We start from the raw sequence: 72089 nt of genomic DNA, 5'->3' as shown, positions 1-72089 counted from the left end.
GACTCTGAGGAAGCAGCCACCATGTCCCTGTGGCCTTTAGGTGCATGTGCTGCTGGGCGGCTCTGTGCAGTGAGCGCTGCCTTCACGCCCACAGGCACTGCCCCCCCACAGCTCCCATTGGTCGCAGTTCCCGGCCAATGGGAGCTGAGGAGCCAGTATTTGGGGCTGGAGCAGCATGCGGCGCCTCCTAGACCCTGACTGCCCCAGTGCCTAAGGGCCGCAGGGACCTGGCAACCGCTTCCAGGAGCAGCGCGGAGCCAGGGCAGGTAGAGAGCCTGCCTTGGCCCTGGGCCCCGGCTGCGCCGCCAGCTGAACTTTTAACGGCCCAGTCGGCTGTGCCAACCAGAGCTGACAGAGTCCCTTTTTGACTGGGCGTTCTGGTCGAAAACTGGACGCCTGGCAATCCTATGGTAAGATGAGAGTTCTGGGGAGTATCAGGGTGGGTAGTACAAGCTGGCAGGGGGAATGGAATGGATTAGTGTGCTGTTTTTATGGAGCTGAGAATGTTTGGTAGTCAGGGCCGGCTCCAGCTTTTCTGCCACCCCAAGTGGCAAAAAAAAAAAAAAAAAAGAAGAAGAAGACAAGCAGCGGCACTTCGGCGGCAGCTAAATCGCGCCGCTTCTTTGGCGGCAATTCAGCGGCAGCTCAAAGAGAAAGAGAGGGAATGAGGGACCCGCCGCCGAATTGCCGCCAAAGACCCGGAGGTGCCGCCCTGATACCGGACAGAGTGCTGCCCCTTTGAATTGGCCGCCCCAAGCACCTGCTTCCTACGCTGGTGCCTGGAGCCAGCCCTGTTGCTAGTTAGTAGTGGGAAGAAGGGATTGAGTCCTCTAGGTTCCGTGTCTGGTGTTGAATATACTGAAAAGATCAGGGTGGATAAAAGCAGCTGGAGCAAGTACCAGGGAAAAGATTAGGGGTCTCCTTCCAGCTTCCATTTCTCTATCCTGCTCATATGTTTTGCATTCTAAAAGAGTGGTGTTGTTTTTATATTCAGACATACAGTATTTGCTATGGGTTACAGAGTGAATGCTTATTTTTCTGTGAAATGCAGCTTTTCAGACCCCTCCTGGCTCCTCAGTGCTCACTTATGGCTAGATTGTAGCTTTACCTGGAGCCCTGAGTAAGGGGCAGCATGTAACTCCTCCACAGAAAGAGTCACAATCTGTTCCCTGGTTCTCCCTTGCTCCTCTCTTGCTTCTGTGAGAGAATAATCTGATATTGATATAATCTAATCCATGCCATCAGTAGATTATTTTTCTTTCCACACTGGCTCAGCTGTCGTGGCTGGTGCTAAGGTTCTGTCTGTTCCCTGACCTTACCTCCTATTCCCCACCCACACATCTAAAGCTGCTTTTCTTTCCTTTATGCACAGGCTGGTGATACAGGAAGGCTGTTCAAGATAGGTCAGAATCTTGCCCTTCTTCATTATTTACATAACACAGTAAGTTTATAGGATGCTGTACAATAGCTGAGCTGCTCCAAACAGAATTCCAGGCCCTGAAGAGTTTACATACAGTATACATAGAATTCCATATGGTCATATAGGTGGAATGCTGCATGGAATAATACTCATGCATTTACTCTCACTGCAGCGATGTAGTACTGCTTCTTCTACTATAAACACTGATATCTATTTCTTTCAAATGCAGCACAGTTCTAGAAATGCAGCTTTATTTACCAGTCATGGAAAGTACCTGAGGCTGTGAGCAAAGATCACATAACAGCCACATATTTTCTTTCTAATCTTTCTGCTCCTCTCTTTAGAGTTACTGTTAGCAGATTCTTGCTTGCATATCCTTTCTTGGTTTTGATCTGACCTTTTTTTCCCTTTTTTGTTCTGTTTCCATTGTAGTACATCTCTGCCCACAGTGCTGTTTCCTTCCTTCGCAAGCACTTAAGGCTGAAAAATGAGATTGCCCCACAGTCAGGCAGGTCGCCGTCAAGTGCCCCTAAATCACAGCTGCTGATGGTGTTTACAGTAGCTAACAATGATAAGATTTTTTACATTAATGATAATGGTGTATCAAGCAGTGAAAGATAAACCTTAAAGCAAGAATATGTTTAACGTTTTCAAAGAGTCTTTTTTAAAATAGTGACATCAAAGAATGCCATTAAAGAGGGAACTTCAAAGTTTTGCAGAACAATCAGATCTGTGGTACATGCATTTTGCTGTCTGCATTTACAGTTACTAATAAAAGCAGAACAATCAGGATAGTCAAAAGCCCTGTTAAGTAGCTAAAACTGGAATAAAGAATTTTCTTAGAGGCTAAAAACCTAAGCAAACATCAAGGCTGCTGTGGAAAATCAAGGGGGTGGGATGGAATTTGACTTCTAGCAGACTGAGAAGCTTAGATACCCTGCCTCTTTAAACTAATTCCTGACCTCAACAAGGATGAGAAAGGGAGTCAAGTGCTGATGTGAAAGCTCGCTGCTGGGTCTCCTACACTACTTGCCTTAATTAAATACGTATTTAAATTACTAGGAGCTCAGTAATGAAAGTATCCTATAGCACTATTGTGTATTGTACTCCAGTGCTATAGAAACACCACTGAGAGAAACCCCTGTCCCTTAAAATCACATATTCTAGGTAGAGACAGCCACAGCAAAGACATCCTTTGTGACTCTCCCCTTACAGATTTGTTTGAACTACTTTCTAAAGTCTCTGATGATTGACTGTGAAACAAGGCCCCAGTTGATTAAGGAATCAGACAAACTTGGCAGTAGAATGGAGAGCTTCAGTTTAAATTCAAGCTAGTTTCCGTTTTACTAGTCCTTTCCATGTTTTGCTGCAAAATCCTTCATGGTTTTAACCCATTGCTTTGCTTCGCTAAGTGATTGAGAAGATTTGGGTTTTTGTCAATGACTGTGTGTTTTATTTGTTTGAAACTTCTCATTATAATACAACTGCTATCGTGGTAGTGCTATTCCATGGTTCCCCATTCATGCCACTGAAATACACAGTTGTTCCTGTACTGCAGTTGCAATTGTGTCCATTAAAACATTTTGCCAACAGTTACTATAGTTCCCCCCATGCAAGAATACTATAAACATACCAGTAGAATATAATAACAGTTAAAACAGATATCACTATTAGAATAGGAAAAAAGGTGAAATCTGAGGTTCTGCCCTGATAACTGTTGGCAAAGACTAACATTTTAACAGTAGCCACTGCGTACAAGAACACAGCTCAAGTAAAAGTCTAGCTAATGTGTAATTGAGTAAGGGCAACCAACACTTTCTATAAACATAATTAAAGAGACATGAGTTGACCTCTAGCATCCTTTCCTGCTGTTCTCAGGCGAAATTCCTATTGACAAAAATGTCCATGTTTCATAGCTCCTCTTAATGCTTCAGGCTGAGCTGTGCTGTGATGGAGGGAAAGGTGCACCCCTGAGGTACAGGTGCCTGGAGGCATTATGCCTGTAGAAAGCATAATTATTCAACTGACATTGGGAGAGCAAAGGGAGAGGTGTCCCTTACTATACCTGCTCAACAGCTATACCCAGAGCTCCCTCAGCCCAGGCATTCTGACATAAAAGGGGAGACAGGGCTGTATCAGGATCTGTGGAACTGGAGTCGGAGGACCCAAGTTCCCTGCAGGGACTGTGATTGAGGAGACACAATGGATCAAAGGGAATTAGGCTGGAAGCGACAGAGCCACATGGACAGAGCAATGCAGAGGGTTTAATAAAGTACAGTAGCACTTGTTCAACTTAACCTGCATTCAGCTTCACTATTTGTGAGCGAAACATGGTGGCAGCATCTGAGCTGTGAGCTCTCTGAAGTGCAGTGTGACAGCGTACCCCATAAGGCTTTATGGGTGGGTGTTTATAAATGTATGTATGATATAACTGAAATATGTTTTGTGCTGCCTGTGCCATGTAACATATCTCCGTAAAGGTTATGGTCTACTATATCTATTCATCCTTTGTACATATATACCATTTTCTACTTGAGGTTAAGAATATGGGCTGTATGCTTGCTTGATTTCTAAGTAAGCTTGGTGAGGCATTTGGTCAGCTTCTTTAGGAAGGAATTTGCCAGGTTAAGTACCTGATCGGGAAACACTTGGGGAACAATGCATCTTGGAATGCTCCAATCCACATAAGAAGCCTTCCTGGAGACATGCAAGATACCATGTGGACAATGGCGTCGGCCTGTAAAGACTGAGTCATGCAGGGGCATGTGACTTGCCCAGGTGACTCCAAAACTCCATCTTGGAGCTGGACTTTGCATAGGAGGGAGGAGGGGGGTCTCCTCCCACAAGAGAGAGTCTATTTAAACCTGGGGGAGACCCCTCCATTTTGTCTTCAGCTGGCTAAAGAAGGAGCCTCTCCACCCCCCCCCCCCCCCAGGATACTTGAAGGAAACTGAAACAAAAGACAGTGACTACAGGGGTTGTGAGAGATTGCTGGACCCAGGCTAAAGGGAGATTAGCCTGTAAAAGGGAGCATTCTGGAACTGGTGAGGAACTTATCTGTATTTAGTTTGATTAGACATAGATTTGCGCATTTTATTTTACTTTACTTGGTGACTTACTTTGTTCTGTCTGTTACTACTTTGAACCACTTAAATCCTACTGTCTGTATTTAATAAAATCACTTTTATTTAGTAATTTACTCAGAGTATGTATTAATACCTGGGGGAGCAAACAACTGTGCATATCTCTCTATCTGTGTTATAGAGGGCGAACAACTTATGAGTTTGCCCTGCATAAGCTTTATGCAGGGTAAAACGGATTTATCTGGGTTTAGACCCCATTGGGAGTTGGGCATCTGAGTGCTAAAGACAAGCACACTCCTGTGCGCTGTTTTTGGGTAAACTTGCAGCTTTGGGACAAGTGATTCAGACCCTGGGTCTGTGTTGAAGTGGACTGGAGTGTCTAATTCAGCAAGACAGGGTGCTGGAGTCCTGAGCTGGCAGGGAAAACAGAAGCAGGGGTAGTCTTGGCACATCGGGTGGCAGCTCCCAAGGGGGTTTCTGTGATCCAACCCGTCACATGCAGCAGCTGGCAGCGTGAGCCATAGAACTCAGTCTGATGCCTCTTGGAGCTTGGATGGAGCCCAGTGGAAGGAAGAGTTAGAGTTGTACATAGGCCTGGCCATGCAGGAAGATGACAAGAGCAGGAAAGTAAAATTGTTATTTTACCTTCTTGGGGAGCAAGGCTGAGAGGTCTGCATCACTCTGAAGGTCACCTCTGCCTCAAGCCTCAGTCCTAGGAGACCAATAGAATCCCAAAGCAGAAAGAAACTGTGGAAGAGCGACACAGGTTTTTCACTACAGACCAATCAGAAGGGGAGTGGAGGAATATAGACCTCTAAGTTACTGCCTTACCCACACTGCCTGCTACCTGCAATTTTGGGGACTTGACAGACACCCTGATTCAGAACAGGATAGTCTGTGGCACCACCACCTGCAGGAGCAACTGTTCTAGGAAAGCGATTTCACATTGGAGAAGATGCGTAGACATGGGGCATGCAGCGGAAACCTCAAGAAAAAGGATGAAAGCCCTAGGAGGCACCACAACTCCTGAAATACCTGCAGTGAGAGAAAAGAAGAGCATGTGGCCAGGGTTCCCTACCTGGGAGATGCAATTACTGTGGGAGACAGTGTGAGCAGGTAAAGGAGAAGTGCCTCATGTTATGACAGCATTGCAAGGAATGTAGCAAGTTGAATTATCTTAACAATGTGTACAAGGGACAGCATATCTGATAGCAATGATCACTCTCTCCTTGAGCTTGAGAGCATATCTGGCTCAAGTTTTCAGGACAGGAGAGCCTGAACAAGGGACAATACCAACCTCCAGGCATGGAACAATGTTAATAGGGAAATGCCCTATGAGATTTCAGCTGAATAGCGGGGCCTCCTGCAATTTGATGCTTGGGGATGAATTGGACTAGAGCCATTACAAAGAGTAATGTAATAACTATAAAAGCATAATGCAGCCTGTAGGATAACGTGACCTCATAGTGACTAACCCCCAAAAATAACACAGTACCAGCTGAAGTTTGTAGTAGTGGATGGTAAACACTGCAGATTCCTCTTGGGGAATACTGCCATATAAGCCATGGATCTGATCAGGATGCAGTGTCAAAATTTTGTCATTGCCATGCAAGAGCAGAAATATCATAGCACCTGTAAGACCAGTACAACCTGGGTAAGCAGCATGTTGGTAATAAAGAAGCCATCAGGCAAATTACGCATCTGCCTAACTCCAAACCAACTGAACTGGGCATTGAAAAGATACCACTATCCCTGCCCATAATTGATGACCTCTTGCCAGACCTTTCCAAAGTCAAAATCTTTATGGTCTGTGATCTGAGGAATGGCTTGTGGCACATAAGCCTTGATTGAAGAGTCCAGTATGCTGATAACCTTTGCAACACCATTTGGTTGCTACAGATGGCTACACGTACCGATAGGCGTAAGCCCAACATGAAAGGCATTTCAGAGAAGACTCACCCAAGTGCTGGAAGGACTGCCTGGGGTGAAAATAAGTGCAGATGATATCCTCATTGTAGGTTAAGGGAGCAGTGATACAGAAGCTGAATTAGACAATTACAGAAAACAGCAAGCTTTTCTCCAGTGATGAAGGGACAAGAACATAAAACTCAACCCATAAAAAATGTGACTCATCATGAGGTGACATACATTGGACGTCTGCTCACAGCAGACAGACTGAAAGCAGATCTCAACAAGATGAAGGCAGACAGAGAGATGCCAGTTCCAGTGTATGGTGAAAGGGGTTCAGCACTTCATAGGCATGATACATTTTCTGTCCAAGTCCTGTCCACAGCTAGCTGCAGCAGTGGAACCCATATGTGAGCTCACAAGGTAGGGTGCTAAGTGGAAGTGGGTAGGTCCCCAACAGCAAGCATTTGACATGCTGAAACAAATGATAACGGATGCCCCTATCCTGAAGTACTGCTAGCCAGGAGAGCTACTGACACTCCAGTGTGATGCATTAGAGAAAGGACTGGGTTTTGCAGGAACAGCCAGTTGCTTATGCCAGCAGAGCCCTGTCAGAGACTGAACACTAGTACTGTGATATTTGGAATGGAGCAATTCTATCAGAACACCTATGGCTACCCTGTACTAGTGGAAACAGACCACAAGCCCCTGGAGACAATCAGGGCAAAGCCCATTCTTAGTGCTCCAAAGAGATTGCAGTGCATGTTGATGCACCTCCCGCACTACTAGGTGAAGCTCAGATATTGTCCAGGATGATTACATAGCCGCATGAGCAAGTTGAGGGAAGGGGGGAGATCAGGAAATAGTGCAGCCTGTTAATGAATTCCATTTCAACAGTGAAGCTGATGGAAATCCAAGAGGCTATGGAAAAGGACATCCAACTACAGGCAGACAAGACAGCGATACTAGCAGTGTGGCCAAGTGAAAAGCCAAGTATCAGTAGAAGCAGAACCATATTTTCAAATTAATGATGAGGTGAATGTGCAGGATGGAATCATATTTCAAGGAGAGAGCTGTTGTCATAGAAAAAATACATGCCTCAAACTGGGCATTGGCAGCTGTCTTAGATGGACTTGAGTGCGTGTGTTTACTGGCCAGGAATGAGTACACAATTCCACTCCTTGATAGAAGGCTGTAACACTTGCAGGTTGTGTCATAACCATTGGCAGAAAGAGACTCTGTTACCATGTGAGCTGCCCACCCAACTATGGGAAAAGGTGGACGTGGACTTATTTACCCTCAAGGAAAAGCAGTACTTGACTACAATGGACTACTATTCAAATTTTTGGAATGTATGCCATGTCTGATACAAGAAGCAAGTCAGTGATTGTCAAACTGAGGGCCCACTTTACATGATATGGCGTTCCAGATACTGTATTCACCAACAATACACCCTAATTTGCTTAGGAAGAATTCAAGGAATTTGAACACAAATGGGAGTTACACCACCACACCTTCTCTCCAGTATACCCACAGAGTAATAGTAAGGTAGAATCAGCTATGAAAAGAGACTTTTAAACAAGGATGTTTCTTCTGATCCAAACCCCCTCTGTTGCAGTTTTTCCACACAGGAATATCCCATCACAGGGGTGCCAAAATAGTCCAGCACAGAAACTGGTGGGACAAGGACCAAAAATCTGTTAGGAATGAGGGAAGACCTGTTACAGCCAGAAGAATGGAGACACTGAGAGGAGATGGCCAACAATCAGAGAAAGCAGGCAGTAGAGTATGTCAGGTCAGCCAAGGACCTATTGGCGCTGGAAACAGGTACTCCTGTGAGGATCCAGCCATTAGAGAGACACCAGAGGAGTGCACTAAAGGAGTTGCAAGGGGTACAGTAGCACCCAGGTCATACGAGATGACTACACAAGAGAGACAAGTGATCGAAGGAACAGGAGGGACTTACAAGCCAGCAGACAAAACCCCGAGAAATAAGATTTATCTATGTATAAATTAAATCTACCATTAAACTGGTACAGAAATAAGTGGGAAAAGTGCATGGTCAAAAGCTGTTACACATATCACAAAATCATTCCATAAGAGTGTTCCACCTTTGGACAACACTGTTGGAATTGTGTAAGATGCTGTTTCACTAAAATGTGCAGTGGCTCCAAGAAAAGGAATCTAAAAAGACTGTCTGGAAATAAAAAAAAACTACAGGGACTCAGAGAGCTAAGCTTTGACACTTCAAAGAATGTTGATCTACATATGTGACAATGATACAGTGAACTTACTATTAAATCAGTACAGGCAATTGTCATAATTCCTAATTGTATAAAGACTTGAAAGCAGAGCCCCTTACGTACTCTGACATTAGAGCTAATAATTTATTCAAGAGAGTAAGTGCAAGTGGGTGGCAAATGCAGCTTTAATTGTATCTATAGATAAAAGAGAACATTCAGACTTTCAAGTTGTAGTGTCTGAGTCACCCATGATTCTACCTGGGTTTACCAACAGTAACAAAACCTACACTTAGTGCAGACAGTCAGTATTATGTATGAGAAAGAACTGAACACTGACACTGATAGTACACTTACTTGTCATTATAGTCATGGGCCTTCTTGCCCATCTCCAGATGACTGGGGTCAGGCAGGAAAATCCACCATTATAATGATATTAAATATAATACCATCATGCACCTAGTGGCATTGCAAGACTAAATGGAAAAAGAGCTGAAAATGGAAAAATTACTAGTGATAACGAAAGGGCAGAAACCTACAAAGCTCTTGATCAGCCTGTAAGAGATGAACCAAGACTTTATCTGGACCTCAGAGAAATCAAAGCAATAAGCAATTAGTATTTTCATTTGTCTACTGGCAGCTTGGAGTGGTAGAACTACTAGTCCAAATTCAACTGTGACCAGGGCTGCCGAGAGTGGGTTCGGGCCCCGATGAAAAAAAATTTTTGGGCCCCCCAGCAAGGGCGGACCGGCTAAACAGGGCCGACGAGAGGGGGGGAAGCCGGGCCTCGGGCCCCCTTCCAGACCGCTGGGCCCCGGTAATTTGTACCGGCTTTCCCCCCCCTCGTCAGCCCTGACTGTGACTTCAGTGGAGTTCCACTAGAGATTAATTAGGCCCACTGTATTTTCATTTCTCAGTGGAGAAAAGAAAGGTCAAAATATTTTAAATTAAGCTTTCAATCCACCTGGATTTGCCTGGCTATCTCAGGTTGAGAAAATCAAAGCAAAACTATACCACAATGTTGAAAGCTTAGAAAGCATAGTATATAATACTACATTTGTGATATTTTTGTGTGGGGAGCTAACAAACAAGTACATGATGCTAGGTTCAGGAGAATAATAATGAGGGGTTGGAACGGAAACCGGAAATTAAATAGAAATAAAATTTAGTCATACATGCTGGTGTTGGTGTCACTAGGCATAGCTACCAGGTAACTCGGGGGGGGGTGGGGGGTGGAAGACCATAAGTGCCGATGAAACCCCCCTGCTCTGGGTCTAAGTGAGCTAAAGCAACTCCATCTTGTGAACTTTAACCAGCCTCAATGCTAACAGCCTAAAAGCAGAATATGTAACAGTCAGCTTTTTTAGCAGACAGCTGCAGTTTCGCTCACACTAGCAACAGCAGTAGTGATAAGGAAGGGGGAGAGGGGGAGGGAGAAGTCTACATGTCTCTGGACCTGCAAGGCCAAAGATAAACATGCAGACGAGAACTTTTCTAACACGCCGCAATGTAGTGCCTACTGTAACTGCTGTCGGGAAGGGAGGGGTGGAGGGGAAATAAAACAAAAGGCTTACACAAACAGCTTGGAATATAAAATGGGAAACTTGCTTGTATTTGTTGTGCTTCTGATTTGAGACATGCTGGTCTCCTGAGTGCCTTTTCGAGATCTCGAATAAACTTGGTTTGCTTCTCCACCCTGGTGTGTCTATTGGTGCGACGCACACCGGGCAACGAATCCCCTGTTGCCCCCTCGGGCCCTCTGGGCTGGCAACATTGGCAATTTTAATAGTCTGCAGGACTAGTTAACTTGGCCTTGTAGCATCTTTAAAGATTTTAAGCTCTCCGTACCTACTTACGTGGCGAGTTGTCTAAATTAGTCATTTATTTAATCGAAAATAAACTGTGCCTCAGTTCCCAATCTTCTGCTTTTATGTTGAATTCCCTCCTCCCATCCCTTGTCTGTATTGTCTCTAAAATGTAAGCTCTACAGGGCAGGGATTGTTTCTTACTGTGTTCGTACAGCACTTTAGCATAGTGAAGCCTCATTGTCTGGGGAAGTACAATAGTACCACTAATAAGGGTTGTCACTAATACATCCATGGAAACTGAACAGATTGCTAGGTGTCTGAGATGTTTTCAGAGAACCTCAGCTGAGTACTCTACAAAGAATAGGGAGGTAGCTGTAACACTCCAGGTATACCAAGGGAAAGATCGACTGCCAAAGCCAAAAAAGGAGTTAAAAGCAAAGCAGATGCCTTATCAAGAGCATATTTGCATTTGGAGAAGGTGTGATTAGAGATGTTGTTGTCATGGTGTATCTCATGATGCCATACTTGTCAATATCAGAAAACATGCTTAATAGCTTTCAGTTAGACACTGCAAATGCTGTTATGTTGCAAGCATTGCCCACTCAGTTGTGGGTGCTAAAGCTGTTTGCACAAATACAATAATTTAAATGGAGGTGAGACGAAAAGTGGGAAGTATCTGATGACACAAAAATGTTATGGTTTCAGTAGCACTCTAACTGGAGTTACTATGAGGAAATAGCAAGGAGAAAATGGCATGCTGCCATTTGCCACTAGATGAGCTGTGCACATGTGATCTGGTACTATAGAGCACCAGTGCTCATTCAAACAACAAACTAGCACCAGCATCAACTACATGGTATGGAGTACTATGAGCCAATGCTCCAGGACAAGCCCACCCCTCTCCTTCTCAAGAAACCAGAGGGTATAGTGACAGTGAATTGGGAAGTGTTGGGCGTCACATTGCAGCTATGTAATTGTGGGTGTGGTGAGCAAGAACTGAAAGTAGAGTATCTCCATATTTGTTTTCCCCACTTCAACACCTCAGCAGCAACTAGTATATGTAAGACAAAGCCCCAAATATCAGTATTGTCCCTATAAAATCAAGACATCTGATTACCCTATGATGATGTATAGCAGTTATTGAATCTAAAAAAAAGTGGAGTTGTCCCCTCCTTAGCTGTTACCACAGACTGCAAATCAGTCTTCACAGGTTAAGATTCTGTTGTATCTCAGAAAATAAGGACAATAAACCGCAGTTTAGCTTGATATTACATCTCTACCCCGATATAACGCGACCCGATATAACATGAATTCGGATATAACGCGGTAAAGCAACACTCCGGGGGGGCGGGGCTGCGCACTCTGGCAGATCAAAGCAAATTCGATATAACGCGGTTTCACCTATAACGCAGTAAGATTTTTTTGGCTCCCGAGGACAGCGTTATATCGGGGTAGAGGTGTATTAAATAATTTCCTTCAAGAATGGGATTTAGATCATAAACCATTTAGTACATTATTCCCTCAATCCAATGGATTTAAAAGCAGTTCAGCAATGATAAAAAAAAAAAAAAGACCCTTTTTTGGTCTTTTATACTGAGAGCAATACATCTAATCACTTGCTTAACCCTTGAAGGGCAGAACACTAAGAACCAAATTATCCACATCATTTTAGCTGTTGCATCACAAAGTGGTGCAAGGAGATGTCAAGCTTAACTAGATGCAAGAGAGGTCAAGCTAAAACCTTTTTATGAAACAGAAGAAAAGCACATCCCACGCCTGAAAGAAGCTGAGTAACAGAATGCAGGCGAGAATGGAAACCTGGAATGGTATTGTAGCTTCATTAAGCACTCAGATCACATCACGTGGAGACAGTAGAAGGCAAAATATATCACAGCAATAGAAAAAGAACCCAAATACTCCTAAGCTCTAGAGAAGTCACACAGAACATGACTGAAGAGGTAGACACAGAAGAATGTAGCTTGGCATTTAGTCCCACAATAAAAGGGGTTTTTTTAAGTGAAGAGTCCTGTTGAGTAGCAAAGAAAGAAAACAGGTTAGATAAGGGACCTACTGTATGCTGTAACAATTATGAAGGACAGCATGATAAGCAAAATCTCTTAAAATACAGAAAGGAAAATAAAATATCATTGACACAAAATATAACATAAAAGGCCTTTGAAGAAACAGCAAACAATAAAGACAGGAGATGGAATAATAGGAATTTTATTGTAAGAACTAAAGTTAGCTAATTAGTTGACAGGGAGGAACTGAATGGATTTATAACTGTCATAGAGAAGATGGAGCACCAACAGAAACAGACAGTAGATAGCAATGCTAGTCTAGTATTGAGTTAACTGATCAATTAAACTTTTATCAAGGAAAAGTGGTCAAGGCTATGTCAGAGTTAGCTAACCTATGTAGGGGTAACATCTGCTGGAGTAAAGCTGAAATAGCCACCTTCAGTGCCAGCTATCACTCCTATCCTGGCATAAGGAGTGTGTACAGGTGGGTGGGTAGGTGGGGGCAGGGTTAGGGGCAGACTAGGGGTATGTAAGTTCAAGGGGGGGCATGGTGTAACGGAGCTCCTTTACACCTGATCCACCACTGGCTCCTTTACACCTGATCCACCACTGGCTCCTTTACACCTGATCCACCACTGGCATAACACCAGTTGTGGACATTAGAGTGTCAGGGGTTCAGGGGACAGCAGCTGGCTTCCTACAGCCATCACTGGTCACTACATCAGACAGCAGCGTGGACCTAATGGAGAGTCAAGGCCATAGCATTTATCAAGATATCGGTATTAGTAAATTTGTACTTCAAGGATATTTGATACTGGCTGAGTAAGCTGTGTGGTACTTGGCAAGACATTAACAGCCTGTTTGACCCAAAGAAGAAACTGTTTTAGCAACATAAATGGTCTGGTATCAGAAACACCAACATTTGGTACTCTCTGCATGCCTCTGAAAGGTAGGGTGACCAGACAGCAAATGTGAAAAATTGGGACAGGGGTGGGGGGTAATAGGAGCCTATATAAGAAAAAGACCCAAAAATCAGGACTGTCCCTATAAAATCGGGACATCTGGTCACCCTACTGAAAGGGCACATTTATTTTAAAGGATTGAATTTTCTTGGACTGAATATTACTGTTTCTTTAGATCTGATCCTTACAGGGTACATAATTCTTGAGAGCTTCAAAAGTCACTCAGACACAAATAGAACACTTCTCATGGCATAACTATCTAGAGGCAGAGCAGCCCAAATCTGAGGGAAATATTAATTTTTGACTTTTTTCATACCAGAAAAATGCAGAAAATATACCAAACTGCTCCACCTCTGCAACTTCCCAATATTCATCATGAGAAAGGCCCATGTGAGGCTTTTTAGTTAACTCTAAACAAAAGAGGTGATTGGGATATGTAAAAAATATGGGAGACATGCTAAGCAAGCATTGAATTGGTTACTTGAGGAAGAAAAGAAAGCGAGGAAAGCCAAGGAAAAACTGACAGAAGACAATGACAGAGGATATTGAATGCACTGGCATTACCTGGGAAATACCACAACTAGCAAGTGAACGTACTCAGTGAAGGAACTGGACTGCCTAATGTCTGGCACTGGAGGAGCTAAGGCCTAAGGTAAGGTAAACAAGAGATAATCCAAATATATCACAACAATTAGAGAGATGAGTACAAAATATAGCAAACTCTGTCCATCCAAATTTAAGATGCCTTTACGTGTAAAGCTAATTCTGATGGTAATATAACTACCATGTGAAAAGACAGTGGGGTGCAACATGTTAAATGTTGGTCATATGTGAACATGCAGGTGAACCTGGAAGGATGGCTAATAAGAACGTAGTAACTAGCGCTGGTCAAAAAGTATGTTTTGCAAAAAATTGATACAAAAATCAGATCTGAACATTTTCAGATTTTCCCTGCCCCAGTTTTTTCCTTTTTCCATTTGTCTCTAACTAACTATAACTAAAAATAGAGCAGCTCAGGCAGAACAAAGAATCAAGCCTGAGTTTTTTAAAGGATGTGTTGTATAAGTGAGTGAACAACCATCAGTGGCAAAAAGAATTTGAAATTTTTATCAATAGTTCATCTTGAATAAACTAGCTTATATGTTGTGCACTTCCCTCTTTAAGGACCTAATCCAAAGTCCTTCGAAAGGCTTCCCTTGATCCCTTAAGTAGGATCAGGTCCCAAATGATTCACTGGCATTTTATTTCGCTACACTATCTGGTCCAAATCCAGAGTCCTTGCTCACTGTTTTACTCATTCCTTACTCAGATAAAAATCTCATTGAATTCAAAGGTTTTTTTCCATGGTGTTTCATTTTTCATGTGTTAGAGCATTGTAACATTCAGGAAGATGAATTCCCAGAACAGCACTGTTTTCATTTGTGTGGCTCAGGTTTAATATTCAGTAACATTTTTCCTTTATTGCAGATGTCTTGTATGTCTTTAGGGCAGTGAGTCATTTTAGTAGTGGCACTGAACTAGATTTATTCATTTTAAATGGCAAAAAAATACTTTCCCAAATGTGAAAATATCACTGAGAAGAATTAAGACACAATTGGCTTCAACTGGATGGCTGCCCTAACTTAAATCACATGTGAAAAAGCTTTGTTAAACAGCTTTGTTCTGCTTCTCTTCGTCCGCTATTTTCTTTACTTTCTTTGGTTCTTTTCCTTTATTTGCTCCTTTTCTGTCTCTGTTTTGGACAGAAGGATGGTCTTGCAGTTAAGGCACTACTCTGGGACTCAGAAGATCTGGAGTCTGTTTCCAGCTCTGCTACAGAGTTCCCGTGTAACCTTGGGCAAGTCATTTAACCTCTCTCTAGCTCAGTTCCTCACGGTAAAATGGGAATAATATTGCCCTGCCTCACGAGGGTACAGTAAAGATATATCCATTAATGTTTGTGATGTACAGAACTATTAAGGTGATGGGGGTCATATAAATAGAGATACTTACTGTTAAGACATTTAAGGTATTTTACATTAATACTAATGTTGCATTTTTTTCAGCTTTCACCCTGTATGTGTAACTCAGAGCATGTGCCACAGGTGTTTCCTTAAGAGTGATGCAGTGATCATTCGAGCATGCTGTCCTCATGCCGTTCCATTGTTGCTTGCAGTGTAGTTGTAGCCATGTTTGTTCTACGATATTAGAGAGGCAAGGTGGGTGAAGGGACCAATTTCTGTTGGTGAAAAAGACAAGCTTTTTACCCAGAGCTCTTCTTTAGATCTCTTCTTCATGCTGTTCAGGCAGCTCAGTGCCTAAATTTTCATCTCCTAAATCATAGTGGAGTGTGTTGTCACTAGGCTACCTAGCTTGGGCAGCTTTTCTTCATTTCACCCTCTGGACTGCTTAGAATTACTCTTTCAGCAGTGAAGTTCATGCCTGGTAAGGCACTGCTCCCCAGTGGATATTGCCATCTCCAGGTTCACCAGAAAGTCTGACCCTTTCTCTTCAACATTATTTATCTTTTTGTCACCTCTAGGCTAAACTATTGCAATTCACTTCTAATTGGATTCCCTTGTAAATGATCACAAAGGGTGGAATAGGTGCAACATGTGGCTGTTTATTTGCTCCTTAGCATGGAGCTGAGAAAATCATAAATGCTCACTTTCTATGGCCTCCACTGGTTGCCAGTAAGCCAAAGGATTCAACTCAAGAATTTACAGATCTATGTATAACCCTTAATATAATCTAGGCCTAACATACTACAATGAATATTTCGCCCTATATAATAACACTTAATAATAGTTTGGTGCTTTGATGATGAAATGGTCTAAGCACTAATTATTTTTTGTAATATTCCTGTGATATAGTGTGACAGACCCAGACCAGTGGGGTACAGGAGTCTGGTAGAGGGCAAATATACTGGTCACTGGATGAGTAGTTTTCTGTTCCCTGAGTGACCAGAGCAGGGGCTGCACTAGAGTAATCAGGAACCTGCTAGAACCAGTTAAGGCAGGCAGGCTAATTAGGACACCTGGAGCCAATTAAGAAGAAGCTGCTAGAATCAATTAAGGCAGGCTAATCAGGGCACCTGGGTTTTAAAAGGAGCTCACTTCAGTTTGTGGTGTGAGTGTGAGGAGCTGGGAGCAAGAGGCGCAAGAAGCTGAGAGTGAGAGTGAGAGGGTGTGCTGCTGGAGGACTGAGGAGCACAAGCGTTATCTGACACCAGGAGGAAGGTCCTGTGGTGAGAACAAGGAAGGTGTTTGGAGGAGGCCATGGGGAAGTAGCCCAGGGAGTTGTAGCTGTCATGCAGCTGTTACAGGAGGCACTATAGATAGCTGCAGTTCACAGGGCCCTGGGCTGGAACCCGGAGTAGAGGGCAGGCCTGGGTTCCCCCCAAACCTCCCAATTGACCTGGACTGTGGGTTCTTCCAGAGGGGAAGGTCTCTGGGCTGTTCCCCAACCCACATGGTGAATCTCTGCAGCAGGAAAATCTGCCAATAAGCGCAGGACCCACCAAGATAGAGGAGGAACTTTGTCACAATAGGTAAGTAAAAATTAGCTCCGTTGTACACATGGGGAAACTGAAACATAAAGAGACTAGGTGGATTGCATGTAGTCAGCCAGGAATTCTGTGGCAGAGCTGGTAGTATAATACAGGAGCTCTTGATTCCTAGTCCTGTGCTCAATCTACTAGGTCACTCTGTCTCTTCCCCTGTGTCTGTACAAAGCAGTTGAGATTGGCCAGGCTCCTTTGCTCTCCATCATGTGGTCTGTCTGAAGTGAGCCAGGGACAAGACCTTCTTGCTGTCAGGACTCAAGGCCCAGCTTTTTAAAGCTTATTTAGGCATTGCTCTACCTAGCATTGCAAGGCCTAGGACCCAGATCCTCAAAGGTATTTAGCTGCGTAACTCCATTGATTTTTATGAGTATTAGGCACCTAAATACTTTTGAGGATCTGGCCTCAGTGACTTAGATGGCTAAGTCCCATTTTCAGGAGTAACTTAGGCATTTAGAAACCTAAATCTCATTGTAAATGGGATTTAGACTCCTACATTCCAAATCATCAAAGGTATTTAGGCACCTAACTCCCACAGTTAAACATCTAAATACCATTGGAGGATCTGGGCCTAAGTGCCTGAGTTTCTTTTGACAATGGAACTTAGTCATCTAAGTGCAATGCTGAGCTGCAGCAGCAAATTCACATGGCTATGATGTAGCCATGGTGGTGCATAGAATGGACTTCCATCTTGAACAGTCCTTGTAAGTCTTTTTCCTTCAGCAAGAGTCAGTGTGGGAGGATTTAGGCTTCTTAAATCCCTTAGAATTGCACCCTCCTGTAGAGACGCATAGCTCCCAAACCGTCAGTCCACGGGTGTGGCACACTGCGCCCGTGGCTACGAGGCCGGAGCGGCCTACACCCCAGCGCCTGCGATTGGGAAACTTATTGGCTGACCTAATTGTTACCCTCGCTGCTTGCTTTTACGTGCACAAGATATGGGTTTGTTAGGTCATGTTGATGTGCACTGTACGCTTTTTTTATGCGCAAAAATCCAACCACTCATAAGTGCTGTAAACATAAAAATAAAAGAATAAAAACCCCAGTAGAAAGTCCCTGGGAGGCTTTTCGGCTACCAAGACCTGGTGCTCTGTCTCCTTCCTTTTTTCGTCACCACACCCTCCAACCTCATTTTTGGTCAGCCTTATTCTCTATTTCCTTCAAGCTCAGCTCTGTAAACTTTCGGTAAAAAGGTTACTTCTGCATGTTGGACATGAACATTGCAGTCATCTTGTTCTCAACTGCTGGAAGACTGCAACTTGCTGGGGTCATCTAATTATCTCCTCATTTTGTGACAAAATCAAACCAACAGATGTTAAGAATACACCATAAAACTTTTGACACCGAAAACTGTATCTCTCCTCGGCTGTTATCACCAACACATTGAAAATTTGCACCTTAGTTGTCATACAGATCCCTCTGAAGATGCTGAAATGCCATTGATGCAAGACCAATCCAGCATGTGACTTCTTTTCTTATAGACGCTCCTGCTGTCAACTGACTCCCCAGATAAATAAAATTATTCAACCATTTAATGTCATTGTCATCTTTATGCAGCACTGGCAGGTCATTCATTTCCATTTTATAGAAAATAAATAGCTTTGGTTTTATCATTGCTGATCTTAAGTCCCATTGATTCTGCAGTTTTTTGCAGCTCTTCCAGCATTAGCTGTAGTTGATCAGTAAGGCTATATCATCCACGTACTCAGGATCCTCTAAAGATTAATCTTTAACTTTCAGACCTACTTTGGCCTCAATCAGCTTTGTCCTGATAGTCTATTAGAACATTAAATAGCACAGGTGAGAAATTGTATCCCTAGTATATTCTTGAGTCTTCTGAAAACCAATCTAATACAACAATGTTGGTCCTCACACAGCTAAATGTACCATAGTACAGTTCCTCTACTAGCAGCACACTAAGTCCTCCGGCACCTCATACTGGGTAGAAGTATCCACATTACTAAGTCAAAAGCATCTGCAGTCTATAAACGCTATTTTAACTTTCTTTTGTCGGTTTACAGTCATATTCTGTAGAGCCTATATAACATGGATTGTAGATCGACCTGTACAGAAACCACACTGGTTGTTTCTCATTTCTGGGTTGAGATAGTATTTCAGTCGGTTCAATAATAAGATCATAAACCCCTTCCCTGAGCCTGACAGCAGTATTATTCCCCTATAATTTGAGCAATCTGATTCTCTCCTTTTTTTAGATAAAAGGGATGATGCAGCCCCTTTTCCAACCTTCTGGAATGTGGCTGCTTTTCCAAACTTTTAAGACAACTCAATGAAGCCAGTGAACTAAATCTGGACCTCCACTCTTTAGCAGTTTTGATGAAATATTGTCAAGACCATTTATCATTTTGTAACTGTTTGACCTCAAGCATCATTTCTTCTACTGTCACTGACCAGTTTTCTGCTGGGTTCATTTCTGGATTAAACTGTAGTTTACATCTTGATTGGGATCTGTTCCATTATTTCATAAAAATGCTCATGCCAACGCTTAAGTTGTGTTTCAATATCTTGGCAGTATTTTCCATTTTTGTTCTTAACTGGTGGAAGCTGTGAGAATGTATCATATAACTGGAAGGGACCTCGAGAGGTCATCTAGCCCAGTCCCCTGCACTCGTGGCAGGACTAAGTATTTTCTAGACCATTACTGACAGGTGTTGTCTAACCCAGTGATTTTCAAACTGTGAGTTGCGACCTAGTACTGGGTCGAGGAATGTAAGGCACTGGGTCGTGGGCAATGGGAGCTGGGGAGAGGGCGATGCCAGTGGGTGAGAGACGCGCGGAGCCACTTGTGCACCTCCACCTAGGAGCCAGATCTGCTGCTGGCTGCTTCCAGGGCGCAGCGCGGTCCACAGTGCCAAGACAGGCAGGAAGCCTGCCTTAGCACCTCCACTGTGCCGTTGACTGGAAGCCGCCCGTGGTAAGCCTGTGCCCCAACCCTGCACCTCAATCCCCTGTCCCAGCTCTGAGCCCCCCAAACCCAGAGCCCCTTCCTGCACTCCAAACCCCTCATCCCCAGCTCCACCCCAGAGCCTGCACCCCCAGCCCAGAGCCCTGACCCCCTCCTCCACTCCGACCCCCTGTCCCAGCCCAGAGCCCCCTCCCACACCCTGAACTCCTCATTCCCGCTCCTCACCCCAACACCCCAACGCTCTGTCCCAGCCCTGAGCCTCTCCCACATCCCACGCCCTTCATCCCCAGCTCCATTGGGTCGTGGTCAACAATTTTCTTCCGCTGAGTCACCAAAAAAAAAGTTTTAAAATCATTAGTCTAACCTGTTCTTAAAAATCTCTGATGGAGATTCCACAACCTTCCTAGGCAATTTACTCCAGTGCTTAACCACTCTGACAGTTAGGAAGTTTTTCCTAATGTCCAACCTAACCTAACCTTCCTTGCTGCAGTTTAATCCCATTGCTTCTTATCCTATCCTCAGAGGTTAAGAAAAACTATTTTTCTTCCTCCTCCTTGTAACAACCTTTTATGTACTTGAAAACTGTTATCATGAAAGCTATCAGGTTGGTTTGACATAATTTGTTTTTGACAAATCCATGCTGACTGTTACTTATCACCTTATTACCTTCTAGATGTCTGCAAATTGATTGCTTAATTATTTGTTCCATTACCTTTCCAGGTACAGAAGTTAAGCTGACTGGTGTGACGGGGTCAGGCCAGACAGCTACAGGAGAGTGCTGTTAAACCGATAAGAACAGATTTTAAAATTTTATTAAAGCTAATGTAAAAAAAAATTATATAATACATAGGTTGGGAAAAAAGTGTCTGTACATCTGGGTATAGTGCTTAGATTATCCACAAATATAAAGTTAGTTTTTAAAATTCATATTATACATAGAGTACATAATCAGAAATTACCCAAGTTTAGGTGAATAGATTTAACAATACAGTTTAGATATTAGAATCCGAATAATTGGGTACATCACTCACGAAAAATTATGAGATTTGGTTGTAGAAAGCAAAATATATCAATGAGAGGAGATTGTCCCTCAGTAATTGAGAATGAGGTTGCTTGTCCATTTAGAAAATACAATCCATGAGGAAAATATTTCAGTTACTTTCCTGACTGCACTTCTCATCGGCACTCCAGCTCATCCCTCCTGGTATTGCCGATGTCCCTCAACCACCTGATGGCGTCTGACACCATGAGTTGCTGCATCAGCCCAGCCTAGCATTGACTGATTCCACATTCTCTCAGCACTTGCTCATTACTGGAGTCCCATGTGCCCAAGGCTCTGACGATCAGTGCATGTGTCTGGACCTTAGCTCTCAAGATTTCGTCCAGAGGGGCATATTTCTCTACCTTTCGAGCTCGGGCTTTGTGGAAGCCTGGGGTCCTGTTCTCGAACGGCACTGTGATGTCCACCATGATGATCTTCTTCCTGTCCCCGTTGGTGATGACAATGTCCGGTCGCAGTTGGCTGTTGGTTCCAGGGATGGCGGAGTTTACGGCAACCTTTCCCATGGGTGGCAGGATGGCTCTGGCCAGGCGATCTTGGATGGTATTGTGTCGCAGCTGCCAAGCTCTCAAATGGGGCTTGCAGCTACACAGGATGTGGGGTAGCATCTCATTGGTGTAGCTACACTTCCTGCATTGCGGGGAGGGAATAGCTCAGTGGTTTGAGCATTGGCCTGCTAAACCCAGGGTTGTGAGTTCAGTCCTTAAGGGGGCCACTTAAGGATCTGGGGCAAAATCAGTACTTGGTCCTGCTAGTGAAGGCAGGGGACTGGACTCAATAACCTTTCAGGGACCCTTCCAGTTCTAGGAGATAGGTATATCTCCATATATCATTATTATTGCTTGTCTCGATTCCCGTGGCGGACGGCTCCGTTCAGTGGGACACAGTTGAGCCGGACCCTGTGGATGAACCTCCAGTCGGCAAATCGGGTGAAGCTGCCCCCGGGGAGGAAGTGGTTGCTGGCATCCCACTTGCACGTCACCTCGAACACCTTGCCCTGGTCCGGTTTCCGTTTCAGATTTTCCACATATTGGCAGTGGATGGCATCCTTCAGGGTCCTCTCCAGCATGGTTCTAGGTCTTGGAGTGATGATAGTGCGATCTGTAGTCTTCACCTGTGGCACCAGGACTCCCAGCTCCTGGCATTCCTCGCACCACATCCATTGGCAGCCGATACACTTCTCCAGTCGTCACGTAGTATTGCGGGCACAAGTCCAGAGCAAAGCAAAGTCTCCCCCATCTCTTCCAAATTCACCTTCCAGCGAGCCGCTCAGGTAGGTGGCGACATCTTGTTGGAAGGGGTCCTGGTGATTCGCTTCTTGACAGCATCCTGCAGAGCACTCTGTCTTGATGTTCCTCACCTTGGTGTCCGGGCACGTCAGAAGTCGGAAGACGTGAGTGATCACAGCAACGTCACACAGATCACCCATTCGAGGGATGTTGGCGCCACCCTGCCTGTGCGAGAGTACACCGGTTCATTGCTGGCCCTCTGGGGAAGAAACATCCACTTCTTTACCAGCTGCCGGCTGGTGCTGTCTGCCTAGTTCAGAGGTACCTTCGCCATGGCAGATCCCCTCAAGATGAATGAGATATGGGGGATCAGGAAGGTGTTCAAGGCGTTGATCTTCTGCCATGGTGCCAGTAGGGAGGAGTCGATCCTGGCCACATCTCATAGGATCTCTGTGATGGTATCCTCAGGTGTCTGCTGGATGCGGAAACCCGTCGCCGTGCCGAGATGTTGGTATGCCTGTCTGTCCTCGAGGAAGATCGTGGGTTCACCCTGGATCTGAAAAGACGTCGCCTGGACGCAGGTGTGCCTCCTTCCATGGAGCCTTCATACAATTCCCAGACCGGTTGGAGAAAATTTTCAGTCATCTTGAACTCTTGCAGCGTGGCAAAAATGTGCTGGTGGGGCATCGATCCAAAAGCATTAGCCAGGTCGAGCCATGCTATGGCACACTGCCTCCATGCCCTCCTGGCCATGTGAGTGGCAGTCTGAAGGACAAAGTTGTGTTTGTAACAGCCTTCACAAAACATAAAGCCTTTCTGGATGGAGCTGATGGCTCCTCCGTTTACCGACCAGTTAAGTGAAGTTAAGAGGGAAGGTACTGTACATCTGGGGTCAGGCTTGAGTTATGACTTTCAAGTGCATCCATTCTGCATTGTGCCTCTTTTTTTCCTCTCCCATAATCTGTTGGTACCATTTGGAATCCAACATTGTTTTTTCATTCTCCTTAGTCTCAGTTGTTCTCCTAAGATCCGAGAAGAGTGCTGGAAGGCAGATATATTAGTCCCAGGATAAGCAGGTTCCTTTTCTCTTGGTAGCTGAACAGGGGTTACTCTAGGTTAATTAGGACATCTGGGGCCAATCAAGGGCCTGCCAGAACCTGTTAAAAGCCTCCCCTCCGGCCAGATAGGGGCGCGCGATAGGAGCTGAGGGAGGAAGGCCAGCTACTGGAGAGCTGGGCAGTGCAGACACTGACAAGCATTAGGAGAGAAGCCACAGAGGTGAAGGGCAGGAAATCCCTGCCCAACAGGGTGGACGGCCCTTCTGGGCCCCATAGGTCTGAGGGAAGAGACCCTGCCAGAGGGGAGAGACTGAACCAGGTGTCTGGTCTGTTGCCACCATGCCCGGAAGGGCTACCAGAGACTGAGAGGCTCCCCTCCCCTCTCCCCATCAGGGAGGCCAGGAGGAACTCTGCACCAACAGGGTGTGGACAGTAAACGCAGTGGCATGGGGAAAATTCTGAGGGAAAAGAGAATACCTCAGCCTGCCGCTAAATGGAAGCACGGGAGCCACTGAGGTGGAGAGGAAGCTTTGTCACACTGGTCTATAATTCCCCGGGTTGTCCTCATTTCCCTTTTTATAGATTGGTACTATATTTGCCCTTTTCCAGTCTTCTGGAATCTCTTCTGTCTTCCATGACTCTTCAAAGATAATCGCCAATGGCTTAGTATCTCTTCAGTCAGCTCCTTGAGTATTCTAGGATGCATTTCATCAGGCCCTGGTGATCTGAAGACACCTAATTTGTCCAAGTAATTTTTAATTTGTTCTTTCCCCATTTTAGCCTCTTCTGATCCTACCTCATTTTCACTGGAATTCACTGTTAGACGTCCAATCACCACCAACCTTCTTAGTGAAAACCGAAACAAAGAAGTCATAAAGCACCTGTGCTATTTCCACATTTTCTGATATTATTTTCCCCCCCTCATTGCGTAATGGTCCTACCCTGTCCTTGGTCTTCCTCTTGCTTCTAATGTATTTGTAGAATGTTTTCTTGTTATCCTTTGTCTCTAGCTAGTTTGATATCGTTTTGTGCCTTGGCCTTTCTAATTTTGTCCCTACATACTTGTGTTATTTGTTTATTTTCATCCTTTGTAATTTGAGCTTGTTTCCACTTTTTGTTGGTCTTTTTTTTTTTTTTTTTTAATTTTTAGATCATTGCAGATATCCTGGTTAAGCCAGAGTGATTTCTTGCCATACTGCATAGCTTTCCTATGCAGTGGGATAGTTTGCTCTTGTGCGCTTAATAATGTCTCTCTGAAAAACTGCCAACTGTCTTCTATTGTTTTTCCCTTTACACTTGCTTTCCATGGGATCTTACCTACCAACTCCCTGAGTTTGCTAAACTATGCCTTCTTGAAATCCATTGGTTTTTATTTTGCTGTTCTCCCTCCTACCATTCCTTAGAATCATGAGCTTGATTATTTCATGTCTCAAATATACATTTCTGGTCATGTCTTTCATAGGCTTCCTTAATGCAATGAGCCATACTATTCTACCGTTGATTACAATCGTTCTGACAGCCCCTCTTGACTGCTTGTTCAAGACATTTTTTTCCTCTATTGCCCATTTCCTCCTCTCTTCACTGACTTGACTCTGACTTTCAAGTGCATCCATTCTGTATTGTGCCCCTTTTTTTCTCTCCCATAATCTGATGGTACCATTTGGAATCCAACACTGTGTTTTCATTCTCCTTAGTCTCAGTTGTTCTCCATCAACTCTGTGATAGAATCCAGAAACAAACTCTCCCTCTACAATAGACAGCTGGTCATCCAATGTGGAATATTTGTTGGAAATCACTACCACGTAACTATTATAGATAACCTTCATGATGAAGTGATTGCTATTGAAGTGTTTTGATGCAATAAATACCCATCTCTGGAATTAAAGTGGAAGTGGCCTAGTCTCAACAGTTGACAAGAAGGGGTGAATACCAAGGGAGGGAAAATTACTTTTGTAGTGCTACCGAGGCCAATAGGCCACTTCCACTTTAATTGAATTGGCTCGTTAGCACTGATTTTCCCCCCGCCCCCCCCACACACTTGGTAAGGCAACTTCCATCTTTTCATGTGCTATAATATATATTCTGCTTACTGTATTTTTCACTCCATGCATCTGATGAAGTGGGTTTTAGCCCACGAAAGCTTTTGCCCAAATAAATTTGTTAGTTTCTAAGATGCCACAAGGACTCCTCAGTCTGTATCAGCAAAAACAACAACACAGCTACCACTCTGAAACCTGTCACACAAGATGGACTCTATCAGTTTCAGGTTTGAAGCAGCGACTATATCTGATTGAGCCATAAAAATCTCCTGAAAAGGGACTAAGCTTCTTTTAAATGTACCCTCACCTCAATTATACACACATATTCTGCTAATAACCCATTAATGGATCTCGACCTATTTCGGGAAACCACTGTTTAGTAACGGATCTCCTGTTATGCACTAATCCTTGGCTATGCCAAACCACAGATGAGACAATTAGCCTTCAAAAAACCTAGGGGATATTGCTCACTCCAGCTTTGTATTGAGTATGAACCCTAAAAAAGCAAAAATTCTTATCTCTGTGAACATAATTCTTATTGGTGTGTTCAGGTGTCCCACACTGGTGTTTTCATTTACAGGCCTATTATAACCCATGTCACTAATACATTCTAGTTAGATTGCTTCAGATAAATAAGAACTTAGCTGATAAGTGATATTATCTGATTCCTGTCAATGAGTAAAAGCATAGCAGCTAACAGTCCACTGTGCTTACAGATTAAGAGACAGAGTGGGAAACTTAAATCTTATTCTCATCCAAAACTCAGCCAAATGGTTTGGGGTCAAATCCTGGTCTCATGTACTCCAGTGTAAATCAAAGAAACTCCATTCAAGTTAAGGTACCCTATGAGTGATGGATTTGGCCTCAGATCGGCTTACTTGGTGTTGGGTTTTATTTATGTTTAAATAGCTGCTGTGTGTATACATATATAGTATATTTTGGCAGTAGACTGGAATATGTTATTCTCAACCAGTGGTTCATGTCTCTGGGGAGTCATGTAGGCAATTAGGGGGTTGCGAGGTACTGAAAATTTTATTAGTCTAAAGGAAAGAAAATCTCACTCCCCCACTTCCTGCACACATACTCTTCAAGTATTCTCTATCAATGTCTCAAAACGCACATAAATAAATTATATAGGCTTCTCATTATAATCACTGATACTTTTTGACTTTTACTTTTATAGAAAATGCAAGGGGGTTGAAACATTTTTGACTTTGAATAAAGAATTGCCACCTGAAAAGGTTCAGCAACACTGATTTAAATCTTTTATTCTCAGCAGATGGCAGCATGCATAGGTACCAAAAAGTAAGCATTCTCCAAAATTAGGTAGTGGATAGACACTGTCTGTCAAAACTACACCCTATCTTGTCAGTTTTAGACTTACTTGTATTTAAATCAGTTTTCCCATATTACTTTGATTTTTTTCCCTTTTGAATTTGATAACGTCAAATTTTTCCATCATGACAAGATATTTTGCTATAAGTGAAATAGAAATTGCTGACATTTTCTGTAGCCTTATTGGTATCTGTCTGTGACTTTAACCCTGTCCCTTCAAAATGACTAGGTCTCGTCTGACAAAGCTATCTGGTTCTAAGTATAGCCTTGTAACATATTAGATATGAGTATGAAGTTTTCTTTTATATACATATGTGCACCAAAATTTAATATAAACATAAGTACCTTCATATGAATGAATTCAAATAGTAACAAGACATATATTCAATTCAGACCTATGTACAAATTTAGGGTGAAATCCCCTCATCCTTACTAAGGCAAAACTTCTCTTGAAGTCACTGGAGTTTTTTAACTAAGTAAGGACCTCAGGATTTGGCTCATTAATTTTAGCCTACATACAAAATCAATCCGTGCTAGTACAAAATAACTAACAGGCGTGATGCATGATGTTTTCTTTAGATACCTGCACATGTGTTAATAATTTACTTTACAAGAGGTACAATTATATAAGGCCATTAATTAATTAGAAAAATAGTGATTACTTATCTGGGCTAGAGGTGGCTGCCCTCTTCTACATGATCTTATACTGACAGTGCACCATGGCAACCAGAAAGTGGAAGGAAGAAGGCTGCTTTCTGGCAGCATAATTCCAAGGCTTTGCTTACAGTGAGCTGGGAGCTGTGCTACCCAAACTGGGTTTTAAATACAACTGAAAACCATTTCAAGCTAATTTGGTGGAAACACTCTTGGTCTTGTCAACATCTGTGTTTAAACTAGAAACAGACCTAGAGTGAAAAATTTGGATTTGGATCCAAACTTTGCCAAAGTTTGAGGATATTTAAATGTGGGGTTTTGGTTTGTCTTCAGAGACTATGGGGTACTTGCTAGGGATCCATAGCTGGCCAGTCACTTGGTTCTGGTTCCCCCTCCTCCTTATTCCCAAAAGCTAAAACACATTAAAGTGTTGCTAAAAATACATTCCTAATATTAGTGTTCCACATAGTTTTCACAGGGATGTTCTGTAATCATGAAAGGAAGGTGAAAGGGTCTGCATGATCACTCATAGTCTCATGGATGCATTCTGCTCCTTCTGTCTCTATATTAACATTTGGTTCATATGAAGAAAGAGCTTGAGAATGTCAAACTACTTGAAATGCAAGGGTTTTTGCATTTTCCTCTAAATGGGTCCATTTTTGCAGAAAATGTCACTAAAGTATGCACATTTTGGAGGGATGAAGAGCATTTCTGAGTGAAAATAAGCAAAAATGGGCTATGTATTGAACAATGGTGGTATTTGTGTTGAAAACTTGCAAAAATACTCAGTTTGGTTGATACTGCTAATAAAGCAAAACATTATGGAACATTGTCTGTCCCCAAATCCCAGTCTTTACTGCCTCTCCACTAGTTGCCCCCTCAGTTGTTCTGAACTGGGGGGCATTTCAGAGAGGAGATTCTCCACAGTGCACACTGGTACAGAGATTCTGAGCTGCTCCAGACTGTGGAACAGTCCATAAGCAGCCCTGAGGAGGCTGCGATAAATTAAAGCATCCTCTGGCTGTCCTAGTTTATGCTGGGTTGTATATTGGCTCCCAGAGCAATACAGAAACCCAAGGGCATAAAGATGGTTTAAAGCACCTTTGTTCCTCTCTTGCTGGGCTGCATCTCCTTTGCTGTGCCTGTAAAATGAAAAAAATTGTAACTTTCAAAGAGCTCTAATGTGTAACCATGACTGCTGCACTCCACCAGACTCATAGGATGCCTATTTGTTTAGCTTGCAAATGACCCAAGTGGTATTAACAGGGCTGTCAGGCTCCTCAGGGCTGTCAGCCAATGTTAAGATTAATGTACATTTCCCAGTATAATACTTCCTCCTTGTCACAGTGCCATAGATGCCATCAAAATGTAAGGGAAGGGCCAAAGCCCCCTCAAACCAGGAAATTAGCCAGCTCCAGGCAGTAACAGTAGCACCTGTGACAGAGAACACATCAGACTGAACACACACACTCAGGGTGAGTGTCTTAGCCTGACAAAGTGTATGTGTGAGACAAGGTGGCTGAGGTAATATCTTTTATTGGACCAACTTCTGTTGGTGAGAGAGACAAGCTTTGGAACTTACACAGAGCTCTTCTTCAGGTCTATTTTCAAACTCTGTGCAAACTCGAAAGCTTGTCTCTCTCACCAACTGAAGTTGGTCCAATAAAAAAATATTACCTCACCCACTGTCTCTCTAATAACCTGGGACTGACATGACTACAGCAACTCTGCATACAAAGTGTATGTGTGTTTGCTTTATTCACTGCTGGACTAAAAGTTTTGGGAGGGGAAATGATAATATTACTTGCAAATAAAGTAAGGGAGTTAATAAGGCAAGAGGGGAACAGTTGGGGACAAGCCAGGAGCGAGGAGGATTCTCTGGGGCTAGAGATGGGGGAATTTAGGACAGGAGTGGAGTGATTGCACACAGGCGTGAGGGGAAGAAGTCTATAGGGTTTCCAGTGCCCGAGTGAGGCACTTGCCTCAGGCGCACAAAGCGGCAGAGAAAAAAAAAAAAGCCATTGGCACGGAGATATTTATCACCTGGGTGATCTCCCCCCCCGGCCCCACCTGCTGCCCCCCCCCGTGCCTCCCCCGATTGTCCCCTGGCCGCGACTTGTTCCCCCCCACACCCGCCTTCCCTGGCCGGGGAGCAAAGAGTCCCTGTCTCTCCCCTGCAGCTCCATGCTGCCTCCCTGCAGCAACTGCTGCCACAGGGTCCTAGTGCCCCCCGATCTCGACTGCCAGGGCAGACTGACTCTGAGCCTGCCCTTCCCCCTCAGACCCTTTCATTTTCCAATGGGACCCTCCACCAGCACAGGGGGACCCTCCCACCCGCAGTCACCGCTCCTGCCCCATGCTGGGCAAGGAGGCAGCCCCATCCCTCACCCCCAGTGAGGCTACAGTCAGGGGCAACAGCAGGGGAGGAGGCGCATGCAGCACCCTCTGGCACCCACCACGGGGGAGGCGAGGGAGATTCCTGGACCTGAGAGGGGCCCTAGGAGCACATGCAGTGACAGTGGTGGGGGTGAGTGTGCTGCTGGGGGGGGGGGCAGGAAAGGGGGACTCCTCCCCCAGAGCTCGCTGCTGCTGGCAGGGAAAGGGCTGGGGGGAGTCCTCTCTGGCCCCTGTCCTGGAGCAGCCTGCCTGCACCCCAAACTCATCCCCAGCCTTGCCCCACCCCAGACCCCACACCCCCAGTCAGAACTTTCACCCCCCCACACCACACCCTCAACCCTCTGCCCGAGCTCTGAGCCCCTCCAGCACCCCAAACACCTTATCCCCAGTCACAAACAGAGCCCTCACCCCCCACACTCCTCTTGCCTTGAGCCCCTCCTACACCCCAAACCTCCCATTCCCAGCCCCAGACAGAGCCCTCACCCCTACTCTCGCCCTGAGCCCCTCCCACACTCCAAACCCCTCATCTGCAGCCACAACACACAGCCCTCACCCCTGCACCCCCATCCCTCTGCAACCCTCCCATCCCCAAACTCCCTCCCAGAACCTGCACCCTCTCACATCCCCAAACTCCCTCCCAAAGCCTACACTCCAATCCCCTGCCCCAGCCTAGGGCCTGCACCCCAGAGCTCCTCCCTCACCCAAACTCCCTCCCAGAGCCTTGGGCATGTGGGGGGGGGGCGGAGTTTGGTTGGGGGCGGGTTCTGGGCACCACCAAAATTTCTTCTACAAACCTGCCACCCCTGGTCCTGTCCTGCAAACCTGAACTCCCAGCATTCTCAGGACACATGATATCCAGCACCTCCCTCCCCTGTGAGTCCCTCTCTGGATTGGAACTGGACTGGAACCAAAGACCATCTTGGAAGCAACATTACCAGCCCAAGCAGTCAAAAATCATGAGTTAGACCCCCCAAAATCACAGGCTCTACTGCCGCCGCTTCATTCATTCTTCAGCGGCAGGCCCTTCCCTCCGAGAGGGACTGAGGGACCCGCCACCAAATTGACACCGAAGAGCCGGCCCTGGGGGAGGGCGCAATTTTATATTCTTGTCTCAGGCGCAAAAATACCTAGTTACGGCTCTGAGGGTTTCTCACCCAGGCAAAAGGGGAGAGTATTTTGGGTTGGGGTTCTCCCATGTGGGTGGAGTGGTGAGTCTGAGATAAAGGTGGGTAACCTCTCACACAAGCAAGAAGGTGAAGAATGGAGAGGAGTTTGGAAAAGGTGGGTGGTTGCTTTCTCTGTCTGGTAAGGGTGGGGTGTAGCAATGTCATGGGTAGGGAAGGAGAACAGATTGGGGGCACTAATGAAGATTTTACCTCCTAAAGTTTCTTCATTTTATTAGAGTCTATTTTCAAACTTTTCCTAGCAACTGTAATGTAAGGGATTTTTTGAATTTTAGTTTACAGAGCTCCCATATTGCCCATGTGCTTCAATCCCTCTGCTCTTTCTTGCTAGGGTTACCAGATGTCCCCTTTTTATAGGGACAGTCCCGATTTTGGGGTCTTTTTCTTATATAGGCAGCTATTACCCCGCACCCCGTCCCGATTTTTCACACTTGCTGTCTGATCACCCTACTTCTTGCTCTACTGTAGAACTACAAACATGGGGAAACAGGTAGAGTTTGGAAAAGGGGTGGGCAAGGATATAGGGTTTTATATTCTGAAACCTGCTGCTCTTGGGTGGGTGTGTGGATGTGGGTGCTTGCTTGCTGACTCCGCATCATGTTTCCATTCGGGAGATGTGAGCAGGGACCTTCACATTGGGTGTATGGATACCAAGTCCTTCCTCCAGGACAGACTGTAGCCCAGGAGCAGTGGTCAGGTGAGGTCAGACTGCAGCCTCCCCAGGCCAGCAGTGATGGTCCCTGCTCCAGCTACCTCAAGCAAGGGTTGAAGGTGATGGTGTGTGTGTGGGGAGGAAGTTGTGGATTATCTTAATATGGCACTGGGAGAGGGGGGAGTTTGGGGCAAGCCACAAAGGGCAGGCTGTTTCTGGGTGGCGATGGAGGGTGGGGGAGGGAGTGGAATATGTTTATGGGAAAGGTTGGGGGGGTCTCAGAAGAGATGTTTGCGATGAGAACAGGAGTCAGGATCTGTCTCGGAAAGGACGAGCCTGGCTCAGAGGGGGCGAGGGTAATGTGAGGGCCAGGTGTGGACCCGCGGAGACTGGGGGCGCGGTTTCCCTCAGAAGGGGCGGGGCTTGGGTAGGCGGAAGCGTTTCGGTTGGGGCTGGGGTGTCCGGGAAAAGGGCGGGGTCTGGCCGAGAGGGCAGGATTGGGGCGGGGCTCTGCTCGCGCCGCCCGCTCCCACCGGGCGGGCGGGGATAAATCCCAAGCGCGGCAGCGGCGGTGCTCAGTTGCTGAGGGGATTTAAAGGGACCGGAGCCGTCGCGCCGGAGCCTGGTCTGCGCACACCGGGCACTCGCAGCAAGGAGAGTAGGTGAGCGTCCCGCTCGGGGAGCCCCGCCCCGGCCCTGGGGCAGCCGAGGCCCCACCCCCTGTGTGAGTGCGTGGGCTCCGGACAGTGCCCGCTGCTAGCCCCGGGGCGGGCGCGGTCCTGCGCGGAGAGGCGGCTTTCTCGGGGCCCTGGGGTCGCGCTGAGCATGCTGCGGGGATCGTTACCCGCCTCCTGGCAGCCGGCGCTCCCCCGATTCCTGGGGTCCTGCGTCCCCTGAGCCCGCCGCCCCGGTGCGCGGTCCTGTTCTCCCCTGCCGGATCCCCATGGCCCCGGGAGGGGCTGCCCATCGCCTGCCTCCGGTGGGGGAACCTCTCTCCCCCCTCCCCCACTTCCTATCCCCCGTCACCGCCCCCTGCTGGCGCAAGGCGGCTGGCGCTAGGGTAGCGCCAGTGGGAGCCTTAGTGTAGACGAGGTGCTTACAGTTGGCAGTGCTTTTTGTCGCCTCTGTGGCCTCACATGGGGGTGCTGGAACAGTTTTTATAGCGGGGGTGTTGAGAGCCACCACTGAACCAACTGTAAACCCTGTTATTGATGGAACCCACTGCACCCCAGCACGCCTAGTTCCAGCACTTATGGCCTCACAGTGCCATAGGGGTAAAAGCACCAACAGCCGCATGGGAGCTTTGTCTACCTTACACCCACTGTGGCAACTGTCAGTGTTGAAAACAGTGGAAAATTGCTTGTAGAGAGCCTCTGGTAAACACTGCTGAACATCTGTGTTGGTGCTAATATCAGAATAGTGACAGTAAGGAGGCCCATAAAAGACTATGGGCTTGATTCTGCTCTCACTGACTCCCAGTGTAACCCCACTAAAGCCAATGGGGTTATATTGGTCTTAAACAGATGTAAGGACGAAGAGAATAGGACCCCTTTAGGAAAGGGCAAGAGAGGGAGCTATTGGATAAACACTTAGTACAAGCCACAATACAAAGCTGCATTGTAAGATTTGTACTGTGTCTTCAGAACACTATCATTGCCATTAAAGAAGAATTACAAAGTTAAAATAGAAAAATGAGAGCAGAGGTGTACTCTGAGGTACAAGCAGGAGGGAAACATATTTTTTTCTGATTATACTTGGAAATAGATGAGAATCTGAGCTGGAGATATGTGGGAAACTGTTCTAGTCTATCAGGATAACACTCTAATAAAATGACGTTTCAGTTAACCTATGGGTATACTGTATATGCCAAATGATAGACTGGATAAAAACTGAATGCTCCCAAATGTGCGATTATTCTTTGGTACACTTTTAAAAAATCATTTTTGTCTAAAATGTTTATCTGCATCTTCAATAACAACAATAATAATAATAATTTAAAAGCTTTTTTCTTTAAAAAAGAATTTAAAATTGAATGCATACAGCTGAAGTGTTGGGCAGCCACCTCTCTGATGGAGGCCAATAACCAACTGGTGCACAGGGGAAATCTTGGGCCAATAACACAAGGACAAATCCTTAATCTTATGCAAAATACCATGTGATCTTTATCCATGCAACAGACAAGACCTTTATGTGTGTAGTTTTTGTTTTTAAAGATTTATGACCACCTCTTCTGTATAGAGCTGTCCAAATTCTCCAGAGAAATTTTTGTTCAATTAATGTTTTGGGGAACGTCTTCTATTTGGCATATTTATTGATAAATATAAATAGTTTTGACGACTCCCACCCACGCCAACTAACTAGCTAAACTATATAGGAACAAATATTAACAAATGGGCTTTTAACAAAAGATTGAAGTCTGACTTACACTTTGAAAATATAAAGCACTATGCAAGTTCTAAGTATTATGTATTTCAACTGAATAGATTATCCTGGTCTCTAAAGTCTCTTCCGGTGTTTTTAGTGCCACCCACTTGCATAAATTGTTACATAAACAATAGTAATATAAGAAAACTGTAGCATGACTGGGGTACTTCTTAATGCTTTATTTTTTTTAAAGTAGATAGTGTCTGCTTAGCTTTTGAACCAAACTTCCAGGAATCAAATGCCCTAAAATTAAATCACAAGGCCTAATGCTCTACACTTTCATGTGAGTTTAGTGCCAGATCTCACTCCCTGAACCAGAAGAGGCTACTGGTCTTCAGTGATGGATGGATTGGTCCGGATGGGCATGGATGGTGTCCTTAGCCTCTGTTTACCAGAAGCTGGGAATGAGCAACAGAGAATGGATCACTTGTTGATTACCTGTTCTGTTCATTCCCTCTGGGGCACCTGGCATTGGCCACTATCGGAAGACAGGATACTGGGCTAGATGGACCTTTTGTCTGACCCAGTATGGCCGTTCTTATGGTCTGACTTGCTCAGTAGCAGCTCCTTCAGCCAATTAAAGAACAGGGTCTACTAGCAGTGAAGGAAGTCCCTTTCAGACCTAGAGATTTAATCATAATCTCAGACATGGGCTGGGGTGTTTTGTGTTGTTTGTTTCCCTAATGAATATTTTGTCAGATATTGTTTCTTTAGTTTTAGTATCATAAGCAGTCATTCAATCACTGACTGTCTTCTACTGTGATGAGAAATAGAACAGTGGTGGAGAAACTGCAGCACAAGATTGAAGGTCAACCATGAAAGTTACTCTTCTCGAGTAAATTTTCTTTTCCCAAAGGTGGCAACATATTTATGTACAGAGTTAACTTAAGCAGGTGATGAGCTGGTGGGGGTGAAATTCGGGAAGGAAGAAGACAAGAATTTATCTTGGCTGGAATTGGGTAAATGATACTTTTGTACTTAATTTAAAAAAAAAAAAAAGACCCCGAGTGTATATCAGAATAGCAAATTGTAGTTAACTAGTACCTTTGTTTTACATCTTTAGAGTCTTGCAAACCAGCAAATATCCGCAGACAATGTTTGCTGATCGGATGCAGATACAAATCTTGTATCCACACAGGGCTCTACTTATCTTGATAGATATGGATTATCCTCAACACTTTCATTTTGGTGGAAGTTGTGGATGCTTGGTATGTTTCAGGATCAGGCCCTTTGGCTTTTGTTCACAGTAGCCAGTAATGTCTTGAGTAGCAAGTGTGTAAATGCAGAAGGAGCTGTTTTACGTAACTCAATAAGTTAGCAAGCCTAATGGCATCTCTGACATGGTTTTGGAAATAATTTGAGATGATACTCTCAACTTGTTAAAATGGGCCATTTTCAAGTTTGAGGCCCCAAGATGTAATCTCCTCGTAACCGTATGTTTATTGTCATACTGTTCTTTTACCCCTTAAACAGACTTTGTATTCCTGGGCTGCTCTTCAAAAATAAATCCAAGCAATTAATTCCCCTTGTAATCTTGGAGAAAGTAGGTTGATAGCAAAGAAAAACAATGTTCTTATGAGTATTCCTCTGACCCCTCCAAAAAGGTTTCCTGTGAATCTTGTGTAGTGACTACTCACAAGCAGTAAGCAGATGTATATAGCAACACTGTGTGTGATTTGGGGAATGGGAGAATTTGGTGCATATACTGGTGATCAAAATACAGCTGCATACCTGTGGAACTACCAAATGTACTCTGAAGACACAGAAAATAAGGAACATCCCAAACCGGAGATCAAGGTGATTAAATAAATGAATTCCTGTGTGTGTAAAATTTGCAAGTTCCAAGATTTAGCATTTCTGATGGCAAGATAGTGAGAAATAGGGAAAGCAGGTGTTCAGTACATAAGTAAACTTGGGTGTAAAATGAGCGTCTGCTAATAAGAGCAGTTGAGATCTTCACAACGGACAGGTTAAAACTGCCGTTTTAAGATGTTACACAAGCTGCCCCCACCAAAATCTATTTTGTTTTTTTTCTGTTGCATCCATTACTAAGGTATTCAAGAGCTTTAAAAATATGACTTTTCTCACTCAGACTGGTGGAGAATATAGTAATCCGTATGGGTGGTTGCTTACATGTTACCTCATCACCTAGCTGAGGTATGTGGTGTAAATTCATGCCAGTACAACAAAAGATAATTACATAAGGCTTCAAAATAATAGTCAATCTCACGTAGGGACATATGCAGAAATATTGCTGTTCCTACTGTTTGTCAGTAACAACAGGTAAAATAGGTAATGTCTCAACAATCTACAAAGGTTTTAGCATACTTCTAAAGTCCTGAGATATGGTCATGATCAGCAGTTCAACAACTGTTGTAGAACAGGTATATCATGCTTTGCATCTGGTATGTGTATTTGTGGAGGGGGGGAGCCATGTAGAACATGCAGTCAGACATAATGCAGACACCAACTAGAATGTGGAAAAGCAATTTATTTGATAAGTCTGTAAACTGGCCACGGATAAAGTAAATATGAACCAGATTCAGTTATTTTTTGATGACTTGGATGTCTTGCCTAGCAAGAGACAAGGTGCACGAGGTAATATCTTTTATTGGACCAACTTCTGAACAGTCCAGTGAAGGTATTACTTCACCCACCTTGTGTCTCTGATATCTTGGGACCAACATGGCTACAACAACATATACAGAGGCCTGCGGTGGGGGCTGGCTTGGGTTAGATTTGAACTTGTGTAACTAGAGGTGAAAGGCTCTCAGTATCTTAACAGTTCCATGAGCCATCCAGTCTTTTTAACACTGATAAAATAGTATAAAGCAATTGGATAAAAATAGAGAGTCCCAGTGGAGGCTTTTTCTTCTAGGGAATCTTATTTAGGGTTGTCTAGACAGCTTTGATTGCTTAATCACAAACATGCATAACATAGGCCCTTTTAGTATTCATTGGGGGAAAACCAAAGGCAACCATCAAAGAATTTTCTGTTAACTTGGTATACTAAACTGAGTAAGTAATAGTAGAATTCAATATCAAAGGTCACATATCCTGGGAAAGAAGAGGATAAAACAGATTAATCATCTCTGTAAGTAGTCTTTAAAGGGCTGCTGTTTTTTGCATTGCATTAGACGTCCCTCACCCCAAACAGTCATAAAACTTTAATTTGAAATAACTTCACAGCAGACATTGCCAGGATACCTACTTTAAAATGACATGTAGATTAGACAGCCTACGTTGACCATAAACCAATTCTGAACAAGTTGAAAAATCTGTAAAAATTATTCTACATTTTGCTTTTTTTCTTTTGGCTTTGAGGTGGAATGTAGCATGGAAGAGTCAACCCTTTTTATGTATTTGTTTATTGAAAGCTCTAACATTACAAGATGAGGAGAGAATCTTATTACAGAAATAACTTTCTTGATATTTCCATAAGATAAGTCTGAATGTTTTCAGTGTGTGAAACCTAGCTGGATATATTCAGGTTCCCTTGCCTGTTCAAGCACACCCTCTACCGGTTGAAACTGTTACAAAAATTTTAAAAATCTACTATTAACTTGATTACACACTGAGCTCTGTTGAAAGGCTAACTGAAATGTGGCTTTTTGGGAGGGGGTGGGTGGAGAAGATAAAGCTGTAAATCTCCTGGGTTCTTGAACACAGTCTGTGTAGATTACACACTAAAATTATTGCCAAGATTTGTATATTACGACTCAGACCTGAAAACATACATGTGAGGAGTCTATTGAATTTTAATAAATTAAGATACATAGATGTTTTCAGGATTGGGATTATTAACTATATCCACATGTTGATTCAATATAAAATATATTTGCCACATGAATTCATCTCTAGTGTGTATGTATGTGCTGGTGTGTATATATAGGCAAATTTTCATAACCACAAATTAAGTATGTTCTATAAGAATGGATTACTGTACCAAATAGTAATTCACACTACTAAAATGCTACATATGTAATAAAGACTATACGGTATATTCTTTAGATATGTTGAAAATATCTTGCTGGACAAATATGGGAAATCTTCTAATCTTATTTTGTATATTCTGATTTCAGTTTTTGTGCAAATTGTATACAGTAATGCTTATCCCACTAATTACATATTACACACACAAAAACTGTTAACAGAACACCATAATTTCAAAATCAAGAATTCAAAAATTAGGAAATGCCAGAAGTAAGATTGCCCATGCATATGCTTCCACATTCATATGCATTATGACACAATCTTTAATTACCTGATCACATTATTTTTTTCTACAGGGGGAGTAGGAACTTGAATTTTTTGGCCCTGAGGATATGGAGAGCCCCTGCTATCAAGCATCGGGGCGCCAGAGCATTTAAAAGAAAAGGTCTTTTTTTTTTTTTTTTTTTTTTTTTTTTTTTAAATAACATGGGCCAAACAATGTATTTTTGCTTAGCCTCATTCTTGGAAGTGGCTGAAATAATAATAGTAATTAATAATAAATAAATCAGCCTCAGGCAGACTCCGGCATGGAAAATTTCAGCTCCAGCTATTAAAGTTGGCAAAGTTTATAAGCAACCGAAAACAGGGGCCTTACAGTGGGAAATATTGGGTAACCTTAATCATTCTTGAAAGAATTAATGTGTACTACATGAGTTGTGGTGTGGTATAAAGAAAGAAATGTGCTTTTTGTTGCGAATGAAGTTAGTAGCCTTGTAACCAAGGCAGTAATGTCATAATACAAATAAGTGCCGTGCTAGCATTTCTGTCTGAATGCATGCCTGTCCTGCCCTATATTCAGTTATGGATGTTTCAGATGACATTTTCACATAATACCAAAGCAGATTTTTACTTTACAAAGCAGAGGTATAAAAAGTCTTAGTCCTAAATAAAAATCGTGTTTTTGTTATTCTTGCAAGTACCTACAGTGGAAGGTCTAGGACACCGCATTGATGCATCTGATATGGATTAAGAACCTTCTTATGGATCTGAACAAGACAAACTTTCATGCTTATACTTCAGGACCTTTTAGAAACCTTTTATACAGGTGGCCATATGGTGCTGCTGATTGCATGCACGACAGTGCTTCTCTCACAACTGCAGCTCAAAGTTGGTTTTGATTATTTCTTATAGACAGTTTACAATGTTGTGATGAGTAGTTCCTTGCCAAAAGACTTTGAGTGAAGTCTCACACGACTTATACCCATCTCCTGCTCTCCTTAATTTTTGACTGCTTAGAGCAGTTGAGATATCATGTATTCCAGTGTCACCAATATATTGGAGGAGCCTAGCTTTTCAGACACCATGTGTTCCTGAGTGTTTGTGCAGTCCTTGGCACAACTGGGTAAACAATACTGATTGGTCCTTTATACAATAATGGTTGGATCTACTACACAGCACAAATAGCTTGCCTTTTCTTTTCAGCAGCCACAATCAGGGCTGTGGCCCAGCTGTCTGTCAGTGGGGGGGAGGAAACCACCTAGAGTGAAAACTATTTGCCTTTCTGTAGCCAGTTTAGTTCATATGTCTCAAAGGTTTTAGAACCAGAGCAAAATAGCTGCCTCAGACCTGAACTCCTGCTTTGAGGAACCAGAAGGAACATCAGCCTTGTCCCCTGAGGGAAGTATACAGTTTGGGGGTCTGATTGGCCTTGTTGCTTTTCCTGTATATACACAATGGTGCCATGAGAGATTTAACTAGTCAGAGGAGGACCTAGCCACTATGGTCATGCTTTTTACTATTGCCAGATTAGATTACTGCATTTTAATCTAGTTGGGGATGAAGACTAATATGTGGAAACTTCAATTTGAATAATGGTACTTTCTGAGCAAGAGAGATTTTTTTTCTTCTTCTTCAAGAGTTCATCACATGAATTCTGTGCCCATTCTGGGGGTTCCCTATTTTATTGTGGATGTACTTGGTTCCCTTGCTTTAAATACTCCAGTAGTTCTCAAACTTCATTGCACTGCCCCCCCCCCCCCCCCCCGCCTTCTGACAACAAACATTACTACACAACCTCAGGAGGGGAATCGAAGCCTGAGCCTGCCCAAACCCCGCTAGCTCAGGTGGGGAGGCCAAAACTGAAGCCCAAGGACTTCAGCCCAGGGTGGGGGGCCTGAAGCCTGAGCCCCGCCGCCCAGGACAGTGGGGCTTGGACTTTGTCCCTGGGCCCCAATAAGTCTAATGCCAGCCCTGATGACCCCATTAAAACGGTGTTGTGACCCACTTTGGGGCCCCTTCCCACAGTTTGAGAACCACTGAAATACTCCATCTGAATGGGAAGAGAGGACAGAGCATTCTTAGCAGAGGGCACTTTCCTAAAGAATTCCATTGTAATGGTTGTAAGCCTGACCAGGAGCATGGTGCAAGGCCCACCTTTTTGCAAAACCTTTTACATCCCTGTAATAAAGAATGGCCTGCTATAATCCCTCAGGGATAGGTGAGGAGGAATCTCCAGTAGTACCTGAATTGAGGAATGGAGGAGAGAAAGGGTCTTAAGAAATAATTCAGTGCATTCTTAATCTTGTCTTCTACCTAGAAATTATAGTAGTGTTTCCAAGAATGGACTCTTTTTTTTGGTACATTTAATATTCTTCCTGCTCACAATAATAAACTAACCACCAAAACCAACTTGCTTGTGGCAAGTTATTTTACTTTTTATTTTCATGAGCAAGGTACCACTCAGTTTTTGTCACTGGAAGAATGGGTGAGTTTAATTGTACCTGGGTTAATAAATTTTTATGCTGATTTTTTGCAAGACTATGTAGAATTTCAGTAACGGGGTTGGTGGAGACAGCCCCATTATTGGATGTCTTATTTTTTATCACTTAAAAAGCAGATTAGTCAGGACTGAACATTGTGGTACATTGGAGTGAAAATAAACTCTCCAAAAGGAGAGGCATGCAGTCAAGATAATCAAATCATGACTCCAAAGTTAACCTTGTATGACCACTTTCATTTATAAACCTGATCATCTATTGAATATTCTGTGTTTTTAAAAAAAACAAGAAATCCTCCCCACCCCCCGTGTGACAATCACTGTGTGTAGTCTGTGTCCAGAGGGATCCTTATTAAGGAAAGTTTGCATGTAACCGGAAAAGGTAGTTTCCAAAATGTGTTCCACTTTTTAAAATTTGCTTTTTTTTTGGACTGTTCATAATTCAGGTTAGAAATAACTTGTTTCTACATGAGACAAGGTCGTTGAGGTAATACCTTTCATTGGGCCAGCTTCCGTTGGTGAGAGACACACAAGGGTCCAATAAAAGATATTATCTCATCCACCTTATGCTAATATCTGGGACCAACATGGCTACAACAACACTTGTTTCTGAAGGAACATTCTCTAAAAACTAGTCACAGGATGATTTAACATGTTGGCATGCGTCAGTATGTAGTTACTAGAAGCCATTTATGCTTGTATTAGAACTTGTGAATGGTTTAAATGTTACAAGCTCCAGTTAGATTAAGCTTTTTTTTTTTTTTTTTTTTTTTTAAATCCTAGCTTATTTAACTGCAAGGATCTCCACAATATTACTAAGTCAACCCGCTGTCTTAGGAAAGAAAGATACTAGCATTTTTTAGTTCTTACCGGAGGAATCCTCACTCCTTGTTTTGTCTTTCTTGGTTTTGTTTTGGTTTAATATAGTAAGGGCAGGTCTACACAACAATCTTAAGTAAACCTATGTTAGGTTGACTTACAGCCACCTCAGTGATTACTGTGGTGGCTGATGTCCACATTACCCTCCTTCTGTCAGTGATGCACGTCCTCACCAGGAGTGGTTCCACCGACTGATGGGAGCAGTGTGGGGGGCTGAGAGCCAGAGCTTGCAGCTCCCTCTCGGGAGCTCAGCTGCTGCCCGGTGCTTCTCACCTCAGGTTGGGAGATCCGGGCCTGGAGTCCAGTCGGCAGCTGTGCTCCTGGTGAGGAGCCAGGACCCTGGTGGGCAGCAGGGCTCCCAGCGCAGAGCCCAGGGGGCAGCCCCAGCCAGAAGCCTGGGTAGCAGCTCAGCTTGGAGCGGAGACCCGGCAGCAGCCCACCTGTGGAGCTGGCTTTCTTGTCAATTTCAGGGCTCCAGCCAACAGCCAATGTAAGGAACGCAATATTTGCACTGACACTGTGTCTCCCTAACTACACCAACATAAGCCCTATGCCTCTCATGGAGGTGGAGTTACTATGTCGGTGTCGTAGGGCACTTAGGATAGGTCTACACTACGGGGGTGGGGGGTCGACCTAAGATACGCAACTTCAGCTACGTGAATAGCGTAGCTGAAGTTGCGTATTTTAGGTCGACTTACCTTGCTGTGAGGACGGCGGCGAGTCGACCGCTGCCACTCCGCTTCCGCCTCTTGCCGCGGTGGATTTCCGGAGTCGACGGCAGAGCGATCAGGGATCGGTTTTATCGTGTCTTCACTAGACGTGATAAGTCGATCCCCAATAGATCGATCACTACCCACCGATCCAGCGGGTAGTGAAGACGTGCCCTTACATTGGTGGGAGCAAGGCTGTAGTCTAGATACTGACATAATTCGGTTGACATAAGCTGCCTTATGTTGTCCTAATTCTCTAGTGTAGACCAAGCCCCATATATCATCAAGACTGAAACCTGGCCCCACTTGCTCTCAGCATCAGCATCTTCTTGGAATCCCATCAGAGGCAACAGACTGGATAGTTGTGAATTTCTCCTTCGCTAACAGAATTCCCCCCCCCCCCCACACACACACCTCAGTGTGGGTGTGGAATGTGGTAAAGAGAGGTTAGAGAAGATTATCCCAAAAATCTTCATCACTGGCTGTGACACTTACATGAACTTTGTGTGATTTCCTTCCACACACCCCCCCCCCCCCCCCCCCCAAAAATGTACTAGAGATTAAGGGGAAAAGATGGAAAATAACACAATTTATTATTTTTGTGATCACTGTGTCAGACTTCCTGACTGAATGAGGTTATGGTGCTTCAGTAGTTCCGTCGTGTATGTAGTTGGGCTCTGTTGATTTTCAAGGGAATGGTGTGGTTGCCAGATTTTTTGATCCTGGCCTGTGCGTGGTCACTACCATGACTATAACCTGGTAAGAGTCAAAATATAGTTAGATTTCAAATGAATAATTTTTCATCAAATCACAAGTATTTCCTAGTGAGCATTCATGTGGTTGCTTCTGGGGGAGGTTAGCCTGACATACCAATTTACTTTGAGTCTTCGTTAGGTGGTGCAGAGAGTTGAAATGGGGGTCTTCAGTTCTGGCTGGATTTTGAACCAAGTAACACCTTTTTGGGGGTCTAATTAAAGGGGATCTGCAGAGAAGTGAGGGGAGGTGAGAGGAGACTTGTGCCTCTGGTTTATTATGATGCATATGAAGTCTTGCAAGATGAGGTTTTTGTTTACACTGGAAAATCAGGTCTTGCCTTTCCTAGAGTCTATGGAAAACTGGTAGGATTAAGTCATCAGTGATAACATACAAGATAGCCAGATTAATTAAAATGGGGCTGTTTACAAGTGCTTTGTGTGGTGCTTTTTAAAATTTTTGTTAACACAAATATCTTGGAAACATTTGTAAAAAGAGGTGTCTTTCCCTAATCTTTTCAGCAATCCCTAATTGCTGGAGATTGGACACTAGATGGGGAGGGCTCTGAGTTACTACAGAGAATTCTTTTCCAGGTATTTGCCTGGTGGGTCTTGCCCCCATGCTCAGGGTCTAACTGATCACCATTTTGGGGGTCAGGATGGAATTTCCCCCCCAGGTCAAATTGGCTAAGATCCTGGGAGGGGAGGGGTGGTTGGGGTGGGTCTTCCTCTGTAGCATAGGGCATGTGCACGTTTAAACTAGTGTAAATGGTGAATTCTCTGTAACTTGAAGTCTTTAAACCATGCTTTGAGAACTTCAGTAACTCAGCCAGAGGTTGGTCTATTTCAGGAGTGGGTGAGGTTCTGTGGCCTGCAATGTGAAGGTGGACAGACTATAGGGTTACCATACGTCCGGTTATTCCCGGACATGTCTGGCTTTTTGGTAATCAAACCCTCGTCCAGGGATAATTGCCAAAAAGCCGAACATGTCCAGGGAAAATACCGCCGTCCGGGCACTTCCCCTCCCGGGCTCCGGCTGCTGTGCTCCTCCCCTGACTCTTCAGCTCTGTTTAAAGCCGAGCTGCCCGAGCGCTACCGGCTTCGGGCAGCCCCCTTGCCGCCGGCCGGGCACTTCCCCTCCCGGGCTCCAGCTGCTCTGCTCCGGCGGCACAGGGTCCGGAGGCAAGGGGGCTGCCCGAAGCTGGTAGTGCTTGGGCAGCTTGGCTCTTAAACAGAGCCAAAGAGTCAGGGGAGGAGCACAGCAGCCGGAGCCCAGGAGGGGAAGTGCCCGGCTGGGAGCGCAGGGTCCGGAGGCATGGGGGCTGCCCGAAGCCCGAGTGCTACTGGCTTCACGGTTTGCCGGGCAGCCTCCAGACCCTGCGTCCCCGGCTGGGCGCTTCCCCTCCCGGGCTCCAGCTGCGCTGGGGAAGCGCCGGCCAGGGGCGCAGGGTCTGGAGGCTGCCCTGCAAACCGTGAAGCGCTCGGGCAGTCCTTTTCGCGTGGCTGGGAGGGAGGAGGGGGAGTTAGGGCGGGGACTTTGGGGAAGGGGCGAGGAATGGGCGGAGTTGGGGCGGGGCCAGGGGTGGGAAAGGGGCGGGGCCAGGGCCCGTGGAGTGTCCTCTTTTTTTATTTTTTAAATATGGTAACCCTAACAGACTAGATGATCATATTGGTTTCTTTTGACCTTAAAATCTATGGATCTGTGAGTGGGTTTATTCAAATAAGGGCTCATAAGCAACATCGCACATCTGAGTAGTTTCAGCAAAACCAGCAAGGACTAGATTTGACTTCCTGGTCCTTCATATTTCTAATGGAGGTTTAAAGGAATATTTCAGGCTGTCTTTGTACATCATAAACAAAAAGAGCACAAGCACAATTTTTTTTGTTTTCCTTGGCATGTCATCTTAAAACACTGAGCTCTCTAGAAGCTAGTTAGTTAGTCCCTGTGCACATCATGCCAGCGCTGTTTGAGAAAGTTGTAAATCCCATACGGTTGTGCTGGTGGAGTTGATTATATTAGCGAAGATGACAATATAGTTCAGTTGCTGCCAGCATCCCACTAGAGTCCAATGTTTGAGGCTTCTCTGAGTGTAAAAGTCCTGCTAGCAATGAAGTTAGTCTGCATTTACTCTGGTGTTACTGAGAGCAGAATTTGACACTTGAGTTATCTGTCAATTCAATATTACAGAAAGTTTTACAGAACATTAATCTGCTAGACTTTCATCTCTGAAGATAAATATTTGAATCCTGGGTTACATCCCAAACAAAGATGAATTATATTCTCAACTCTCAGATAAGGGCTCTAAAAATCCACCAGTGAGTTTTGTATGTTGAGTGGTATGATCATAAAGTTGTATAGGTGGAAGTCACCTTTCACTTTGGCAGATCTGCTGTAACAAGTGAAATGGAAATAAAATGGTCAGAACATCCTTCTTGACATACCTGTATGTACAGTGGCTTCTCTTGATCAAGACTTGAAAGGGCATGCCATATTGTAGCTGCAAATCTTTTGTCCTGTTTATCATAGGTCTCAGACACAGATGAGTTTGTACAAAGCTACTGTCAGATCTGCTTGTGCATTAGATCCTGACTAACCAACATTCTTTTGCTTATCATTCACAGAATATGCAAGAGTTGTGTCGTCACTGTTATTTAGTGATGGAATACAACTTGCAAGGTCACTCTAAAATATGCAACAACACAAGTAATAGCTTTATGCAACTATGCAAAGGTAGCACTGTTTCAAACACAATCTTAAATATTTTAAAAGAACTAGATATCAAGTCAGCAGATCATACTAAATCTTGTGTAACTTGCCCCGCTTTCAGCCAGAGAAATGATGGCTGTCTCTCTTGCAGAATCCTCCTTTATATCTGCCATACCTTTGACTGTTACTGAGTTTGGGCTTCTTTCACTGCAATAGTATTTTGTACTTACAGTATCTTCCAGACGAGGATCTTAGTTCATTGTACAATTAATTTAGCTTTACGTCCTCTTGGGAGTAAGAAAGCTTTTCCATTTTATAAATTAGGAAATTAGTGTAGAGCTTAAGTGACATCACAATGGGAAGCCAATGACAGAGATGACACTAGAATCCAAGTTTCTATAACAAGAACAGAAGGTATCTCAGAACCCTAAGATGTAGAATCCTGGAAATACACCTAACATGTTTGGTACGGTGTGGTTCATTAGGAAACACACAATTTTTAATTTCTCTGTATATTTAAATATAACTTACATTTCCAAATCTGTTGGGTCAAAAATTGGACAATTACATGTTTTCCAGTATATAATGGGCAGAGCCTCAGCTGGTATAAATTTTCATAGCTCCATTTAAATTAATTGAGCTATGACAACTTAAACCAGGTGCAGATTTGCCACAAATTTCCTTATCGTCCATCATATTTGATGTTCAGTGAAATGGTGCATTCTCCAACTGACCTAATTTGCCAGCCCCCACCCAGTGTTTTAAATAGTCTCTTGCTTTTTTGGGGGGAAAGGAGGAAGACAGATGTGTTGAATAAACCCCCATATCCTATTGAGTATTGAAATTGTATCCTCTTCCTTTCACATATAACTGAGTTTTTTGACTCAAGACTGCGATGTAATTCCAAACTGGCTAAACCATCCTCTCAGAAGATTTGTTCCACTTTGTTTTCATTTTTTTAAATAAAGACACCATTTTAACCCCTCCTAGGTACTTACATGGCTGCTATTACTATAGTAATAGGAGTCTCACAATCTCTTAATGTATTTATCCTCACAACTCCGCCATGCGGCAGGTAACGTTGTTATCCTCATACTGCCCTGTCTATCAGTATCCATCTGTTGTCGCTTGTCTTATACTTAGGTTGTAAGCTCCTTGGGGCAGGGGCCATCTTCTTTTTTTTGTACAACGCCTAGCACTGTGGGATCCTGGTCCATGACTGTGCCTCCTAGCATACGGTAACACGATACTATTCTTAGTTACTGCATAGTATGTCATGTGGTTTGCTGCACAATAAAAAGTCTGAAGAAGAAATCCTTTAACTTTCCAAATTGTTCGAAGAAAATATATTGATCTGCATGTACTAAACCAATTTATGCAGCCAGCAAGATATTATCCCTGTTAAGATTAATATAGTAGTAAGTGCCATAACTATTTTAAAACATTTTAAAAGCTAGCAATCAACTTTTCTTAGCAACATTTTACACATACTAAATCTTACAGCTGCTGAGTAGTAAACAGCATAATTTAAGAGATGCAGCAAGACAAATCTACTGCACCTGACTCAGCAAATTTTTTCAAATCAGGCAAATCTGAAAAGCTAGTCATTTGTTAAGCAACAATTTGTTAAGCAACAATAATGTCCTTGGGTGGCATACAAGACCCTATTTTCTCATTCCCTGTCCCAGAGTACTGAATATCTAAAAGACAAAAGGGAGGAAATAACACGGAGAGGACACTGGAAAGTCCCAAAGAAGGATAAATGTTGTCTTATACCTTTGAGGGTTTGGTTGGATTTGCCCACTTTTGGTGAGCATTGTGAAAGAAATGAATTTTGAATGCGTAGAGCTGATGAACCGTGGTGGTAGATGGCATGCCTAGAGACGGAACAGAAATAGAGAAGGAGACTAATGGAGCATGAGACTGGCAACTTTAGTGGGCAAGGAGATGAGATAAGAGCCTGAGAATTTTATGCAACTGAAGAGTTGTGAACAGCCTTTAACTAGCGTGAAGAAGAGCTTGCCAACAGGATATAACTGCTACTAGCAGTCGTGGCAACATATTCCTGATGGATTCATCCCGCTCTGCCTTGCTTCACTATGTAGCTAGATTCTGGTCTTACTGCTTTGAAGGAACAGTTGTTCTGTGCAGCACAGCCAGTCTCAACCAAGATTTACAAGTTTTGTTGAGCATTTTTCCTGCAGGACTGGACAGAGGGTTAGCAGCAAAAGTAAAACGTCTGTCTTTAGCTTCAGGCATTCGAGCTTTGTAAAAATATTAACTTGAAATAAAATATCTGGTATCCTGGCAAAAGTTTGTAGTATAACTGTCATGAGAATTTAAATTGTAAGGTAGCGGAATGGTTGGCACTCTGATAAGAAATAAGTAGCATTGTGCTTCGGATTCCCTAAAGAATTCGTTTTTGGGCCTGATTGTGTAATCTTTATTCAAGCAAAACTCCCATAGGCTTTAACTCTGTAGCTCTTCTTGGAAGGATCCAGTCATCCTGTCAGTAATTCATGTGGATTTAAATGGAGAGTTGGAATTGTTTTCCCTTGTGTTCTAAATTACCACATCATGGCAAGGATACATTAGGATAGAAAAGTCATTCTCTAATGATCTGACCCTTTAATAGTTGCACTTTATGGTTCTTTCAGGAGGATATATTTAGCTTTAAATGGTAGATTTTAACTCTGGGTTTATTTCATCTTAACACAACTGATTTATTATGTTTGCCGTCCACTATTTACCTATGTCCAGATGATCTGTAGCTGCAATAAAGGCATTGACTAATAAAAAGGAAGAAATAAGGGAGCCCTAATTTGCTTGTGCATTACTGTTGCCTACCTGGTCCAAAAATACTTGGCTGTCAGACTTGTTCCTTGCTGCTGTGGGGATGGTTTACAGCCTCAGAATCATCAAGTGACTCTTCAAAGGGTTGGCATGAGAGACTCAACTGGCCTAGAATGTCCTGCCATCAGAAGAGCCTATTGTTGGTCTTGCTCTTACAGCAGGGGTAGTCAATTATTTTTTGTCAAGGTCCAAATTTCTTGGTCAAGATATAGTCAAGGTCCAGACTCTAGAGAAAATAATAATAATAAAAATAACAATGATAAGTAAGATTTTGGGGTCCATTCAAAAGTGTCTGGTGGTGCGGATTTTGCTCGCGGTCTGCCTGTTGGCTACCCTGTCTTACGCTCTTCTTGTTTCTTGGCCATTTTAGCACTTTCTGAATAGGGAAACTCTGACTAAACTAAAGAGAATTAAGTTAAGAAATATTTGGGGACTGGAGAGAGCTCTGAATTTGTGCTGTCCACTGTATGAGGATGAGTGAATTTGACATATTCTCAGGAGATTGAGATAGATTGGTGGCTCCAAAACATTACAATTCCTTTGAACTCTTGTGTCCAAGTTTGTAGTGGAGGAAGGGAAATATGTCAATATAGAAATTAACATTGGCATTTAATATGAGTGAGAGAAGGAACAAGCTCATGTGCACACAACAAGTGTGGTATTGAATTGGGATGTGAAAACTCAAAGGAGTATGTCCTATATCTTTTTAATCAGCTGAAGAGCATACATACCACATTGTTGCTCTTTACATTTAAAAATTAACTGTACAGTACCTTAACTTCCAACTAGAGTTAAATGTGGGTGGTACTTTGAATTTGTCTGGACTAATTAAGTAAATCAACATGCCATCGATCATTCTAAATGCTGGTATTCATTAAGGCATTAACATAAAGTTGTTCTCTGTAGCATTCCCATGGACAGATGTACCCCTCATAAAATCACTAGCTTATGGCATTTTAATTGTCTCTTGGTTGAGAGTTGTAGCACAGAGACTAGGATCAGGACCAGCTGTGCCCCCCAAAAGACCAGGCCAACCCTCCAAATCAGACCCGACCCACATCCCTCCCCAGTCTGAACCCCCTGAACTGAACCAGACCCACATCCCTCCCCAGACCAAACTGGATCCGTCCCGCATTCCTCCTTAGTTTGAATCCTACAAACTGGACCAGACCCACATCCCTCCCCAGACGAAGCCCCCTGAACAGAACCAGACCCACATCCCTCCCAAGCCCAAAATGAACCAAACCCAAATCCCTCCCCAGACCAAACTGGACCAGACCCATATCCCTCCCTAGACCAGGGGTGCTGGTGGGGGGATGGGGCAGGGGACAAACTTGTTTTTCACATGCTCATTACTTTGCAAAACTTTCACTTAGTCAGTAGGCACCTGCTAAGCCCAGCCATTTCAGTGCATGTTTCTTAACACGGGAGGTTAGGCAGGGGTGGTGTAAACTCCCCCAGAAGTAACATGAGAGAGACTGTAAATTGTTCACTGAATCACAAAAGCAAAAAACAAACCTGACTTGACTCTGAGAACATGGAAAATCAATACAGTATTAAGGTCTCTCTTCTGTATTTGCTGCAAGCTGCTACATTCATGCTTAAAAACACTATGGAAGAAAAATATTGGTATCATCTTAGACCTGTGTGAGCTATTTAGAACAGTTTATCTGATGAGCTAGTCCATTTTTTGGTTCACAAGCAAATTCTAGCTTTTTTCATTTCTAATTGAATAGTCTATATGAACATATTTTAGCATATGGATTTGAACTGTACTTGTGCCATATCTGCCGAGACTAGTCATTTTTGTCACATGGTATTGTTTCTGTTCCCTGATTGGATGAATGCAGAAAACAGGGATTTCATTACACCCATCCTGGTTTCTTGCTTCTCTCAGGGCTGGTCTACACTGGGGGGGAGGGTCGATGGAAGAGACACAACTTCAGCTACAGGAATAGCGTAGCTGAAGTCGACGTATCTTATTTCTACTTACCTCAGGTCCTCATGGCGCGGGATCAACAGCCACGGCTTCCTCGTCAACTCCGCTACCGCCGCTCGCCCTGGTTGAGTTCCGGAGTCGACGGGAGCACGTTCGGGAATCGATATATCGCATCTAGACGAGACGCAATATATCGATCCCCGATAGATCGATTACTACCCGCCGATTCGGCGGGTAGTCTGGACGTACCCTTAGAGAGAGGGTCAGGGCAGTTTGTGGAGCTGGGAGGAACTAGGCTGACAGGATTAGGGAATTTTTAGAATATTTTTAATCCTTTCTTTACCAAGCCCCTTGAGTCAGGCCTTGCCTGACACATAATTGTTAAATAAAGAAATAAATAAAATTACCTGTTGTATAATTAGTTCTGGGATCCAGTTTAAGAGTAATTGCATATTGGCATTTACATGCATGGTCCCAAGCCGTGCAGATTGCAGCAATATCCTTATCTGGTTTATTTAATTGCCTCTGATTAGAGTTTTTGCGTAGTCCTGCAAAGGGTAAAATCCGATGTCCTGTTAATATTGTTTAAATGTGTTAATGCAAAAGTTTTGGTTTAGGGTTTTGGCAATACTATTCAGTGACAATGTATTGTTCAGACACTTGATCTTGTTCCATTTACTTCACTGTTTCACCTATCTACCGAGTGCATTTACTGAGTTCCTGTTTTTTGTCATGTGCCTATTCAGCACAGTCAAAAAGACGCACGTAGGCCAGGAGGCAACCTTAACATGGGCATTATCAGCATAGTTTCATTGTCATAACCTGGCTTGCCTACAAATGGCAGGACATAGTGACTTACCTCAAAGAAACAACACCTTCACCACCACTCCTCCTCCCTCTTGCTCTGGACAAACTTTGAAAAGGAAGAAGTCTATTACTTCCTCATCTAGCCAAAACAAAATTTGACACTTAGGTTTGTTTACAAATATATTAGTACAAATAAACCCTACTAGTTAAACAAAATTAATAGTCAACATGATGGATTGAAATTCAGCTTCTAGTTCATCTGATTGAATAATTTTTCCTATAATTGGTTCAGCTCTAGCTTATATCATGGTTCTCAGGGGAGGAAGACAAGGGGAAAAAAATCTTACCTGTACAGGTCAAGGAAACTGTACTAGATTATTGCTATCAACTGTGTTGTAACTAACGTGGTTGTATTGTGATGTGGATAGATAGGATCTGTTACCTCTGTAGTTCCCCTTAAAAACTCTATCAACTGCTACTGTTCAAATCCAGTTTAGTCTGCAGTATGCTCAGAGCTCCAACTTGCCTTTTTGCAAACTAATAGTTGCTTATACATCAATCCTTTTAAGAATGGTTATAAAAATTTAAAAAAAAAAGTTAAATTTAAGTTTAAAGGGCCACCATTTTAGGTTGATGGGCAAGAAGTTTAAAATGAACATAGGCAAACAGTTTTCCAAATCCTAAAATAAAAAGCTATCTCCTCTCCAAACTAAGGACTGTAACATGCATGCATACAGTAGATATTGAATCTGAATTCCTCTTCTAGATAACTTAATAAATCAAGACCCATGAAGTTCTCTCTGGATACATCTACACTACAAATACAATTGTGCTGGGGGACTAGGTTGGGTCATGACTATTTTTGGGTGCATTTAAATTGTGCCTTGGTTCCGTCTACGGTACAGGAGCAAACCATGATTGAATTATGTCCCTTGAACTATGATATAGCCTTGACAAATACAACATTTCTGGTTTTTCCATTTCCAAGATTTTAGCAGAGTTCAAGTACACTGATAATTCATTGTTGCTTTGCACCTTGTGTGATCATTTACACTCATGCCAGATGGGTGCAAACTTACCATTCTGACCTTGTAGAGTTTTACACCCACTTTGTAATCCCTTTGCCCTAATGTAAATGACTATACAAATTTCAGTACAATGCTGATTTGGGACATTGCCAGAATTGCACTGAAAATCAGTGTGTATATGAATGACTTGTACAATTAGTGCTCTCCAGAAACTGCAAATGCAACAGAGGTCTGGATCTTCAGAGGGAGAAGGAGTGAAACCATTCCTAGAGCTTGTGCATATAATATACAAATTATCTGAGTTTTAATTGACTGTATATAAAGACTTATTAGATAATGATTTTTATAACTTGTCTTCAGTAAACCAGGTAACTAGTGACTTTTGTATGTTCAAGGGATACTGCTTTGGAGCCTTCTAAGTAGTTTTTGGAATACACACTAGTCTGTATTAGTGCAAATAATAAACAAGCCTCCTACTGTGAGGGAAAAGAAGGTTTTACAGTTGGAACAACTAAGACCTCAAAAGAGAGTAAGGGTGATGTAGTAGAGCATTATTAACGTCCGAAAAATCTGAGCCCTTCAAATATGCAAGTAGGATGATTCATTTCAAATATACAAGAGGGAAAAAAAAAGGTGATCAGTTACTCCATAAATTATCCTGGACCAAGTTATCACTATCAAGTTGTATTCAATGACGCATCTATTTTATAACCTCTGTGCTCCACTCCTACAAATAAAGCTTCATAGGAAAGCAATGTTGTCTCATGGATAGAGCTCTGGGTTGGAACTCAGACCTGCTTTTTATTCCTGGCTTGCCATTGGCCTGCTTGGTGACCTTGGAGCACTTGCCTTCTTTGTGCCTCAGTTTCTCTGTCTGTAAAATGGGATTGATGATACTGGTATCCTTTGTAAACCATTTTGAGATCTACAAATAAAAACTGCTCTATAAAATCTAGGTAATATTTAATACAGAACCATTCAAATGCAGTTATGCTTTACTATAAGCTGTAACTGAGTGACTCTTGGTAGAAAATCATATTTGGAAAAACTAAAAACCCAATTCCAGCTTTTGAGAAGTTAGCAAATATTACTAATCTTTTTTTTTCTCTGTGAAAAATGCCAATTATGCCTAAAGTAAACCAATAAAAATTTAAAGTAACTTGGACTACTGTATTTCATAGTTAGCTATAGGTGTGAAATCTGTTTTCAAATCACTTCTCCTCCTCCTCATCATGTGTGCATACATGCATCTCTGCTTTTGATGGATAATTGGCTATTGTGTGTACAAGTGCATCAACTATCCTTGTGAAGATGTTATGGTGTACTCTGGGCCGGCTCCAGGCACCAGCATAGCAAGCAGGTGCCTGGGGCGGCCAATGAAGAGGGGGGGCGGCACGTCCGGTCATTTGGCGGCGGGGCCGTCACTCCCTCTCGGAGCAAAGGACCTGCTGCCGTAGAATGAAATGGCGGTAGAGCTGCCGCCGATCGCGGCTTTTTTTTTTTTTTTTTTTTTTTTTGGCGCTGCTTGGGGCGGCAAAAACGCTAGAGCCGGCCCTGGGTGTACTTGCCTTAATCAGAAGTACTGCACTCTAAATCCAATTGTATGAGTGTTGTGATAGTTTGATGTCTTAAAACCGGGTTCAGAGTCAGTTAAGAGGCAAATAACTGAACTTGGACTTAGTCTAAGTCTTAGTGGAGTTTTACCTACATCATAAAATAACCATATAACTCAGCACAATTGTCATTCTCTCTGCTTCTGGCGGGAATGGTAGGGGTACTGAACTTGAGGTTTGAGGCTTATTGGCAAAGCCATGTGAAGTTTTCACAAAACATCCACTACATATGCCTGACTTTCTCTAATGTTAGAGAGAGAGACCGTTACAACTACACTGCATTTAGATAATGTTAACGTGGAAGTGTAGCAGAGAATTTTTATGCTCATGAAAGTGGTCTAACTTTTTTTTATGATTATTATTTTTTGTCTCCTTTAGGTTATTTTTGTTTAGAAATCATGAACTGGCACTTCCTTCTCCTTTTCACCGCTGTGACTTTAACATCTGTGTGGTCCCAGTTCAATCCTTTATCTCTTGAGGAACTAGGCTCTGACATTGGAATCCAAGTTTTCAATCAGATAGTTAAAGCTAGACCTCAGGAGAATATTGTGGTTTCGCCACATGGGATTGCATCTGTACTGGGAATACTTCAGCTGGGTGCTGATGGCAAGACAAAGAAGCAGCTGACAACTGTGATGAGATACAGCGTAAATGGTCAGTTTTTAATCTGTTATTATGAATCACTTAATAAAAAACCTGCATAAACTTTTAAGGCTGGAAGGACAATATATTTTAATGGGAGGTTTTTCAAATTGTGCTACATTGTTTACTAAAACTGGCTTGTGATGCAAAGTATGGTCAGCACTAAGAGAGCCATACCTCATAAAAATGTCCCCTACAATATAGGCTACCAGATAAACATGGACCCAGTTTAGCTAGAAAATTCAAATTTCATCACTTCTCACCGACATTGGTGCCATGCTTTGGGGTGACCTATAAACTATTTATGTGGAGGGTGTAGAAAGATATAGGGATAATTTGGATCTCTCGATCTCAGAAAATCAGTTTCTGCCATTCCAAGCACTCCTCCAACAACAATACAATCTACTTGGTCCAGCTACATGGCATTACCTGCAGCTTAAGCATCTCTTGAAACTCATTTGATCCTGATGTGCTTGGGAGCACCAGAGACTCCAGAATTGGTGATGTGTAGAGAGCTCTCTAGGTTCACCTGAACATCTGTAGCCTGTTATGACTTCCTGACCCAAAAGATCCTCCCAAATTTAGATTGCCTGTACCATGACTGGAACTAAGATTGGTGTGTATTACTGACCCCTGACCAGTGGGGAAGTGGCTGGCAAACCATTTAAAAATTCTACTATTGATCTACGATTAAGACTGATCCAGCAGAAAATTATTTCTTCTTAGAGTGCTTGCTCATGTCGATTCCATTCTAGGTGTGTGCGTGCCCACAAGCACAGTTGTCGGAGACTTTTGCCTTAGCAGTATCCATAGGGCTGGCTGTGGTGCCCCCTTGCGTGCCACGCCCATGCATCGGTATATTAGGCACTGCCAACCCTATGATCTCTTAGTTCCTTCTTACTGCCTGAGAGGTTGGAGTGCCTCGTCTTGCCATTCTCAAGAGCGTTAGCAGTTCTTCATAGACCTTTGTTCTATCTAATCTGTACATCAGTGGTCACCAACCAGTCGATCACGATCGACTGGTCGATCCTAGAGGATCTCCCAGACGGCCAGATTCCTTAAGGGCCTTGAGCACCTCTACCTGCATGTCAAGGACCCTGTTCCTCTGTGGGACTTGAACCTGGTGCTGTCGTGGCTCACGGGTCCTCCTTTTGAGCCATTGGCTTCCTGTTCTCTCCTTCTCCTGTCCTGGAAGGTTGCATTCCTGGTCACAGTGACTTCAGCCCGTCGAGTCTCGGAGATTCAGGTGCTCACCTCGGAACCACCCTATATGGACTTGTACAAGGACAAGATCCAGTTAAGACCACATCCGGCTTTTCTGCCCAAGGTGGTCTGTTTCATTCAAGCCAGGACATTTACTTACCGGTCTTCTTTTCAAAGCCACATAAGTCTGAGGAGGAGCGTAGACTGCATGCCTTGGACGTTAGGAGGGCTCTAGCCTTCTACATCAACAGGACCAAGCCATTCCGTAAGTCTATGCAGTTGTTCGTCGCAGTGGCTGACAGGATGAAAGGACACCCTGTATCCGCCCAAAGAATTTCTTCTTGGATCACCGCCTGCATTCGCTTCTGCTATGATCAAGTGAAGGTGCCGCCCCTGGCGATTGTCACTACCCACTTGTCCAGGGCGCAGGCCTCTTTGGCGGCTTTTCTGGCCCAGGTGCCTATCCAGAACGTCTGCAGGGCGGCCACCTGGTCATCCATACATATGTTTACTTCCCACTATGTACTTAACCAGCAAGCCCGGGATGATGCTGGCTTCAGTAGGGCAGTACTGCAAGTCGTGAAACTGTGAACTCCGAGCCTACCTCTGTAGATACTGCTTTTGAGCCACCTAGAATGGAATGGACATGAGCAAGCACTCGAAGGGGAAAAAAAAAACGGCTACCTATCTTTCGTAACTATTGTTCTTCGAGATGTGTTGCTCGTGTCCATTCCATTACACGCCCTCCTACCCCTCTGTCAGAGTTACTGGCAAGAAGGAACTGAGAGGGTGTAGGGTCGGCATGAGCACAGCACTCAAGGGGGCGCCACAGCTGACCCTATGGATACTGCTAAGGTAAAAGTCTCCAACAACTGTGGGCGCTCACACACCTAGAATGGAATGGACATGAGCAACACATCTTGAAGAACAAGAGATACAAAAGGTAAATACCTGTTTGTTGTTGTTGTTCATACTGGTCCCTGTGTAGGTTACAGTGTGTGGCCTTGCCAAAATATATTTCTGCTGGAGATTTGGGTCTCCTAGAGCCACACTGGCTCATATGTTTTGGGACTGTCCCAGTATACTGACCTTGTTGGCATTTTCAGCCGAGGGGCCAAGAAATGAATGAGACTAAACTGTCCTCTTAGCTTTACAGATAATCTCTGCAGCACAAAGTTGAGGTCCAGTGCCAGCATAGTATGGGTAGATTGCAATGCCTCTATTCCTGTTGTACTAAAACAGCCTTTAATTCAAGATTTCAGAAATTATTGGGCAATAAAATATTTTTATATTTAGTTTCTTATAGGCCCCCGAGCCCATTTAGTTGGAGGGCTCTCTTTTGGATCTTTTGATGCGTTTTTGGCTTTGCTTCAGTTTCTTCTGTCAAGATCTCAGACTCTCTAGCCTTTCCCGGGCCTTTTTTCTATTCAAACACCCCTTTTTCAGTCTCTATTCCTGACATTGGCATGAATCCCTATTATTCCTCTACCAGTGCCTTTCCTCTACAGTAGGGTGAGAATACTTGCTGCTTCTTAGCATGCCAGTGAGGCTTAACAACAGCACAGAATGCTGGCACTTAAAGAATCTTAAAGGATCTGTGTTTATGAAATGTGAAACCTTCCAAAAGGTGAGTACATTTTCAGACCTATAAAGAATGAGCGATGTTGATGTTTCCTATAACACACTGTCCCATCTTTAATTGCTTTGCTGTACAGTTTTCTGTTTAGGGTACAGCTAAATGATTTATTGTTGCTTAGTAAAATATCCAAATGTTGAAGATTCAAATCCTTTTATGGAATAATCTTGACTTTAAAAGCATCTGAGTTTTCTAAACATAGCTATCTGCAAGAATTTTGAAGCATTAAAACTAAGTGAATTTATTTGGTTTGAACTAGTCAGTCTAACAATCCTAGACACATGAGACAGGTTCTCAAACTTTTCTGTAGTGACCCATATCTTAATATCAAGTTTCTCATGGACCACCACCTCTTTTTATGTTTGCATGGACCTCCTCTTCTCTTGTTCATGATTGCCTAATAACCCTGTGACAGCTACAAAAGTTGCTTACTTGGAAAGGTAACTCTAGGGAAATATTTAAAGCATTTCTAGCTATCCTTTAATGCAATTTAGCAGCTGGAAGCAAGGAGGAGAGCCAGTACCATGTGAGCAGCCAGCTCTCCCTAGACCACCAACAAATGTTCAGTGGACGACTAGTGGGCCACAGACTAGCTTGAAAACATCTGTTATGGTATGCTCACCAAAAGAATATGCCCATAATATTGAAGACGGTGAACACACGGACATCATGTGATCTCTCTTACTAAAGGATTCACAGTAATTTAACCAGTAGGCCCAACTATTGAGGACTTCTCCTACATGGAGCCGAAATGGTCGTTTTTGAATCTTTTGCTTTCTTTTTTTCCCTTCTCAGCTCCTTTTTTGTCTTGTTTAGAAGCATTAATGACAGGGAGAACTGAGGTGTGACAAATGTAGTAGTTTTCCTGTGCTGCTCTAAGGGCATGGCTACACTTTCATATACTAGAGACTTTTATGGAGCATATTGCAACCTATTAATAGTTGATATCCTTGGATAAATACTCTACTTCCAATTAGATGCTGGAGTCTAATACTGAATTTCCTTACTAATGTAGCCTAGTCTTCAGATTTAATTTTAGTTTGTTCCAGAAACTTTCCAAAGGTGTCTCTCTCTTTTGGTTAGCACACAGTTTCCAGAAAACTTTTTTATATCCCACCCTATTCCTTACTGAATGGAATGGAGGGATCAAAAATGACAACCTTAGTTTTTCAGTTTATGGTCTTAGTCCCGCCTTCCCCCATGACTTCTGCCTCTTGGGAACTACCCTTATTCCTGTGCCTATGGTCCTTCTACTCTGAGTGGCCAGAATGAATATCCTTATTCAGTTGTAGCTGCTGGGAAGATGAGGACTCACACCCACAAAATAACATTGTAGTATCGTGTTAAGTTGCAGTGCTGTAAACATGTCAACATAGGGTCAGGATATTGCAGCCTAATTTATGTTGTGGCTCTCTAGTGTAATGGATGACAGTTTATCTAGATTGTTTGTTTGTACCTATTCTAGAATAAACATTTTAACTATATTGTCCATGCCAGAAAGTTATTGATTAATATACTACACCAGGACTTGGATGTACAGTACAAGGATTAGACAAAGAGCCAAATTCTTCACTGTAAAGTAGTGTCCTTCAGATGAGTCAGAGATCCTGTTGCTCAGATGTGTTGAAGAATGTCTGTCAATGCCATTGGTATTCTTTCTTTACCCCATCACGTTAAAGTGTGTGTGTGTGTGTGTGTGTGTGTGTGTTTGGATGTCAGTAATTATTGATACAAGTTAACTCCTTTAAAACTTCTTTCATTTTCCTTTCTAAATAAAATTTGCTGTTATTTCTAACTAGGAGTCGGTAAAGTATTAAAGAAGATAAACAAGGCCATAGTCTCAAAGAAGAATAAAGACATTGTGACAGTTGCTAATGCAGTGTTTGCAAAGAGTGGCTTTAAAATGGAAGTGCCTTTTGTTACAAGAAACAAAGAGGTGTTTCAGTGCAGTGTCAAGACTGTGGATTTCGAGGACCAAAATGCAGCATGCAATTCCATTAACCAGTGGGTGAAAAATGAAACAAGGGGTAGGTATTGTTGAATTTTTTGTGTAACTGAGTTAAACACTTATAGACACTAAAGTTGAGAGAGGGGTGTAAAGTTTTTAAAAAGTGGTGGGAAGACACTGCATCATCTCATCTTAAAAAAAAAAAAATATATATATATATATATATATACGCAACGGATAAATTAACTTGGGTGCACCTTGTCTAACTACTTGGAGATGCATGGTATCTATTGTCCTTTAAGAGACACTTGCATGAAGCTAATTCCAGTGATGTTATTTTCATAAACAAAGAAAAACTGTAAAACCAAACACTCCCACTATTCAAAATTATCCACATATTGCTGAGGCCAGAGTTCAGGTTTTGCATTACAGCATAATTAGCTTGTATTGCATCTTGGTATCTGTTAGGAGATGAAAGTGACATCCTGGCGATGCTTGCAGTGTCATTGATTGTGGTGAAGGCAATGTATGGGTGGCAACAAGTGCTGGAGATTTTTCCTTTTAACTTTTCATTTCCAGGCTGTGGCTGATTCAGCCTTAATTGTTTACTAAACTAAACACCACAAACATTGCTAAATAAGGCCCTGCCTGAGCACAGCTCTTAGATGGGTTCTAGAGTGTTCCCTCACTAGTGAAGACTAAGGTCCTAATACAGCTGCCACTGTACTCAGTAAAATGACTCCACTGATGTCAGCGGGCCCTGAAATGAGCAGAGCCATAATTCTTCAGGCTGGAGTTAGCAGCCATCTTTGCTCCAATTCAGAATGAATGCTACCTAGTGAATTACAAAGTACATTGGCTCTTTTGTTTCATCATGACCAGCTGGCTTACATTGCAACAGAAAAAGCTCAATTTCCCCCCTTCCTTTTTTATTTTATTTTCAGGTATGATTGATAATCTCTTATCTCCAGACATTATTGATGGTGCTTTGACCAGGCTAGTGCTGGTAAATGCGGTGTATTTCAAGGGTTTATGGAAATCACGTTTTCAACCTGAAAATACAAAGAAACGCACATTTAATGGAGCTGATGGGAAGACTTACCAAGTACCTATGCTGGCCCAGTTGTCTCTGTTCCGCTGTGGTAAGCTCAAGAGCTAGTTTCTTGTAAATGAAACTCAAAACTTTTTGCACTGTACTCCTTTCAAAACGTAGGCAAAGACGGTTAATGTGTGGATTGTGGGGGGGGATACATAGCATTCCTGTTTATGAGTAGATATTTGTGTTGAAAGGTACTGTTAAGTGGGAAAACTTTTCGAACTCGTATCTAATCTGGATGAAACATTGAGAACTGTGAATAGTCAGCACCTCTGGAAATCGGGTGACTTTTATTTAGGTGCATTGTTTTAGATGCTCCTGTTCAAAACCTTTGGCCAAATAGGTAAGAAGAAATAAAATGTGTTCTGTCCTTAATCAAAAACCTATCTAAAGTAGAAAAACTTAGAATTACTTTGTTTTTATATTGTATTTTACCCATATATTGTGGGAAAGAATATGCTTTAAAAATCAGCAAATAAAAATTAAAATACAGAGTTCTTTCTTTAATAGCAGGCCATAAGAAGTGTACACAAAGTATGCTTAAATTCACTTTAGATTCTGAAGTAGTAGACGGCTGGAAACAGTTTTGCAGACAATAACCATTGAATCAAGGGGCTGAGTAGCTCAGGGTTAGTATACTAGTTGTTTACCTCTGGAGTCCAGCATTTAAATTCTGAATTGAGTTGCAAGTGAAAAGGAGTTCACTGGGTTCAGCCTAATTTCTATTTGTGCCTGTCACAAAACCAGAACAGAAGTCCACGTGACTGGCAGCCTCTACTCAAGAGTTCAGTACTGAAATGGGTTTTGCTGGTCAGGCTCACAATGCATTGGCAGCATTTTTAGAAGAGTGTGTGCATGTTTTCTGCCTGTGTTCTAAGATTAGACAAGTGCTATTTGTAACTTGCTTTCATATGCACTAAACACCATTACAAGGAATAAATTTAGAAATAAATCTGAAAAAAATGATGTTACTGGTAAAGGAATGTACCACCAGCTAGCCAAGAGGGCAAACATAAATTTATTGCCTCAATTTTTTCTGTTGTAAGTGATCAGTGTTAAAAATGTGCTAGTTTAGCCAACATAGGAGCTTACAAATCGATCACTCTGTGGTTTAAAAAATATGAAACTATTTTGTACCTTGGCCATGTCCTGAAAATCTTTACACATTAAAGCAAAAATTAAATGTTTTAGACAGATAAAACTTGAGGGATGTGAATGAAAATCACGTATTGAAATATTTAGGATCTATACTTCAGCAAAGGACCACACATCATGGTCAGGTCTTGCTTACCATTCTTATATTGCCCTAAAATTCATAGGGTCTGAATCTGGTGTAAATAGGGAGTAACTCTTTTTTATTACATTGTCATAACTGTGATTGGAACCAAGGCCATTATTTTCAAGGCCTTTAGATGGAAAGTATTAAGTTTCCTGTTGTGGAATTGAAACTCCTATTTCAGGTTAGGTATCTTAATACAGTTGAATGCACAGGTTCTCAGATTTCTTAGTAGTGTGAGAAGCATGTTAGAGCAAAAACATCTTGTAGACACCTCCACTCCCATTTGTAGCTCTGAAGATCACAGCATTCTATGGCAACTACAGCAACTGTTTGCATGGAAACGTCGTATGGGAAAGTAAAGTGTGTGTTGCTGTTTTTAAATGTAATTTAGCCATTGTGAATGAGGGAACCTGGCAACATGTAATCACCAGACTGTCTGCGCACCACTAGTTTGAGAACTGCAAGCCTAATGTAAAGGAGCTAATCAGACAGAAAACATTTTCTTTAGTTGAACTGGAAAAGGAGGTGAGCTGGAAAAAGAGGTAAGCTAACGGCTCCCTTCTACCATCTCTGTAATGAGCTGATTTCAGGCAAGCAGTCTTAAGGCTGCAGGGCTCTGCTAACAAGGTTAATTTTCTGGAACAGAAATCCCTCATCAATTTGGGCTGGCAGATGTGGATTTTGATGCAGAGTGGGAAGTGTAGTGAGATGTTGCTGCTGTGTAGTGACTCTGTTCCAAATATCAATCTCTGGCACCTTGTGATCTGTGCAGATAGATCAGCTCTTCTCATCTGAGAGACTCCTTTAAGTCTGGTTTAATCATAGAATATCAGGGTTGGAAGGGACCTCAAGAGGTCATCTAATCCAACCCCCTGCTCAAAGCAGGACCAATCCCCAGACAGATTTTTACCCCAGTTCCCTAAATGGCCCCCTCAAGGATTGAATTCACAACCCTGGGTTTAGCAGGCCAATGCTCAAATTAATGAAACTTGTTCTTTTGGCACTTGTCTAAAAAGCCATGATATTAACTGAAAAAAGGATGGAGTGGGAAGAGGGACCCTATTCAATTAGGGTAGCCAGCTGCCTGGTTTTTGACTGGAAAGTCCAGTTGAAAAAGGGACTTGACTGGGTGTCCAGTCAGCAGTACTGCCTGGCCACCCAAAGTCCAGTTACAGAGGGTGGGGGAGGCACTGGGTCATTACCTGTGCCAACCCCTGCTCAGCTGGGGCTGCCTCCGACCTGCATCGGATGGCTGCAGTTCCCAGCCCCGCCTCTGCGAGTCCCTCCTGATCTGGGAAGAGGGAGCAGGAGGTAAGGGGGGGGGGGAAAGCAGCAAATGATGGGGAGATGTGGGAAGAAGAGTGAATGCGGGAGAGCCTTGGGGAGAAGAGGTGGGGCGGGGGAGGTTCTGGCACTCCTACTGGTGTGTCTGGTTTTTAAATATTACAAAGTTAGCAGCCCTATAAAGGGACTGTCCACTCAAGACCATGTTAAAACAGAATCTAAATGCCTAGACCATAACACTGAGGGAAGAGTTTCCTTCATAGTCTTACAAATAAGTGCTTTTCAGCTAGATATATAGGCAGCATGCTGTCCACCCAGCTGATGATAGTAAGAATTCTAGTTCATAAGGGATTCCCCGTCACAAAAAATAATCTCTTTGATTAGGAAACAAACCTATTAGAGTCTATCAGCCTCCACTGTGTCTCCAGAAAAGTAAAGAAAATAATTAGCTTTCAAAATAAAATGCTAGTAATTAGACATAAGAGAGACTCTCAGATTGCTAATGGATCTTCAAGTTGCAATGCAATCCTGTGACATGGGACATTTGTAGATAAACTGCTAGCTGAAATCCTCCATGACTGACACCTGGGATGTTTGTTAGAGCACCAATTAGTGTCTTGATAGTTAAAGGGGGCTTTTGAGAATTTTAGCATGAGCTGAGCTGGCTGGAGCCTATAATGGTGTGTAATGCTTTACCAGCAATTGGAGCTATTTGTGCAAATCTCTTTACTCTTGAATAAATTTCAGGGTGTCTTTTTATTGCTTCCTTTTTGTGAAAAGAGACATTATTGTCAAACAAGCTTGTGATTAACTTAATTGGTTAACTTCTTCCTTTTTTTCTGTTAACAATAAAATAAGGAAGACTTTCGTCCATTTCCCAGAGAAATGGTGTCCTGGAACATATAAAATGGCTTTCAGCTCCCTTTGCCTTTTTGACCACTTATTTTCTTTTTACTCTGTCTCCATATATAATTTTTATTGATCAAGATCCATTAAAGTAGCTAGATTTTTTTTTCTACTTTCTTTTCCAACTGGTAAACAAGCCTGTTGTGCTTTTCATTAGCCCTGTTAGTCTTTTTCCATAGTACTTTCAGTTTCATATCCTCCTATCCCATAACAGAACAAGCAAGAAGATAGTCTGGTTTTGTTTGTTTGTTTCCAAGTGGTATGGAAACCTCATGTAATATATGCTACTGATGTAATTATGGTCTTTAACTAGAATAGTTATGGTCCCCCCTGGTTGATTACCAGCAGCAGTTTGAATACTAGCATAATTTAAATAAAATAAATAAATAAATAATTTGGATGTAGGTGTTTATGCTGGGAAGTTTTATTCAGTATGGCTGAAATCTATTTTATAGGATGCACCACGGTCACTTGCAGCAGAAGTTTCCACCATTGGATTTATGTCTAGCCACAATAAACTGCTGCTAAAGTAGCATCACATGGGACAAAAAAATCCAATAATCCTTTGAATGTTCTCATACTGAAAACTGTCTTTTTTTAAAACACTAATAGGATTTTGCATCTTTTAAAAATAATGGAAAGACCCCTATTGACTTTAGTGGCTTTTGGATGAGGCCCCATGTTTCTTTACCCACTGAATATGGTCCAGCACATTACAGATAGCTAATGGCCTGCTACAATCTGTTGTTCATCATGTGCTTACAAACGGCTGGCAGTCCTTTCCAGGGCAGTATCGAAGTTCTTAAGCTCTTCTATTTTGCTGCCCTCTGTTCTTATAGTTGCCTGTCTCCTTTACTTGCCTACCTTACTGTTTCCAGGGGAGTCCCCTTGGTGAATTGTAGCAGTAGGCTCTTTTACTCAGTTTAGAAGCAGCACAAGATTCAGTGGGGTTTAAAGGCAGATGGTGTGGCAGTTTGCAGAGACTGTTAAAGACCATTTCTGATCCCCAGTGTACCATAGTCCTTAGAGGAAAAGAGTCTGTTTTACAAAAGGAATCTCTTGCTCTCTTTTGGACGGTCTTTTGTTATTTCCATCATGTCTCCCACCCCCTACTGTTTCAATAGATGCTGATGACACTCTGAAGCAGTCTGCAGCATGGCTATTTTATATTTTCAAAGGAACTCCAACAACCCACCAAGTAATATTCATGTAACTTGTAGAAATGAATCTGAGATGCCATAGAGTAGATTTTTTTTTTTTTCCCCCCCGCTATCTGCATTGCATTATCAAAATGTAACATTTATATAGACTCCTGCTCAGGGCCGGCTCCAGGCACCAGCTGACCAAGCACGTGCTTGGGGCGGCACCTGGGGGCGGCGTGGCGCTCGGGGGGGCGGGGGCTTCAGGCGGCGCGGTGCTCGGAGGGGGGGCGGGGGGCTTTGGGCGGCGTGCTGCTCGGAGGGGGCGGGGGCTTCGGGCGGCGCGGTGCTCTGAGGGGGGGCGGGGCTTTGGGCCGGGCGGTGCTCTGAGGGGGGGGCGGGGCTTTGGGCGGCGCGGTGCTCGGAGGGGGGCGGGGCTTTGGGCGGCGTAGTGCTCGGAGGGGGGCGGGGCTTTGGGCGGCGTAGTGCTCGGAGGGGGGCGGGGATTTTGGCGGCACTCGCGGGGGGGTTACGGCAGGGCGGCGCTCTTCTTTTTTTGCCTGGGGTGGCAAAAAAGTTAGAGCCGGCCCTGCTCCTGCTTGTTATGTAAGTGAACTCTACTGGAAGATGGCAATCCAACTGTGATATCGAGACTTTACAGTTAAAATAGTATAGCTTTGCCAATAGGTTTAACATTTTTACTCACTACTGCTTCTAATATCAGAGGTTGAAGGCTTTTAACTGTTTGAGAATTATGGCTTCTCTTTCTCTCTCCCTCTCCTTAGGCACAACAAGTACCCCAAATGACTTGTGGTATAACATAATTGAATTGCCTTACCATGGCGAAAGCATCAGTATGTTGATTGCTCTGCCTACAGAAAGCACTACCCCTCTCTCTGCCATCATTCCTCACATCAGCACAAAAACAATACAGAGCTGGATGACAACCATGATACAAAAGAGAGTGCAAGTTATTTTACCCAAGTGAGTACTAATATCTTCCAGTCTCTTCTCCCCTCAATCCCCAAAATAAGGAATTCTTCTGTAGTCCTTCTCAGCACTTAAAGTAACTTTTAGTCGTAATTCTGATGTTTTTTCTATTTTATATGCTTCAATCAGGTTCACAGCAGTAGCAGAAACAGATTTAAAGGAGCCTCTGAAAGTACTTGGCATTACAGATATGTTTGAGCAGTCAAAGGCAAACTTTGCAAAAATAACAAGTAGGTTATCTTGTTTAAATTCTTCTTCTGGTTTTTGTTCACATTTTGTAGAACTACTGTTTTACAATTGCAATTATTAAAACAACCTGCTGCTTTGAAACTATTCCATCAAAAGGAAAACTTCTAAATTAACCACAAAAAGTTAACCATATGGTTAACCAATAAAATGTCATGAGGCATTTTCACAGTAACAGTCTTACATATTCTTCAATATTTTTCCTTTTGGCTTGCAAAAAAAAAATCATGTTGGATGAGACCATAATGGAAGATGTAATTGAGGCACTTGTTCTTTTACAATTTATATGTTTTATAAACTTTACATCAATGGATTTGAGAGAGCGGAAGGATGTCTGCCAAATTGATGGTAATGCTGAGTAAAAATGGAACGGTCATTGAACTGCATAACTGATCGATAAACGTTTTCCTCTTTCTGACAATGGAGCACTGATTTCTAAAAGAAAACTGGATGTCTTGTGTCTATGAATTTTATGTCCCCATCAGACTTCTGATTAGTTACTCCAAAAAAACCCATCCAAAACAAAAAGACCTCGCTTGTTAACACAACTCATTTATATCTCATATACACTTCTCCACTTGAAATAAGAGATTAAGTTCCTTTTTAGGGCTATCAAACGATTAAAAAAATTAGTCGCGATTAATTGCAGTTTTAATCACACTGTTAAACATTAACAGAATATCAATTGAAATTTATTATAAATATTTTTGGATGTTTTGTTACAACACAGAATACAAAGTGCTCACTTTACATTATTATTTTTATTACAAATATTTGCACTGTAATAAAAGTGCAATCTACAAGTCAAAGCATGAAAGGGCATACAAATGTATACCATATCTGGCACATAAATACCTTGTAATGCTGGCCACAACAGTGCCATGTGAATGCGTGGTCTCACTTTCAGGTGACATTTTAAATCAGTAGTGGGCAGCATTATCTCCCGTAAATGTAAGCAAACTTGTTTGTCTTAGCGATTGGCTGAACAAGAGGTAGGACTGAATGGACTTGTAGGCTGTAAAGTTTTATATGGTTTTTGAGTGCAGTTATGTTAAAAAAAATAAATAAATAAAATTCTACATTCGTAAGTAGCACTTTCATGATAGAGATTGCACTACAGTACTTGTATGAGGTGAACTGAAAAATATTATTTCTTTTGTTTGTTTTTTTTACAGTGAAAATATTTGTAATAAAAATAATATAAAGTGAGCACTATACACTTTGTATTCTGTTGTAATTGAAATCAATATATTTGAAAATGTAGAAACAAATATTTATAATGTATATTGGTATTGTTTAGCAGTGCAAGTAAAACTGATTAATCACGATTAATTTTTTAAATTGAGTTAATTTGTTTTGAGTTAATCACGTGAGTTTACTGCGATTGTCAGCCCTTGTTCCGTTATTTTATTGGAAGCAAGGTGTTCTACTTTAACAGTTTTTAAGACACTCAGGATGAATTTAAATTGCATTCCTGGTTACGTGTTGCTATAATTTCTGTATTTAAGAAAAAATTACTCTCTGATTACAAATTTTCAGTTTTACCTTTAAAACCACCAAATAAGCATAGCATTTAAGGATACCAGTAGTGTTTTTTTTTTTGTTTTTTTTTTGTTTTTTTTTTTTAAATGATTTGTATTGCATCTTCTTTGGGGTAAAATATGTCCCCTAGTCACCTAGACATTTTCTATCCTGTTTATTTTATTACTGTCATCATAAACATAATGCACTTAAGCAGTGAGTGAATTGTGCCACTGATTCCTGCATCACTAAATAAAGCCAGGGCAATAGATTCTGACTTTGGACATTGTCCATCACCATGTGTTTGTTTTAATATATACACATGCATGTGCAAACAACGCAATGGCATGTATACACAAATGCCATAGCTGACTTGCTTAGTGTGTTAGGGTGCTAATATGAATTTTTTCTGTGCTTTGGCCAACGTTTGTGTTAACTAATAGCAACATTGTGCCTGTGTTAATACTTCTCAATTTAACAACTGATCTACTATGGTGTTATAAGAAACAGTCATGCAGAAGTCCAGCTAATCCATTCCTTTACATGCAGCATATTGTTTGCTTTCTCTGCTTGGTGTCATCAGATTCACTGCTTCTGTAGTGGTCAGATCCAGCAACTGCATCGTAACAACAATAGAACAAAGTCCTCTTGCTTCCACAGTGATTTCAATCTTTGCTAGGATTGTCAGGTGTCTGGTTTTTGACCAGAACACCCAGTCGAAAAGGGACCCTGGCTGCTCCGGTCAGCACTGCTGACTGGGCTAATAAAAGTCCAGTGGGCGGTGCAGCGGGGCTAAGGTGTAGTTCTGTGCAGCTCCCCGAAGCAACGGCATGTCCCCACTCCAGCCCCTATGTGTAGGGGCAGCCAGGAGGCTCAGCATGCTGTCCCCGCACCAAGCGCCAGCTCTGCAGCTCCTATTGGCCAGGAACTGCGGTCAATGGGAGCTGCAGGGGCAGTGCCTGCAGACAGGGCAGTGCACAGAGCCACCTAGCTGCGCCTCCACATAGGAGCTGGAGGGCGGACATGCTGCTGCTGCTTCCAGGAGCTGATTGAGGTAAGTGCCGCCAGGAGCCTGCACCCCTGACCCTCCTACTCAGACCCCTGATCCTCCTCCCACCCTCTGACCCCCTCGGTCCCAGTCAGCTTTACGTACAGTATAACAAATGTATAACTGCATGTTGACACAAGTGCTGTTCTTGTTTTGGTCACACAGGAACGGAAAGCCTTCATGTATCTCATATTTTACAAAAAGCAAAAATTGAAGTTAGTGAAGATGGAACCAAAGCTTCTGCAGCAACAAGTAAGTAGTTCTCTCTCTCTCTCTCTCCCTGGTTTAATTTAATCCTTAATTAAAAGTAACTATGCTAAAACAAATTAATTCGATTTTATCAGAAATAGGAAATCTTTTGTGAGCGCTTAAATTGAGATCACTTCAGCAGAAGCGCATACTCAGAAAGGACAGTAAAAAAATCAAATGAATTTTACCATTGAGTTTTTGGAGGGGGGGTGTTAAGTGAATTTTGGGTCAATATAGAATTAGTTAAACATAGCCTTCCACAAATTGTAAACATGTCTCTTTACTCCGCTGGCTACATCAAGTGTAAAAACCGCATCAAGTGTAAAATCTAGTGGCCAAATCCTTGGCTCCTAATACGCCTCCTTGTGCTGTTCCAGAGGCACGCATTTATGCAACGCTACTCTAAGATGGCACCTGAGTTTTGCTGTAGGGGAACAATCTTGAATTTTGATGTTCATTATTAGTTCGTCCCTTTTTTTTATGGATTGTGTGGTTCTGGTGAGCAATATAAGAAGGCTAATTTGCAATAGATAGCATTGGATAAAATGGCCTCCTGTGGCTGACCCAGGCTGCCACTGGTAATATAAAACAATTGATAAACTGATGCATGTTGGTGAAATGGAATGCCTAAAGGAGCAGACAAATATCTAATGGAAATCATCTGTTTGATGCTTCATATTTGCACTGTTTATAGTGTGATCATGTTTGACTTGTTTAATTTTCCATCCTATTTTTCCTCTTCTTTCACTTTCTTTGGAAGCTGCAATTTTAATAGCCAGGTCCTCCCCTCCTTGGTTTATAGTAGACAGACCATTTGTATTTTTCATCCGGCACAATCCTACAGGTAAGCAATGTTTGTATTATTTTGCATGTAAGTTGAGTTCATACAGTATAATGGCTATGTGCAAACTGTAATTTGTAGGTGGGAAAGCTTGAAGCTGTCAGTAGGTGTTACTAAAACAAATACAAAATACGGTATGCTTCTGTATTGTGCTTTTAACTCCGTTTAAAATAAAGCAGAAGAACTGGAAAACCTACTCCACATGAGATCAGACTAGACTAGATGATCATGATGATCCCTTCTGACCTTAAAGTGTATGGGAGGGTCCTTGGGAGACTCTATATTTGTATACACTCCAAACTCACCTAAAAACAAATAGTTTGTTAATTTACAATTCCCCTAACCAAAACAAAGCAAGCTCATGGAGTGTGAAACAGCCTTCTTACCTAGATTTTATTTGAACACATTCTGTAAATGTTGTATTTTTCAGTGAATGCTCTACAATACTTATAAATTGGATATATGTAGTAATATTGGTCTTTATTTTATCCCTCAGGTGCAGTCTTGTTTATGGGACAAATAAACAAACCTTGAGTATGGAAAAGGTTTTCCTTAAGAAGCAAAGTAGAGACTCATTTGATACATCCTCGCTAGTTCCGTTAAATATTTTTGTACACTACTCTTTCACTTCACTCAAGAACTAGTTTTTAGCCAGCTGTGACTAGATTTTGAAAAAGGAGTCAATGTAGTTCTGATTTTATGGGAAAATACAAATTGAAAACTACGATACCTTTTCAAAATGTCTGAAAGATTCTTTGAAACTACTGAACGGTTGCCTATGCTAACAAACTTACTGAGCTTTTTCTGTCCTAAGAATTGTATGCATAGCTTTTGTGGGAGGGTTTTAACAAGACCATGACTAAACAAACCATTTCTGTTAGCATTGATTTTTTTTTTCTGTGGAAAATGTCTTTGGGTTTGTAGATGTCCCTTCAATACTATTTTTGCCCTTGAATGGCTTGATGATTGGGTATCTTTTGTGGAACTCTCTAGCAGTTTATTTTATATAATGCATGTACCACTGAGGTAAAGTTTTAAAGAACTAATGTCTTGATAGATAACACATTTGCATTGACATCCTATTTTACTGTAATGTAAACTTGTCATTGCTAGTATTCACTTTGTATTGGATTTAAATTTTATATTTGTTTTTTGTACAAAGGAAAAAATAAAGTGCATTATGAACAGTCAGATGCCAAGGTATCACAGCGATGTGCTGGTGAGTATTTGTGGGCAGGACTCCTGGGAGCCACTTGTTAAAATTCTACCACCAACTGAAAGGACAGTTTTCTTGATTTTCCCCTATCCTGATGGAGCTAAGTCTCTCTGCAATCTGCTAAACCAGTCCTGCTGTGGATGACTTATCCCTAAGGCTTCAAAAATGTTTGAAGAGCAAATATTTTGTCTTTGCAGTGCCCCAAATTGCACCTAGTGGCAGGTGTTTTCAAAAATGTACCTGAGGAGGAGATCTCAGCCCTCCCCCACCTCCCCAAGGTCCTTTCCCACACTTCAAAGGATGCAAGTTAAACAGTATTATTATCAACACCTGGAGGATATCGTTTAGGAACAGAGTGTATCAGCAAAGTGTTCTAAGGAAGAGCACTTGATGGGTTTGCTTTCACTGAGTTGCCTTCCTACTTGTTTGAGAGCATTTTTGTGTAATTAGTCAGGGGTGGGGCTGGAGGTATGGAAAGAGCAGATTCTTGAGTCCCTCATATCACCTCTCTGAGCAAATGTATCTCTGTGACATGGGGTCTGCTCTGCTGCAAGGCAACAGAGACTTAAAGTGTGGATAAAATGCTCCCATTCTGTTTCAGTAGAGTCCTACACACATTGTGCATTGGCGTAACTGTCTGTCTGCATAAGATGCAGAGTGATGGAGAATTGAGCCCATTGTGTTTATCACAAGCCTAAGAGTATTTAAAACGTATGTGAACTAGTATGTTAACTTAGCAGTAGAAGAAAATGACAGTTCCACATAACAAGCACATCTGCATCTGTCCAGGATTTAAATTATCACCAGTATGAGATAATCAGGACTGGTTCTCATTAAAATAAGCTGTCAACATTGATACCCTCTTATTTGCAATAGCAGGAATAAAGGAAATCTGATCATTTATGTCTAG

General features: G+C 42.8%; 1 protein-coding gene across 1 annotated transcript; it reads left to right on the top strand.

Annotated features, from left to right (window-relative positions):
- The first annotated feature begins 32079 nt into the window (after nt 1-32079).
- On the top strand, nt 32080-70944 carry SERPINE2 (serpin family E member 2). Its single transcript, XM_024193201.2, has 9 exons — nt 32080-32176; nt 54314-54589; nt 59216-59443; nt 60309-60506; nt 65854-66052; nt 66188-66288; nt 69039-69125; nt 69883-69966; nt 70460-70944. The coding sequence occupies exons 2-9, from the start codon at nt 54334-54336 to the stop codon at nt 70495-70497; spliced, it is 1191 nt and encodes a 396-aa protein (XP_024048969.1). The 5' UTR covers nt 32080-32176; nt 54314-54333; the 3' UTR covers nt 70498-70944.
- The last annotated feature ends 1145 nt before the right edge of the window (nt 70945-72089 follow it).

The sequence above is a fragment of the Terrapene carolina genome, unplaced genomic scaffold (assembly GCF_002925995.2).
Source record: "Terrapene carolina triunguis isolate 2854851 unplaced genomic scaffold, T_m_triunguis-2.0 Scaffold88, whole genome shotgun sequence".
Lineage (NCBI taxonomy): Eukaryota > Metazoa > Chordata > Testudines > Emydidae > Terrapene > Terrapene triunguis.
Note: the sequence above shows the minus strand (reverse complement) of the source record. Positions and strands in the feature narration are given on the sequence as shown.

Coding starts and splice junctions, on each gene's coding strand:
- SERPINE2 (XM_024193201.2), top strand. CDS start 54,334: ATGAACTGGCACTTCCTTCTCCTTTTCACCGCTGTGACTTTAACATCT. Junction 54,590..59,215: donor GATGAGATACAGCGTAAATG/GTCAGTTTTTAA, acceptor ATTTCTAACTAG/GAGTCGGTAAAGTATTAAAG. Junction 69,126..69,882: donor CAAAGCTTCTGCAGCAACAA/GTAAGTAGTTCT, acceptor TTTCTTTGGAAG/CTGCAATTTTAATAGCCAGG.